The following is a 72,089-nucleotide window of genomic DNA, read 5'->3' on the forward strand; positions in this document are numbered from 1 at the left end:
ATCATGCAATCTGCAGATTCTTTTTGTGTGGATGCCAAATACTGATTTGTGCATCATTGATGTTAGTTGTGGTGACTTCAACCTTCTAATATAAAAGCACGGGTTGGCAGGGATTGCAATTGTTGGTAATGGTTAAGACTTCAGATTGCGGATTGTATTATTGTGCTTTACTGTTCTTTAGTTTGTGAAAATTGTCTATCAAGTTGTTAAACTTAATATGAAAATTAATATTTGTACTCGTCTGACGATGTCAGTTAATATTATGTGTTTGAGGAATAATAATCTTTATACCCGTTACAACCTAGCTATTTAATTTCAAATGGATTTAGTGGATTGAATTTGCATGAAATATTTAGTGGTTTAAGGATGTATGCGAATATATATATATATATATATATATATATATATATATATAACAATTGTTGGTAACAGGTCAGATAGAAGAGTGTATTCTTGTGGCTTACTGTTCTCACTTTTTTGTATATATTTGATGAAGTGGCATAAAAGGGGACATGTAACATCCGTTTCAGATATTACCCACATTTGATTCTTATGTGATTATTTCACACTAGGTAATTGGCCTGAGTATTACACGGGTGGAAATATAAAAATCGTCAATTAAACATATATAATTTCTAACGACAATATATTTTTTATTTGTTTGTTGAGACGGAAACATGATTTATAAATGCAAGTCATTCAAACAGAAACATAAAATTGAAAGATATAGACTTATAAAAGATTACATTACATGATAGAATGCTTATAAAGAACTTTTAAATGGCATTCAATATACATTGTCGCTACTCACAAATCAAGTTTCAAGAAAAGTTTGAAACTAATATTTAGTGTTATAATGCAAAGTTTACTATAAAAAATAAGAAAGGGAAAATCGTAAGTTATAATGTGGTTGAATAATTTTGAAAAGAAAAAAGATCAAAAGAATATATATGAGGCATATAATCCAACCTCCTTGTCTAGTTTCTTAATTTTTGAAATAATAAACCAAGATTTTTAATTTTTGACTCTGTCCTCATCTTCTTTGATGTTGCTTCATTGTAGGCATATTGAATTTTTTTTTTAAAAAGTAAGGTGTATTTGAAGTATTTAATCACTTGGAGGGTTGGTTTTTCTTTTTAATCACAAATAGGGTAATAATATTTGATAATGGCGAATAAGAGTTTGGGTATAGGTGTGTAAGAGATTGTCAGGAAGGGGTGTCAGATCAGAAACCTTAATTTCTATTGATAGTAGCGAATAAGATTAATCTCGTTTGATAGTGACGAATAAGCCTAGCTTATCTATTTGTAATTAATATTGGCGAATAAGAATGCATTTTAATTACTAGTAAAACACTTAATTGAAAATAATTTTCTTTCACATGTTCCACCAAAACATGCATAGAAAAACTAGGCAATTTGCATGCATGAGAGATTCTTTGTTGATTGAACTTCACTTTGATTTGCATGGTGGGAACCTAATGCATTCACCTTCACAAAATCCAAAAATCAAATGCTCATAAATTTACATCATCCATCTTATAGATCACTTTCATACCATCTCCACACATAAAGCTTTTGGAGATATTCGCTTCTTAAAAATCACATTTACATATCACATGCATTTACATCTTTCAAAAATAGCATTCACATTCATATCTTGCCATTTAAATACCAGAAAATTATTTCTTATTTCTTCAAAAAAAAAAAACTCATCACAATACCTCTTTGATCACCTTCCATATAATTTGTTTTCATTCATGTTAAAAAAATGGCACGACGTTTCAGTTCCAATCCTTTAGCCAATATTTTGTTGTTTTTGAGAAAAATCATAGAACCGGTTACACTTTTTATCAACCATAGAATTTTAGAGATGGAGGTGTATTTAGGTTGAGAATGTGTGATGAGAAATCATATAAATAGCATCTAGTCGCGTGAGCCCTTGTCAAATCACTCTTATTCGCCACTATCAAACGAGATTAAGCTTATTCGCCACTATCAAACGAGATTAAGCTTATTCGCCACTATCAAACGAGATTAAGGTTTCTGATCTGACATCCCTCTCTGACCATCTCTTACACACCTATACCTAAACTCTTATTCGCCATTATCAAATACTATTACCCTATTTGTGATTAAAAAGAAAAACCAACCCCCCAAGTAATTAAATACTTCAAATACACCCTACTTTTAAAAAAAATCTGGCATATTAGAAAGCATTTAACCATATACCAATAATTAAAAAATTAATTTCCTATGTAATAAAGTGTTGAATTTTACATATGGTTAATAGACATAAATGCAAATTAAGTTTCAAAATGATATGTGATTTTTAAATTTATTTTTGAATTATTATATTATCAAGAAATTCTAAGAATGTTTTGTATTTATGGAAATTAATCAAATGGACCAATAGAAAAGGGGCAAAACATGTTTTTTTTAATAGATATATATATATATAGATGCTTTAGAGATCCTGCTTGATTTGTGTTTTACTGCAAATGATTCATTATCGAATTCTCTCTTTTTTATTTGGTAAATTGTGTTATGAACTCATTTGTTTTAACTGTTTATTCAATGGATTTTATAAACCAGTTAAAAGAATCAATGAATTATTATAAAGTTATTAACAATAAATGTTAATACATTGATAACAAACAAACTTTTTCTGGACATGATCAAGGTTTGTAATTGAGGCTATAAACATAATCAGCATTTGTTAAAAAATGTGATTAAACTGAGGAATCCGCCCATTTTGTTTTAGATACCAGAATAACTTCAAGACGTTATTTGCATACCGGTCTTGCAGAGACCATTAAAAATGGCGTTAAAAGTCAAAGACTATTAGTTTCAGTGTAGGTAATTGCAAATATGAAAAACATGATGTAGATTGTAGCCAGGTCAATTTGAAAGGCTAATTACATCTCGGCAGTTGGTCTTTGGTGTTCAATGTCAGTTTGCTGCAATAGTAAGCAGATGGCCTATTAAAGTTGGTCAACAATCAGAGCTGATGTTAGGTCAACTGCTATGAAGACTCAACACCATTGCAGATTAAATCCTTGGCAAGTTGAATGGATGGTTTGCTGGTAGTAGTTAATGAGTAATGGCAGGTGTTGTTAACAAAAGTCAACAGTTTGACTTCTGGTATAAGTGTACAAGTCAAAGGCTCTATGCAGTAAAGTCAATTGTTTGGTCAACGGATATATGGAAAGGTGTTCTTTTGAAGGTAATGATTTCTATTAAATAAAGAATCATCACTAAATGTCAACAATTTGATATAATGATGAAGCTGTGTATTTCGGTAGTCAACTATTAACTATTTGAATTCGATTGCATTGATATTGATAGTTGTGAGCTGAAGTACATGTGAAAAAATTTTTGTTATAATACACAAATTATAAAACAATCATTTATAATGGTAGTGTAAGTACCAGTGTTAGGTTCAACATTCCGTTCCTCAAGCTCCTTCATGACCGTTCTGCAGCCCGATTTACAAAGGCCGTCAGTTAATATGTTGTATGTAATTAATTGAAGAATGAAACCGTTCTGTTTATAGTAACAGAATAACTTTAGGGTATTGTTGGTATCCCGTTCTTACAGAGACCATTAAACATGGTGTCGATAGTGGTCGAACATTTAGGAGATAATTTACTCATAATGACATAATGGAAAAGTAGTCAATCCCCTGAAGATTGTCAGAAATTGGAGACGTCATTTGTGTTTCTTGAGATAGTTATGTGTATCTTGTATTGTTGTTGCTATATTGAGTGTGTTATGTAGGACTCATATTTCTTAATTGGGCTAGTATTTCCCATTTAGTTGATGTGTATATCTGATCCTCTTTTTATATATCAAAATAAAATTCACCGCTTACCATTTTCCTTTGATCACCGAATCCTTCAACAATATGGACTCCGGTGTTTGTACGCAGCTAATAATAAGGTGAGCCAGTGATGAGTCAAGAAATAAAGGGTATGAAGCCAATCTATACCCCGATGAGTATTGTGGGGGGATGGCCGTCACCCGCTTCTTCAACCTTTTGAATCTTCCAGCGGTAAGCAACTGAACACTAATATAGTTTTTAATTGCTACTATTGTCTGCATTGAATGTTTCTAGAGATCTGTGTTTCCCCTTTAATTTCTTGTTAGTTTGATGGTGATATTTTCATGTCTCGGATATCTAGTGAATTTGTTATGTTATAGGTTTTCAAAGGTTCAATTTCAAAATTGATGTATTTTGCTTCTATTTTGTCAAGTAAATTGATTATCTTGACTTTAGTTGACTGATTGTTCTATAAAATTTATATATATAACATGGGCATGTTATATAACAACGATAATTATAAGCATTAATGTAACATTTTCAAAATCTGAATTTTCAACACTTAACAGTTACCGGAATAATATAATTTATATGGATTTATAGTATTTAGAACTAATTTTCAAAGTCAACAAGCTGGTAAATTTTGAAGTAAAAACCAATTTTAATTTGAAGCAAGCCAAATGAAAAGTTAAAGTTGGTTTTGGTTTGGTTTTCATTCCAACACAAAAATACAAAGTCATCTTATAAAAATGTTTTGGTCGGCAGATAGGACCGTCGCTGGTGGTAATCTGACTCTGAAAAGCAATAATAGAAATTAAATATCAATATTTAAACTTAAAATATAAGACCATAAAGTACAAAACAATAATATAGTCCTTCACCCAAAATGAATGAAACCACTACTAACAACCATCTACACCAATTTCAACAATCTCACCACCAAATTAAATCAGTGGCTGAAATTGTGGTTTCTGCCTTCCTCGATGTGGTCTTTGATAAGATGGCCTCTGCAACTTTGAAAAGCATTGCACGCTACAATGGAATTGATGCTGAGATGAAAAAGTGGCATAGATCATTAATCCAGATACAAAATGTGCTTACTGATGCTTCTCAAAAGGAGATAACCAGCCAATCTGTGAAACGATGGCTAAAAGATATCCAGCATTTGGCTTATGACATAGATGACGTACTTGACAGTTGGCTGACTGAAGCCATGCATCATGAGTTCACCCATGAGTCAGAAACCATGACTAGCAAGGTAAGAAAGCTAATCCCAAGTTGTTGCACAAAATTCTCGCGGAATACTACGATGCTTGCCCAGTTAGATGATATTTCCACCAAACTACAAGTTCTACTTAAGCAGAAAGATGAGTTTGGCTTGAGAGTGGAAGGGGAAACCAGAGCAAAAAGTAATAGTAGCAATAGAAAATTTCAATCCTCTGTTGTCGATCCAACTAGTATTGTTGGAAGGCAAGCTGAGAAAGAAGCATTGGTCCAACAGTTATTGTTACCAGCTGATGAACCATGTGATCAAAACTATAGCATTGTTCCAATAGTTGGTATGGGCGGGGTTGGGAAAACTACTTTAGCTAGGCTCTTGTACGATGAAAAGCAAGTCAACGATCACTTTGAACTCCAGGCATGGGTTTGTGTTTCAATGACTTTGATAGCTTTGGTATAAGCAAAGTCATCTTTCAATCTGTGACAGGGGTAAACAAGGAATTTGCAAATTTAAATTTGCTTCAAGTAGATCTTGTAAATCACCTAAGGGGAAAAAGATTTCTATTGGTGTTAGATGATGTGTGGAGTGAGAGTTATGAGGACTGGAAAACCTTGGTTGGCCCGTTTCATACATGTGCTCCTGGAAGTAAAGTCATCATAACAACACGGAAGGATCATTTGCTCAAACAACTGGTTTATATTGAAAAAGATGGCATAGAATGAATAAAGATAATATTTTTTCATTTGATCCTTTATCAAAGTACAAGAGGAATTCTTAAATATACAAAGATGTTGACCTTGTAATCAAGGAAAAAACAAAAAAGGAGGAAAGTCATATCTCTTGATATCATTTCCAACGGTTTAATCTTGCTGTCACTTTGCTGTTAGAAATCTTCTATATTGGGAAATGATGCACACTGATCCCCTATATTTTTAATAATTTATTTTTATTTTATAACACCCCCCCCCCCTCAAGTTGAGTAGTAGGGTTTCCGATGCTCAACTTGCCAAGGCAATGACCGAATATTCTTCCATTGACAGCCTTAGTTAATATATCCGCTAATTGGTCTTCTGATCGGACGAAAGGTAGTTCTATCGTTCCAGCTTCGAGTTTTTCTTTGATGATGTTCCGATCAACTTCTATATGTTTTCTACGATCATGTTGGACAGGATTCTCTGAAATTTGTATAGCGGCTTTGTTATCACACATGATCTTGCTAGCTTCTGTTGGAGGGAACCCTATCTCAGTCAGAAGTTTATGAATCCATAGAACTTCTGCCAGTCCTCGTGCAATCCCTCGGAACTCGGCTTCGGCGTTGGATAGTGCAACAACCTTTTATTTCTTGCTTCTCCATGTTACTAAGTTTCCGCCAACCAGAGTGAAGTATCCTGATGTTGATCTCCGGTCATCTTGATCCCCAGCCCAATCTGCATCAGTGTATAGTTGGACCTTCAAATGTTTGTTTTGCTGAAACAGAACTCCATGACCTACCGTTCCTTCGAGGCATTGGATAATCCTCATTACTGCTTCTATGTGAGTAACTTGAGGTTGGTGCATAAACCTGCTAACCACTCCAACTGCATATGCAATATCAGGACAAGTATGTGAAAGATATATTAATTTACCTACTAGACGTTGGTATCTTTCTTTGTCTGTTAACTCGCCTTCCTTTTCCATACAAAGTTTATGGTTTACCCTTATTGGTGTGTCAACAGGTTTGCAGTCAACCATTCCTGTTTGGGCTAGAAGATCAAGAATGTATTTCTTCTGACATATAAAGATCCCTCTTTTTTTATCTTAACACTTCAATTCCTAGAAAATACTTAAGTCTTCCCAAGTCCTTCATCTCGAACTCCGTGAACAAATTTTCTTTTAACTTCTTCATTTCTTCTTCATCATTACCTGTAATGATCATGTCATCAACATATATAATCAAACAAGTCACAAGTTTACCTTGTCGTTTAATAAACAATGTATGATTGGAGTTGCCTTATTGGTATCCATATTTCCTCATTGCTAAAATGAATCTGCCGAACCATGCAAGAGGAGATTGTTTTAACCCATAGAGAGATTTTTTTAAACGACATACTTCTTTTGTCTTGAAATTTTCTATAAACCCAGGTGGAGCCTCCATATAAACTTCTTCTTCCAATTCCCCGTGTAGGAAAGCATTCTTAACATCGAATTGATGAAGAGGCCATCCTTCATTTGCAGCAATTGAAAAAAGGACTCGGATTGTGTCAAATTTGGCTACTGGGGAGAACGTTTCTGAGTAGTCAATCCCGTACGTCTGGGTATAGCCTTTAGCCACTAACCGTGCTTTATATCTTTCAATAGTTCCATCTGGTTTGTGTTTGATTGTAAAAACCCAGCGGCAACCAACTGGTTTCTATTCCGTAGGAAGATCACATTTTTCCCACGTGTTGTTTTTTGTTAATGCCTTTATCTCTGTATCCATTGCATCCTTCCAATTCTTCAATTTTAGAGCTTGTTCCACAGAGGTTGGAATTTGTTCAGTGTAAATGGAAGATGTAAAGGCCTTGGCTTCTTTGGATTGGTTTCCTTCGGTTATGCTAGCCATTGGATACCTAGAGGATTTAGACTGTTTCTCTGGAGAGTACCGCTTTGCTGGAATTCCTCTATTGACTCTTGGTGGAAGAACATATCTCTCGGTGGCTTATTCTTGTCTTATTTCTTCCTGTAATGGTTCTTCTTGTTCCTCCTGCACTGTTTGTTCTACCTCTATTTCATGGTTGTTAGATATATCAATATTTTCATGACCACCATGAAATCCTTCATTTGTTATATTTTCGAATAATTGAGAATTACTTACATTGGATGTCAGGTCAGGAGCATTTGGGATCGTGGCACTGTTTGTTGGTTCGCTAGATTGTTGTGGGTTTGGTGACTCATCTTGGGTACTATGATTAACTTCTTCTGATGAAGATGCCCATTTTGGAACCCATTTAAGCTAACTCAGGGTGTCATGTTCTTTCTTCCCCTCACCACTAAGTTGAGAGCTATAAAAGAATTCGGTTTCAAGGAAGTCGCAGTTCATGGTGGTGTACAAACGACGCTTTGTTGGACTATAACACCGATACCCTTTTTGGTTGACTTCATAGCCCACAAATATGCATTTTTCAGCACATGGGTCAAGTTTATTTTGGTTGATTTTTGGTATGTGGACAAAGACAGAGCACCCAAATATTCATGGTTGTAATGTGAGAGCGGGTGGCAATTTGGTAAAATCTGAAAGGGCTTGAAGAGGTGTTTTAAGACAAGAGCTTTTATGGGTAGTCGATTGATAAGATATGCTGCAGTAGCGACGGCTTCGGGCCAGAAAGACTTAGGAACTTGGGATTCAATTAAGAGGGCACGAGGTTATCTCTAAGAGTATACGGTTTTTTCGTTTGACTGTGCCATTTTGTTCAGGGGTGTGGGAGCATGACGTTTGATGAATTATTCCTTTTGTTTGACAAAAAAAGCTTCATTGAATCGTTTATGTATTCTCCACCATTATCAGATCGAAGAACTTGAATATTAGTTTTAAATTGTGTTTTTATCATGGCATAGAACATAATAAATTTATCAAAAACTTCGGATTTTTGTTTTAGAAAATAAATCCATGTCATACGAGTGCAATCATCGACAAAAAGGACGAAAAAACAAAAATTTTGTCCTCCAATAACTTTTGCCAGACCCTATACATCAGAATGAATAAGGGAAAACGGTAAACTAGCTCTTGTATTATTAGGTTTAAAATTATGTCTATGGCTTTTGACCAAGACACAAGTTTCACAACTTAAATCTTCATTGAAAGGAAATAATTTTGGAAATAAAATATGTAAATAACCGATAGATGGGTATCCCAGTCTCCTATGCCATAACCAAGCTTCTCTATTCGTAGTTCCATGAGCTAATAATACACTACCATGTTGAGTCACCTCTTCCACATAGTACAATCCTTGACGTTCAGTGCCACGCCCAATAATCGTTCCCGTCCTGATATCCTGTAGAATACAGAAGGTCGGGTGCATTAAAACGGTACAATTTAATTCTTTTGTCACATGACTAATGGATAATAGTTTATGTGATAACGAAGGGACATAAAGACAATTTGAAAGTTTTAATGTTGATGATATTTCAATTGTGCCCCCTCCCTTTACGGGAACTATCCCTCCATTGGCGGTTTTTATGTGGTTAATTTTAGGTTTTGAATTTGAAATTATGTCGGATAATTCAAATGTCATGGTGTCAGTAGCTAGCACCACAATAGAAAAATCCACGATTTATTTAAATCGTCACATGTTCCGGCCATATTAATTTCTCCTACATTTTTATTTGAGTTATTTTCATAAAAAACATTATCAAAAATACTTTGATTTATTTGGCCACTATCACAAAAAATAGATTTACGTGGGTTAGCATTAGTCTAAGTAGACTCTTCACGAACAATATTATATGGAAAAGATTCTTCATTTGATTTTTTGCAATTAACTGTTTTCTCAAGAGGCTGGTTTAGCAATTTTCTAACTGTAGGATTAATAAAACTAATGTTGCAAATTAAAGGGTTTGAGGATAATAATCCCTTACCTCTTTCATTGTGATCTTCATTGCCATCTGTATATTCAGTTGCAGCCGATTGACTTGCCGATGCCATACCACCAAAGGCACCACTTCTGTCTCCACCACTGCGCTGGTCGCCGCCGCCGTTGTTGGTAACTTCCAAGTTGCCCACGGTGGCCGCTGCCTTTGCTTTGTCTTTATCCCCTTTTTTGTGGCCATCGTTCCACCAATCGGGGAATCCAACTAGCTTGAAGCATTGTTCCTTCGTGTGTTTTGACATCCCGCAATGGCTACATCTCAATCGCGACTTATCAACACGGGATGATGACCCGGACGGTTTCCACCCCTGGTCTGACCGGCGTTGTCCTTTGGATACTAACCCTAGCCCTTCGATGTTCTGATCAGACGCCATTAAACCGGTTGCCACCCCTTGTGTGTCACTAGATTTTCCCCCTAAAATGTTATGATGAGCATATTCTTTTCTAACTGCTGCATACGCCCCTTCGGCTAATGGAAGAGGTTCACATCTCAGGATCTCTCTTTTAATCGGATCGTACTTACGATCTAAGGCGTTTAAGAATTGGAACAGTTTTTGTTCATCCCTAATTTTGTTATATGTGGTGATGTCGGCTACACATGTCATTGGGTTCGGGTCTCTGCGTTCAATTTCTCCCCAGATGCCTTGCATCACTATCCAAAATTCCTCCAAAGGTATGCCATTTTGCTTAAGCTCATTACCTTTAACATGGAGATCAAAGGTTTGAAGCTTGTCCTTACCACTGCTATATGTTATAACTAGAGCGTCCCATAATGATTTTGATGTCGGGAACTCTGTTAAATTACTAGCAATGACAGGTTCAATGTTTTGAATTAGCCACGAGAAAACAACAAGATCATCTTGTTCCCACTGATCATATTTTTCATCAGTTGGTTTTGGTGGATTTGTGGTTAAATGGTTTAATAAGGCTTTTGATTTCCCCCCTATGGCGACTCGTATCATTCGAGCCCAAAGGGCACAGTTTTGGCTACTGAGATTAATGCTAATTTTCAGGCTATCAGATAGAGTTTGCTTGGTGTTTTGGGTTTGAGAATTGAAGCTATTTTTGAGGATATTGGCAATTTGGAGAGTAAGGGAATCATGGTTTAAGTCACCGTCTGTTTCAGACATGGTGGCTTTGTTAATGATGCTTGAATGATTTAGAGGTAAATGATGAGCAAGAGTAAATGATTTGATCCTAGAATCATCACTGCTTTGATACCATATTGAAAAAGATGGCACACAATGAATAAAGATAATATTTTTTCAGTTGATCCTTTATCAAAGTACAAGAGGAATTCTTAAATATACAAAGATGTTGACCTTTTAATCAAGGAAAAAATAAAAAAGGAGGAAAGTCATATCTCTTGATATCATTTCCAACGGTTTAATCTTGCTGTCACTTTGCTATTAGAAATCTTCTATATTGGGAAACGATGCACACTGATCCCCTATATTTTTAATAATTTGTTTTTATTTTCTAACCGTTTACAATCCTCTAAACAAGCAACTGCATAACCTGTTAGACGACGATGCTTTGTCTTTAGTTGCTCAACAAGCATTAGGTGCAAATAACTTTGATTCGCATTCATTACTCAAACCATATACTGAATGCATTGTGAGAAAATGTGGTGGATTACCTTTGGCTTTGATAACACTTGGTAGATTTTTGAGAACAAAAAAAGATGATGTAGAGCACTGGAAGGAAGTGTCAGACAGTGAGATATGGAGATTAAAAGATGGAGGTGGAATTCTCCCAGCCCTTAGAATAAGCTACTATGATCTTTCTGCATCTTTGAAGCAGTTATTTGCATACTGCTCCTTGTTCCCCAAGGACATGTTTGACAAGGAGGAACTTGTTTTATTATGGATGGTAGAAGGGTTTTTGCATCTACCAACTTCAATCGATTCAAATGAAGAACGCTTGGGTCATGAATTCTTTGAAGAGTTGTTGTCAAGGTCATTTTTTCAACATGCACCTAGTAATGAATCAATGTTTGTGATGCATGACTTGATGAATGACTTGGCGACATCTGTTTCTAGTGAGTTTTTTGTAAGGTTAGACAATGAAACAAAGGAAAATATTAGGAAGGGGATTTTGGAGAAGTGCCGTCATATGTCATTTAATCGTGAGCAATATGTAGCTTACGATAAGTTTGAGGTGATCACAAGAGCCAAAAGTTTGAGGACATTCGTGGCAACGTCTGTTGGGGTGGTTGAAAAATGGCAACATTTCTATTTATCGAGTAAGGTTCTTGTTGACTTATTTCGTGAGTTAGCATTGTTAAGGGTTATATGTTTAGTAATTTAAAAATAAGTGAGGTACCAAAGACCATTGATGCTTTGAGTCACTTGAGGTATCTTAATCTATCTCGAACTAAAATCACACAACTCCCATAAAATGTATGCAATCTTTATAATTTAGAGACGTTGAAGTGCTTGAAAAAGAGGTCCTAAATGAGTTGATGCCTTGTAATGATAAGTTAATACAACTAAATATTAAGTCATACGGGGGATTAGAGTTTCCAAAATGGATTGGGAATCCCTCATTTCATCGGCTGAAACACGTGTCGATACATGACTGTAAAAGATGTACAGTCACTGAAGGAGTTGTTTATTGAAGGTTTGGATGCGGTGAAAGTTGTGGGCATGGAGTTACTTGGAATTGGTGGTGCATTCTCTTCACTTGAAATTCTTAGTTTTACACATATGAATGGGTGGGGAAAATGGTCAATGAATAGCGAGGCTGCGTTTCCATGCCTAAAGCATCTTTATATAAAAGACTGTCCTTATTTGGTAGAAGTTGAACTCAATGCACTACCTTTATTGAATGTTCTAAAAATAGAAATATGTGATAGTGGTGTGCTAAGTAGGTTGGTTGAAATAGCTTATGCGGTCACAAAGTTGAAAATAATAGGCATTTCAGGGCTTAATGATGTGGTGTGGAAAGGTGTTATAGAGCATCTTAGGGCAATTAAAGAACTAAATATACTTGGGTGTAATGAAATAAGATATTTGTGGGGCTCAGAAGCAATTGCGAGTAAATTTCTTGTAAATTTAAGGAATTTGGAAGTGTGTCACTGTGATAATTTGGTGAGATTAGGAGAGAAAAAGGAGGATAGTTGTAGGAATAACCTCCTAACATCTCTTAGGATTTTGGATATATCTTTTTGTGATAATATGGAACGTTGCGGTTGTCCAGAAAGTGTTGAGGCATTGACTCTCTTAAATTGTACTTCAGTTACAGTTATCTCCTTTCCAACGGGAGGGCAGAAGCTAAAGTCACTTAAAATTTGGGGTTGTAAGAAACTATTGGAAAGAGTGTGGGGAGGAGAAAAGATGAACAACATAAGCAACACACCAATGCTTGATTATTTAATTATAGATGGTTGGGCAAATCTGAGATCAATCATTGAGCTGAATTGCTTTGTTCACCTCACCACATTGTTAATAAGAGATTGTGAAAGTCTGGAGTCATTTCCTGACTATGAGTTGCCCAATTTGACCTCCTTAAAGAGACTGGAAATATCAAATTGTCCAAGAATGGATATTTGTTTTCCTTGTGGAGTTTGCCCTCCCAATTTGAGTTCCCTAATGATAGGTAAGCTAAAGAAGTTAGTCTCAGAGTGGGGCCCACAAAACTTTCCAGCGTCACTTGTTGAACTATAGTTATATGTTAGGGATGATTGTGTTAAACCTTAGACAAGTGAATCAAGAACACCAAAGACGATATTGCATAAAACGTTTATGCGACTCTTTTCATTAATAAGAAATAAGAACAAAATACTTTCTACCACACTAAAAATAAACCTATTGATGGGTTTATATAACACCCACAATTATAATCCTACTCAAACTAGGAAACATAATCATACTAGACTTCTACTTTATCTAATACTAATTAAAAAATAACCATGACACCAAGTTATTCAACTTGGTCCATGAACTTTTGATCTCCACCAAACCGCCCCTTGAGATCTTTCGTACCACCCTTATACTTTTCGTATTAACCATTTGGGTCCTTCAAGTTGGTATTGCACCAAGTTTTACACTCCCTCTCAATACCAACTACCATTGTTCCTCCAAGATCCTTCACACCTTGTAACGCTCGCACCTCGTTGAGCTTGATTCTTGGATTCGACTTTTTCAATCTATCATCAGGTTTCTTTTTCCTGTTGACAACTGAGCTAGTTTCGAGATTACCACTTTTTAGAACTGCATCACCCGGTTTCAGATAGGAAACAACTTTTGCTTTCTAAATTTCATGACCAACGATCATGGTACTCAAAGCAATTCTTCCATCTTCACTTGATGTATACTCCTTCTCGAACTTTACTCCTTCATTCGATTGTTCATCCGGATCACCCGAACTACGCATGAACATCATGCAAACTCCAACTTCAACTTTGTTGTTTTGTTGCTTCAACGTTTTCTATTCTACCATGACAATCCGTAACATGAGACGGAACTATCTCATCGTGCTCTTCATTCAACACGGTTTCTTTCTCGTCTTCTTCGGTTACAGTCATGATTACGTCTTGATCAACCATACTTTCTTCCTCAACTATAATTTCCTCATCATCTAAATTTAAAATAACAATAGATGATTCCAAGGTTGCCTTCAATGGATTTGACTCTGGCACTACTTCCTGATCTGTCCACCAACAAAAGCCTACTTCAAACCATTCATCTACCAAGTTCGGTTTGAATTCGGTGTCAACTGCGTATGTTTCTTGAACCTCGGCCATATTAGCTAAAATAACCGTTAAAAAAATATTAAAATAATAATAACAATAATAAAAGTAACAATAATTTAATAATATTATACAAGTAAAAATTTGTCTAGCAAAGAAAATACAATGACATGTACACTTCCATGAGAACGAAAATAAATAAATAAATAAAATAATAACACTAGTAGTAACATAAATAGAAGTAAAAGAAGACATGTAGACTTCAAAATGATCTGTATATGTGTAAACTAATGTAAACAATATAATAATAATAATAATAATAATAATAATAATAATACAATCAGACAACTTTGTTACGTAAACATGCAAGCAAATAAATAATCAACAATCATGATAACCAATATGGAAGAGAAACCCTTTGGACAAATGCATTCACCACCCTTGACTTTTTCAACCTACCTTACTTCCTTCCCACGTCAAATTTTGCAGACAAGGAATGATATGTGTTGGACAATCTCTAAATAATTGCACCTTTGTCAAAGATATTTTGAACTCAACTCTTGAACCACCATTATAAAAGCCAAGACTTTGCCTCACAGCATTCCTTTAAACACCTATTCTTCTTCAAGTCTGTGATCTACATGACAACCACGTTACCACCTCCGACCAAACCCCTTACTTGCACTTAACCCAAAACAAACGCTACTACTCGTCACCTCCATTACGCGCCACCACTCAAAGGCCACCAGAAATATTAATCATTCCCTCGCCACTACCGAAACATTTTCCGACGAATATATTCTCAACTCCAGAGGCCGTATCGTCGCAACGAATGTAAAGCCAAACACATCTTCCGTTCGTCTCCACCCTTACCATTGTCCACAGGCCACCCAACGTTGTCGCGTCTCTCGTTCCGTTGCGGATTTGCAGACGACAATTGCTACAGCGCGCCACTACCACCGGAGTGACCATCACTGCAGCGCCGCCAAACCAAGCACCGACTATTCCATAGGTAGTCCTCAAAGCCTTTCGAATCTTGGTGTAGAATGCTAAACTTATGATCTATGAATCTATGATTTGCAAAAGTTAGTGTTTTTAAGTTTCCTTTTTTTAGGGAACCTGCAACCAAAATTTAAAATTTAGGAGGGTGGAACTTTGAAAAAAAAATGATTAATAATTAACTACTTACTTAAGAATAATTAAGACTTAGGTTGCTAGTAACATATGTAAATAAAAACGAGGTCCAGAGGTCGTGAGTTATTGTAGCTCTGTTTTTGTTATTTTGTTTTGCATATGGTCCACTTTCATAATGCATCAAGTATATATAGTGTAATAGTTAAATAATTCAAAAGGGATATCTTATGTATTTTTTTTTTTTTACTAAGCATTTAAATCGTTTGTTCGAATATATGCTCAGATCCACTAAAGTTATAAACATAAAGCATTTAAATCGTTTGTTCAAATATATGTCAGATTCACTAAAGTTATAAATATAATAATCATGTTCTAAATCCACTGTATTAACACTTTTAAAACAAACTTATAATAATGTTCTACAAAACTAACAACAATATATAATAACATGTTATACAGTACCGAAGCTTACAAAGAAAATTTAATAAGACACTTAAATAAATTTAGAGCTTATAAATGTTAAGCCTTTACAAATATTTTATTATTACTCATTAATAAAACAATAGTAATAATAATTATTATAATATACAATGAAAAAAATGTTATATCTCATCAAATATAAATTACTTGTAGGTTATCACGACCCCTAAAAGAAACAAGTCTAACAAAATTGTGAATTGTTATTCAAGGTACGGATCCTAACCCCCTCCTTATTGTTGCTATATTATATTCATTTTTTTATAAACCATGTTGTTATATATATATATATATATATATATATATTCCTTTGGAACTCCTAGCGTTCTTTGGCAACTCGATTCATTTGGCTGTCCGTTCGATTCATGTTCTGATTATGATTTGTTATTTGACTTAATGGCATGCGATAGAATTATTGCTATATTGTACTCATTATTGCATGCTTCGATTATACTGATATGATTTGGTATTTGCTTTAACGCTTCGAGCGCGTGTTTAGATATATTGTTACATTATTGTTTCAGTTGTTATATTCTGTTACCCTGAGCATGTTCCTACTTGTGGGGGTGACCACAAGCACGACATTACGGCATCGATGGCGTAGCACCGACCGTGACGGTGAGCCTAAATCACGGCCTCTCCTTAGTACTTGTGAGGTACATGAGGCCATTAGGAGGCGTATGGACTGGTCCTAGGATATATGTATATGATTATGGTGGATGGTGTGTGATGCCCACGCTCCATTGCACGTTCGGCACATAGGATCTGCTGCTCTATATGTATGTTTGTAAGTAATAAATTAAGAATTCGGCTCACGGGTACATCCATATGATACGATTTACTTTATTGGTTTGCTTTACTGTGTGTCGTATCATCTTATGTTATGTTATTGTTTGATTCTTGTTAACTCGTTATTATTGTTACTTGTGCCATTTTATCCGTACTGGGCATTCGGCTCATTCCGTAAATCTTTTTTCTTTAGCAGGTTCACAGGTTACTCTGGACGGGGTGTGAAGAGAGAAAAAACGAAATTTGAGCTCTAGGACTTTTGGATTTTCAAAGTTAGTCACTTTTGGTAGTCTATGCTAGCTTGTCTAGAACTGACTTTATGTAATAAATAATTAAACCTAGGGCTTTGTAATGACGTTTAACTTATGGAATTATGTCTTATGTTTTGATATCTATGATAGTGACACGTCACCATTCCAGGGTGGGGTGTTACATTAGCCTCCACTTCCCACGGTTCTTCTTCTTTAACGACAGCTGCATTACCTTCCTCCTTAGGTTCTCGACAGTATTTTGCCATGTGCCCTTTTTGTCCACAGTTATGGCACCTAAAAGGAAACTGCTTTGGTTGGTACCTTGATTCTTTGTCTTGGTTCTCTTTATCCGATGAATCTTCTTCAGAGTTTTCAACTCAACTATTTCTGTTCCATTCTTTCTTCTTCGGTCGTTCACGTTTCTCGTTCTCCCAATACTTACTCTCGCCTTTATCGCCATAACGGTTTTTATTTTTGTTGAACCGATACTTCTCCTTCCTTCCGACATACAAGGCTTCACTCTCGCTTTTAACTGACACACCGGCTAGCTGTTTTGCTAAGGCTTCTTGACCAGCAAGAATATTCTCGAACTCGGTTATACTCGGTTGGGTCGCCCATCCTTGAATAGCGGTAACGAAGCTACGATACTCCGGCCTTAAACCGTGGATGATTATTCGCTTCATACGAGCATCGCTAACCCGAGACTGTGGATCGAGTTCTCCAATCTCGCGACATAGATTCTTCACCTTACGAAAATACTGTGCGATCGGAAGGTCACATTGGGAAATCGTCATCAACTCACCTTCGACTAGTTGTAATCGAGCATCATTCTTCTTCGTGAATAAGGTCTCCAACGTATCCCACGCTTGCTTTGGGTATTCAAGTTCTTGAATGTGATCATGAACATCATCATCCACTGTTGTCTTGATGATAAACATTGCTCGACCCGCTTTCACCTGCCACTTCCCGATACTACCGTTAATATCGTTCGCGGGTTGTCTCGTGTCGGTACCGTTCGTTACCTGCCAAAGATCTTGACCTTGAAGATACGACTTGATGCACGTCGACCATTGTTTGTAGTTGCTTTGGTTCAACTTCTTGATTCCTCCAACGACCTGCAATTCTGCCATATTGTTTCGGTTTCTTGACTAACCAGAGATCGGTTCTTTTCTCCTTGATCGAACAGAAACCCCAAGTACTGACGATGAGGTAACAATTTATTTAAATATGGATGAGGCTAGCCTTCCAGATGCAAACAAATTGTTGGTTTTGACTCTTGTGACTTCTCTGATTCTAGAACTCACACACAACCCAAGCACCACCTTGTACTCGTTCAAGAATTGTTGACTTTTGAACTTGATAATCACAATTCCCAAACAAAAATTGGGACGGCAATTTTCTCTCCACACAACACACGATTATATATTTGCAAACAATATATATTATAATGACTCACGCGGAAATCAAGCACTTATGATCTTGGTTTGAGGAGGTCGGATTCCTTACGTCGGTTGGAAACTTTTAACACCTTTGATCGGAACCTTAACTCCAATCGGTTTCTTGGCCTCTTATGCCTTTGATTGGAACCTACTACCGCAATCAAGAGTTGCCGCCAATTGAAAACACGAGTCTGGATCGTTAGGCTCTGATACCACTTGTTAAACCTTAGACAAGTGAATCAAGAACACCAAAGACGATATTGCATAAAACGTTTATGCGACTCTTTTCATTAATAAGAAATAAGAACAAAATACTTTCTACCACACTAAAAATAAACCTATTGATGGGTTTATATAACACCCACAATTATAATCCTACTCAAACTAGGAAACATAATCATACTACACTTCTACTTTATCTAATACTAATTAAAAAAATAACTATGACACCAAGTTATTTAACTTGGTCCATGAACTTTTGATCTCCACCAAACCACCTCTTGAGATCTTCCGTACCACCCTTATACTTTTCGTATTAACCATTAGGGTCATTCAAGTTGGTATTGCACCAAGTTTTACAGATGGTAGTGAATTATTTTCTCCTCGTCTTCTTCCTTCATCTCTTACTGATCTTGGTATTATTGGATTTGAGAAACTGGAATCATTTACAATGGGACTCCAGCACGTCACCTCCCTCCAACATCTCTCTTTCTTCAATTGCTCTAATATGAAGAAAGTGTCGCATCCCCAATACCTCGCCCCTCTCCAGCATCTCACATTTTTCGGTTGTCCTAAAATGACAGATCTACCTGTAGTGCTGTTTCCTTCGCTTTTGAGTTTAAGAGGGTATGGCTGTCCGAATCTTAAAGAAAGATACTGGAAAGGAGGCAGCTGCTGGTCCCTCATCTCCCACATCCCCTGCATCGACATATGCTAATATCTATGGTGAAGTCAATCTGAAGGTCTCTCTCCTTCAAATGATTTATAATCTCAAATACATAGCCTAGTGTTTTCTTTTTCTTTTTTTCTGAAAATTGTATACTATATTGTATTGAAATCAGTACTCTATGATAATGCCAGCCCATATTACGTTTGTTTGAGGAGAAAAATCTTAGCTTTAAACCCATTACAACCTACTTAAATTCAAACGGGTTTACTGGATTAAAAATTTATTTTTGTACCGTATTGGCCGGATTATAAATTATGTCTTATTCATGAAATACATATGGCTTCACTTTGGTTTTATTTGCATGGAATATGATTTTGACTATAGTTTTGTTAATCCAATTGACTCGCATTAATTTGATGTTTATAGGATATTGGTCTATAGTTTGATAAAGTCAAACTTGAAGTGGCTTAAAACAGGAACATATAACATCTCTTCACGTCTGGTGTTGATTATTGACACCATATTGAGTTATTTTAGGGTCCATTTCCGATAATACTACATGTGTTTCTTAAGTTTATGTGATTGTCTCACTTTGATTCGTGGTTTACTGCATATGATTAATTATCCAGATTTCTCTATTTTTTTTATTTTAGTAGATCAAGATCTGAACTCACTTATTTTGACAATTTATTGAATGATTTAAACAAACAAGCGAATTATTGTAAAGTTACATTCTCCATTAATGACAATGCCAGATAGAATTTTGTTGATTTGTAGAAGACCGATGATACTTTAATTTTAGTATGATTATTCTTTAGCTCTTTTTTTTCTTTTTTCCATTGACAAGTTGGTGTATGAAGAAACCGACGGTGATTATATCTATGGTTGAATTCAAGGCTGGCTCTAGCCCAAAGAAATTAAAGCGGTGGATTTAGGCCTCCAATTTTTACAATGCGGTTGATTTAGTTATGTATTCTGGTATGTATCTTTCTTTTTATTTATTTTAGTATATTTATCTTTCATTCTTTCAAAAGTGCAAGGGAGTTTTTTATTAACATGTTAGTTCTGATTGTAAAGATTTATAATTTTGGCTAAATTCTTTTCAACTTCAAGTGAATATTTCATACTCTTCTTGCAGTTAGGAAATTAGTACAAGGTAAATTACAATTATGAGTTTTTTTCTAAAACAGGCCTAAAATTGTTATCTTGTCGTAGGCCTCCAAAGAGGTTGAGCCAAGATGCTGCATACTCAATAATTGTGATTGGAAGAATTTCACACTTTCTTCTAGAGATTTGCTAGAATTCAATTCAGAGAATGGGGCAAGTCAAACTTGGTAAATTAGAATTGTACATTGTAATTAGAATAGACATTTACAAGGGTATATGTAAGAGCAAGAGATACAATACAATATAAAACTATGTCTAGGGCCGAGGAGCTATCCTTAGCTTGGAGGACTATAAGAAGAGAAATCGCTAAAAGAGTGGAGGCTTTGAAGCAACGCCTGCAATCTGATCGTTTGTAGAGATGAACTTCACCGAGAGTTTTTCTTGAGCTACTAGTTCTTTAACAAGATGAAAATCCACTTCTATATGTTTAGTGTGTGCATGGAAGACAGGATTTGCTAACAAGTACGTCGTTGCGCCAAGATTATCCCACCACAATGTTGGGGCTCATCGACTGGGACACGTAGCTCACACAAGAGCGCTTGTAACCATGTTAGTTCAAGAACGGTATCAACTAAAGCTTTACACTCTGATTTTGTGGATGACCAAGAGACAATCTTTTGTTTATGCGCAACACAAGATACAAGATTCGACCCAAGATATATAGCATGTCCCTCGGTGGATCAACATTCATACAGACATCCACCCTAGTCAGCATGGCACGCAGAGTCTTGTAAGTGGCATTTGTGTAAGCATGGAGAACTTAATTAACTATTTTTGTGTAAGAAGGAAAGATTTGGGATTTTATGAAAGCATGGTAAATGACGTTTAACTTAATTAACTATTATTTTACAATTAATATGTAAATGGAATATCCTTGAATGTAATGACGACCATGATTAAGTTACAAATAATAAGAAAAATAAAAATAATAAATATTTCTATTAAGTTATATTATAAGTAAGGTGTGAATCTTAATAAATTTTTATAACATATTTTAATAATAAATGTTGTAACTGTAATTTTTTTAAAAATTTTGTGTATAGCTTTATTATTTTGAATATAAACCATAATAAATACTTTAAGTATGTACTAACAAACAGAAAATACTAAAATAACATCAATTCGTTGTATTTGTATAAAAATAAAATTAATAAGTTAATATAATATTGAAATTATGTAAAAACCTAACGAAAACAATATTCTATGAATCTAGGTTTCAATATTTTAAATGATTTTTGGAAAGCGAAAAATAGTGGGATGGGACTGAAATAGATTTTTTTGTTTAAAATTTTGAATTTGAATACTTTTAATTAAGTAATTTGTCTTGTAATGCATATTAAATTAAATATATTTAAATGTATAAAAAAGGTATAAATCAAGTCATAAAATATATGTTTTGAAGCATTTTGGTCTAAGCTATGGAAGAAAATATTGAAAACTAAATATTGATCTTCTTATTACTAAAACCCTTTATATTACATAAAAAGTCAAATAAATAAATGACATATATAGTTAATATAGTAAATCTTTATATATATGGATTGTATTTATAATATTCAACTTTAATGAATTAATTAAAGCTAAAAATCAAGATTTATGTAATAGCTATTCTTCATATTTGTAATATTTATACAAACTGTTTAGAGAAAATTAAGAAAATACATATTTTTCTGAGTTTAAATGCATACGAGAAAATTTTTAAATCCAAATCTGAAACCAACCTTATATAGAATTTATGCACAGTTGCTCGAATCTCGGTTTAAAAATTTTTAAATCCAAATCTGAAACCAACCTTCAATGTTGAAATTTTCTTATTTTCTTATTTCATCATTAATATTAATGAATTAATCGGTTATGATTTGTTTTTAATAAAAATAAACTTAAATTCATATCTTGAAATGACTTAAAGATAAGGAACCATATATTAAAATATGTGAAAAAAAGATGAAGAATGCTATAAGATTGACAAATGACAAAATTAAATAGTCTTTTATTAAAATAGATAGATATTTTTTTATGACTATTCAACAATTTTGAAAGTTCAAAGGATAAAAATGAAATTTGAAATCTTTTGTTGTCTGATTTTCGTAGAGGTGGCCCCGTTTGAAGAAAAAAGAGCCTATTCGTTTCCAAAAGTCAAAACTAAACATTAAAAAAAAATTAAGAATTAGTTGGGTAACTTCAAGAGCGAATATTGGCATCACGGTCACGGTAATAAGCAGTTTAATTATTTTGAGAAAATAAAAATAATAACTAAGCTTAAACTTGGTAATTAGATGAAGCTAATAATTAAGGACCGGACCAGTCACTTTTGAGTCTAAAAGATTCCCTTAGACGAGTCTTGAAGGGTCACCAAGATCTTATCTTGCCTACACGAATACCTCAGACTCGTTGGGCTGAACTACTTTTGATTTCTTACCCCCATAAATTCCTTTTTTTTTTATTTATTTATTTTCTTGCGTTTTGCGCCAAAAGTGAATAAACTAAACAACTAAAATTAAATAATTGAATATAAACTTCAACTAGGCAAAGTCAACTTGATTTTGACTTCTGGAGTTAAGTATTTAGTGGAACTAGGCCAGATCTAACTGTACAAATTGCAAACCAATAATTGAAACTTGCTGCATTCCATCTACAATCTCACCACCACAAATCATATATAACCAATGGCTGAACTCTTGCTTTCTGCTTTCCTGGGTGTGCTCTTTGAGAAGCTGGCCTCTGCAACTGTGAAAAACATTGCTCGCTACAAGGGAATTGATGCTGAGATCAGGAAATGGCAGAGGTCGTTAAACCAGATTCAAGATGTGCTTACTGATGCTTCCCATAAGGAGATAACCAATCAGTCTGTGAAACGATGGCTCAATGATCTCCAGCATCTGGCTTATGACATAGATGACTTGCTCGATGATTTGTCAACCGAAGCTACGCACCGTGAGATCACCCATGACATCACCAGCAAGGTAAGCAAGCTAATTATCCCAAGTTGTTGCACAAGTTTCTCACGGAGTACTAGGACACATGACAAGTTAGATAATATTACCGCCAAATTGCAAGATCTAATAGAGGAGAAAGCTACTCTTGGTTTGAGTGTGAAAGTGGAAACTAGGCCAGAAAATATAAATAGAAGATTACAAACCTCCGTTGTTCATGCATCTATTGTTGGACGGCAAGCTGAGAAAGAGGCGTTGGTCCACAATTTATTGGGTGGTGAACCATGTGATCAAAACTTTAGCATCGTTCCTATAGTTGGTATGGGTGGCGTTGGTAAAACTCATCTAGCTAGGCATTTGTATCACGATAAGCAAGTTCAGGATCACTTCCAACTCAAGGCATGGGTTTGTGTCTCGGGTGAGTTTGATAGCTTTGGTATAAGCCAAGTTATCTATCAATCTGTGACAGAGGTACATAAGGAATTTGCAGATTTAAATCTGCTTCAATTAGATCTTATAAATTACCTAAGGGATAAAAGACTTATGATGGTATTAGATGATATATGGAGTGATAGTTACGAGGATTGGGAGACTCTCGTTGGCCCTTTTCATGTATGTGCTCACGGAAGTAAAATCATTGTGACAACACGGAAGGAACAACTACTCAAGCAGTTGGGTTACGATCATCTAACCAAGCTGCAGAGCCTATCACATGGCAATGCTCTCTCATTATTTGCTCTACATGCACTAGGTGTAAATAATTTTGATTCACATTTCTCACTCAAGCCACATGGCGAAGCTATTGTAAAAAAATGTGATGGTTTGCCTTTGGCATTAATATCAATGGGGAGATCACTAAGGACAAAGCACAATGAAGATTCTTGGAGAAAAGTGTTAGAGAGTGATATATGGAGATCAAAAGATGATGTAATTGTCCCAGCCCTTAGACTAAGCTACCATGACCTTTCTGCGCATTTAAAGCGGTTGTTCACATATTGTTCCCTGTTCCCCAAGGGCTTCTTGTTTGACAAAGAGGAACTTGTTTTGTTATGGATGGCAGAAGGGTTTTTGCACCAGTCAACTCCAAAAGATTCAACATAAGAACACTTGGGTCATGAATACTTTGATGAGTTGTTCTCAAGGTCGTTTTTTCAACACGCACCTAATAATGAATCATTTTTTGTGATGCATGATCTGATGAATGACTTGGCCACGTCTGTTGCTAGTGAGTTTTTTATAAGGTTGGATAATGACACAGAGAGGAGTATTACAAAGGAGGTGATGGAGAAGTATCGTCATATGTCTTTTGTTCGTGAGAAGTATGTAGCTTACGAGAAGTTTGATGGGTTCACAAGAGCCAAAAGTCTAAGGACATTCTTGGCAACGTGTGTTGGGGAAGCAGAAAGTCGGTCATTTTTTCACTTATCGAATAAGATTCTCGTTGACTTGCTTAATGAGTTACCATTGTTAAGGGTTCTATGTTTAACTGGGTTTTGTATAGGTGAAGTACCAGAGTCCATTGGTACATTAAGACACTTGAGATATCTTAATCTATCTCGAACTGAAATCACACATCTACCAAAAACTGTTTGCAATCTCTATAATTTAGAGATGTTGATTTTATTTGGTTGTAGGAGTTTAGCTAAGTTGCCGAATAACTTCTTAACACTTAAAAACTTGCGACATATTGACATCAGGGACACTTCGCTTTTGGATCGGATGCCGTCAGGGATTGGTGAGTTGAAAGGCCTACAAACTCTATCGAAAATTACTATTGAAGGTGAAAGAGGATTTGAAATAGCCAAACTTAAACAATTTTTCAAGAATCTATGTGGGAAAATGTCCATTGTAGGTTTGGACAAAGTTGAAAATGCAATTCATGCACGTGAGGTCAACTTTTCACAAAAGAGGCTTAGTGAGTTAGAGCTTGTATGGAGTAATGAGCCATATGGTTCGAAAAACGAAGTGCTTGAAAAGGAGGTCCTAAATGAGTTGAAGCCTTGTAATGATAAGTTAATACAACTCAAAATTAGGTTATATGGGAGATTAGAGTTTCCAAATTGGGTTGGGGATCCCTCATTTATCCATTTGAAGCATGTGTCTGTAAGTGATTGTAAAAGATGTACAACTATACCGCCATTTGGGCAGCTATCATCACTCAAGGAGTTGTTTATTAAAGGCTTGGACATGGTGGAAGTTGTGGGTTTAGAGTTATTTGGGACTGGTTGTCAATTTCCTTCCCTTGAAATTCTAACTTTTAGAAGTATGCATGGGTGGAAGAAATGGTCAATGAATAATGGCGTTGTGTTTCCATGCCTAAAGCAGCTTCTTATAAGAGATTGCCCTAACTTAATTGAAGTCACACTTGAAGCAGTGCCTTCATTGAATGTTATTGACATACATTATTGTCCTAATTTGGTTAAAATCTTAATTGGAGCACTTCCTTCATTGAATGTTCTAAAAATAGTTACATGTCATAATGGTTTGTTGAGAAGGTTGGTTCAAGTAGCTTCAGTAGTCACCAAGTTAGATATACATGGTATTTCAGGGCTTAATGATGCGGTGTGGAGATGTGTTATAGAGTATCTTGGTGCAGTTGAAGAATTAAGCATCAAGTACTGTAATGATATAAGATATTTATGGGAATCAGAAGTTATTGCAAGTAAGATTCTTGTGAAATTAAGGAAATTGGAAGTGGTTGGTTGTGATAATTTGGTAAGTTTAGGAGAGAAAGAGGAGGAAGATGATTGTAGGAGCAACCTCCTGACATCTCTTAGGATGTTGGAAGTATATAAATGCAAGAATATGGAGCGCTGCACTTGTCCAAATAGCATCGATACATTGAGTGTAAGGTCTTGTTGTTCAACTACAACTATCTCTTTACCAACCGGAGGGCAAAAACTCAAGTCACTTGACATTATTAAGTGTGAGAAACTACTGGAGAGGGAATGGGGAGGACATAAGATCAACAACAACAACAATAGAAACATCATGCCTGCGCTTGAACAAGTTAAGATAACCGGTTGGGCAAATCTGAAATCAATAACTGAACTGAATTACTTGGTTCACCTCACGACACTGATCATATTAGACTGTGAAAGTCTAGAGACATTTCCTGACAATGAGTTGCTCAATTTGAACTCATTAAAGGAACTAGCAATAATAAACTGTCCAAGTATGGATGCTTCCTTTCCTCATGGATTTTGGCCTCCCAAATTGGGTTACTTAAAAATAGGGAAGTTAAAGAAGCCCATCTCAGAATGGGGTCTACCGAATTTTCCAACCTCACTTGTCCATCTAGGCTTATATGGTGACAATGTAGCAAGTGGTTGTAGTCAATTTTCTCATCTTCTTCCTTCATCTCTTACTTACTTGGAAATAAATGAATTTGAGAAACTGGAATCATTTTCAATGGGACTTCAGCACCTCCAACATCTCATTTTTCACAACTGCCCCAATCTGAATAAGTTGTCACATCCAGAGCACCTCACATCCCTCCAACATCTATGTTTCTGGCATCGCCCAAAAATGATGGATCTACCAGAAGTGTTGTTGCCTTCACTTTTGAGTTTAATCATCTGGGGTAATTGCCCAAATCTAAAAGAAAGATGCAGTAAAACAGGTTGTTACCGGCCCCTCATTTCCCATATCCCTTGTATCGACATAGGAAAACGCCTCAATCATGGAGTTAAATGAAGGTCTGTCTCTTTAACAATTTAGAATTAATTAACTGAATTATTTGGCATTTTGAACAAACACTTTTGATGAAATATATTTAACAAAAATATAGTGAAAGAAGATACTTTTGATACTATATGTGGTTTCAGATTATGTCTTGATAATGAAATGGATCGAACATCCAGTTCTTTCTCTTTTTTATTTGTTAAATTGAGCTTTTTACTCAATTTATTTTAATGATTTTTCATATGAACGAATTATTGAATCATAATTTAGTCATATCCATCTTGTGTCTCGCAATTTCCGTGTTCCAAAATATGTATATTTATACATGATGAATCACTTGAATTGCATTTGTACCCATAATGACAATGCTAGTTAATATTTTGTTTTTTAAGTTGATCTTGAGTACACTGACCTTTATTATATCCATGGCCGTGCAGACTCAATTGCCATTGGAAATATTCAAGTGGCTTTTTGTGGATACCTACTACTGATTTGTGCACCGTTGGAGTGATTTCAACCTTTGAATGCAAAAGATGAGTGGAGGATCTTATTTTGTTGTAATGGGTCAAAGGGCAAAACATTATAAAATTTCCTGACCCGTTACCAACTAAAGAGTGTAAAAAGGCATGTAGGTGATATTGCTACAAAAATATACAAGTAAAATGATTTGGTGTAATATTTTAAATTAACATATAGTTATCTGTGTATTAGTGTATAAATGGAAGGACAAATGAGAAATTAACCAAGAAAAGTCTTTATTAGTTTATTATACTTGCCTCTAAGTAACAGATTACATAAAAATTTTGTGATTTTAAATTACTACTATGAGACACGTGTCTGAAATTTGATACACAGGTTTGATGCAGAATTCTGAATTTGATGTAATCCATTAATTTCGTAAGCAAAAAAATACAGAACTGATTGAACAGGGAGGAGAAGAAGCTTACATGCCTCTTTCTCCTTATCATAATTTTGAATTTTGATCTAATTTTAAATATAAACTTAGTTTTGTTTCATTTCCATATGCCAGTGTTAATACCCCACCTTGGTGCTGGTGAAGTAATTTTACTCATTTGCAATATTTCATGGTGAATGAATCTGAACTGATTTTCATCATTTTATTTTATTATGCAATTTTATTATTTTGCTTATTTAGTTAATTTTGTACGTGGCAGTTAGTTCCCATCATGTCTTCCTTTTTAATTTCCTAAGACAGTGTACGTGATAAGTTGTTGCTTATTTTCTATATCTACTGATCATTTAACTATGAATGAAGACTATCTTTTGGTTAAATTTCTAACAGTTGCACTTTCCTGTCACTTGCATTATTAAATTGTATTATATATTTATTAAATACATTTATTCTCAAGCTAGTAACAAATAAACTTCAACTCTAAATCTTCTTTTCTCTTTAAACTCTTAGCTGGATTCACCTCGGTTGTTCATATTTAACCCTTTCACTTAATATATTAATATTGGGATCATTAACTAAGCAAGTTTGAGTTGATTTTGCAATCTGGCGTTGAGATGTTTTAACTTGCTCCAAAATGAAAACCTTGTGAAAAAGGATGAGGTGAGCCCTATATCGGTTGCTAACTAGTCAAGTAGGTCGTCTATCTCGTCAGCCACATCTCCCAAAGTAGTCAGCCAGAGATTCACAAATCTACTGCTTATTTCCTTCGGAGAAGCATCATTAAGCACCTTTTCAATAATTACCTTTTCGACCTTGATTAACGACTGCTGCAATTTCTTGATCTCAGAAGGATTAATTTTATTGTATGGGGCAGTTTTTTCTGGTGGCCAGAGGCAGCGGAGGCCAGCTGAATGAGCTTGCGGACGTTTGAAAGCACCGCATGAGCGTCCACCATTCATAAATGGTGGTGAGATTGGTGTAGATGAAACTGGCCGGGTGAAGTTGTTTGTAGGTGCTGTTTAATGTTTATATATATCCTGCGTTGAAGGCCGAATCGGGCAAAGTTGTCAAACACGAGAAAGCATGTTTAGAGAATCAACATGTGTTTCTCCCTTTTGCTTTTGATACATTTGTGTTTCTGGTCCCGGAGGCTGTGAATTTTCTGAGCAGGGTTCAGCGTGTCGTACATGGTACTTTTTCGGCTCATACGGCCCAACGCTTCGTTTTTAATAGAATTGGTTTTGCTATCCAAAAGAAGTTGCGGCGCAGCTTGTTACCCATTTACGTGCCAGTTTATTGTAATAATGAGAAATAGAAAAACCTCATTTCATTTGATAAATAGACTATATTAATAGTAACTTTAGCCTGTCATTGTTGCCTTTTCAGATTATATATTTATTAATTTGTTTTCCCCGGCCTCACAAAATCACGATCGATTTCCATTTTAATAGGCATGCAAAAGTTTTATTTTTTGTATTTAAACCATTTACTAAGTGAATTTTTTTTTGTTGGAACGTACGTGGGTTAGTTACTTTGTTTCAGACCGAGAGATGCTGTGACTCAATTAGTATTTTTAATAATAAAATCAAACTAATATAACTTGATTTCAAATAGAGTTACATGCATATTATGTCTTAATTCTAGAAAACATTGTATGAAGGTAATTTGTAAATGTTTTTGCATGATTTGACGACAGTCATCATGTATTACACAGGTCTCAAGATGGTAATAAATAAACTCTCAACAATTTTCTCATAACAATAAATTAACCATTTAATATTATTTAATATATATCTTTTTTATTTTTAACCTCAATTTATTCGATTCACCCCTTGCATTTCCTGGTTGTTCATATTTAGCCCTTTCACTTATTACATATTGGGCTTAACCAATCAAATTTGAGTAGTTCTTGTAATATGTTGTTGAGATCTTTAAACTTGTTATTGGGTGTGTTACTACTCCCTAATGAAAACCTTGTGAAACAAGATGTTTTTGGGGTTTCTGCGTTGACATGGTGTATAGCATCGGTTACTAACTTGACAAGTAGGTCATCTATCTCCTTAGTCAAAAGCTGGAGATCACTCAGCCACAGTTTCACTAATTCACTGGTTATCTCCTTCGATCAATATGCACATTTTCAATAAGCACCTTTTGGATCACGGATAACGACAGCTGCACTTTCTCGATATTGGAAGCATTAATTTCATTGTATGGAGCAAGTTTTTGTTTGCTGGCAGAGGCAGCGGAGTGTGGGATATTTGATATCGTCTAAAATATACATATATAATATAATATTTCCTACACTTTTAAGTATTTTTGAACCAGCTTTTATTGAGTGTTATCATTAATTGGTTCATATGTGGGGTACTAAGGTTTTAAGAGACAACAAGTTAAAACAGAGTAATTTTTATTAAATTTGAAAATCAAAAATGGAAATATAAAACAAATTTAATATAGTTAATTATTTTTTCTAAAAGTTAACGTGGTTAGATAATAATTCTTTATTTTTAAATACTATTTGATTAAGTTATGATTTAAAACTCAATGTTTCTAAATGAAATACTCATGTTGGCATTTAATAATGGTGGATTGATGTAGGCTCACGTGAAGCAGATCACAAATAACTTGATTTATTAGTAAATGTTTTTTTTTGGATGAGGGGCCCGTTAATGGAGGACTCCACGGCCCAATTAAGATTTGAGTTATTGTTTAACCGACTACAAAAACATATTAAACGGAAAAAGAATTGTGGGCCGGTTTTTGTTTTGACTTGTGAAAGAAGAAAAGGACAAGCAATTATAAAAGGGGTCATCATTATTATTAAAGAGGAGTTTTGAAGTCAGCAAGAACAGAGATCGACAGAAGGTTTTGTTAGAGTTCATCCCAAGAAAGAGAATGAAGCAACAATAGTTTTGTATCCGGGTTCAATACCGACTCATCCAAGAATCCTTATTAGTCGGTTTGAATTTATTATTTTCATTATGAATTTATTATTTGAACCTATTTATTATCTTTTGGTCTTGAGTATAGTTGTTGGCTAAACCCTTATACTGCCTAGGTTATGATGAACTTACTTTGATGTTTTGATTTGACTTGGGATTATTTATCGTTATGGTTTTTATGTTTTAGTAAAAGATTTATTTATATTAAATTGATACATATGGATGCTTAGGATTGTTTGATGAGTTTTGTTCCATAGTTTTCCTTGATTATTGTTTGTCATGTGATAGGATTGCTATTAGATCGATTACTTTGTGTTCTTGATTATTTTATGATTGATGTCATGATAAGATCATAGGAATAATATTGTCAAATAAATCTAAGTGTGCTGCTAACATAAAATCTGTAAAGTGCTAGGTTTGATAGATCTTTATTATTTAATCTTGCTAGATTTAGTTCTTCGTAAGGAGTCCGTCTAGGGTTGGTTATTTATTATTGTCTATTGAGTCGATTAAATATTTTAAATTGCCTTTGATTTCCGCGCTGTAAGGTAGGATTTCGTATAAAGGAACTAAATCATAATTAATTAGGTGACCGTAAGGGAACTTGATTTTTAATACTGGTGTGCGTTAAAATTTATTAGAAACCCATAGGTGTCTTCTTAAGAAGGGTCAGGGGTCCTATTCGGGTTTTCATTTAAGTGTCTATTTTACGATCCCAGTCCATAACTAAATATTTTCCCGGGTTAATTCATTACTGAAATTTAGGGGATTCTAGCCTAGGTAGTTTTCTCATCATCATCTTATTTTCACAACAAACTTTGTTTTCGTTTAAATTACTTATTTTCTTAATTTTTAATTATAGTATTAAATTAGTTTTTTAAATTAAAACCCCCCAAATAAATATAATTAATTAGTCGTGTTTTGTAGTCGAGTCTAATTAGCTAATAAACGTAATTTAGAGAGTCTCATGGGTTCGATATCCGGACTTACTTAGCTTTACTAGAGTCGATCGGTTCACTTGCCGGTTAGTAGTTTAGATGAGTTTTAGAGAGTCTAGAGTATTACTTAGTGTTTATTTTTATTTAATTTAGTTAATAAATATTAAACTACTTTAAGCACATCAAGTTTTTGGCGCCGTTGCCGGGGACTCTTGGCGATTGCGTTATTAGCTTTGATTAGACTTTCTTGCTTTATACGTGCTATTTGCTTTATTTATTGCTTTGAGTAGTAGGAGTCTAATTTTAAGTGTTAGTTATTTTAATCTATTTTCAGTTTTTTTTTTTATTTTTGAGTCTTTTATTAGAGTCTACCAATTTTGCTTTGTTTGTTTTTCAGGTACATGCCACATCTGCGTTCGCAAGGATCGCCGTTCGATTGTTTTGGACCTACTCCGTTGAAGTCCGAGGCAAGTTCGTCTGAAAAGCAACCGATCACCATAGATACTTCACCGAAATCATCACGCATCAATTCACCCGCAAATTCACCACCACCAAGTCCTAGACCTGTTCCAATGGCCGAGAATAACCGCACCGTGTACCAGCAAGCTTTTGAAGGGTTCCATGGAGACCACTCACCCATTGTCACCCCCGACATTAACAACCCTAACTCGTGGCAAATCCCATCCTATGTCATGAACAACATCACCAATCACCACCAGTTCTATGGCCGTGAAGATGAAGATGCACCGGCACACATCAACCGTCTGACCCGTGTGTTCAAAACGTTCAACCTGCAAGGTGCTACCCGGGATGTGATCTTCCTTCACCTGTTCCCATTTACACTTTAGGATCGTGCCGCCACTTGGCTCGATTCGCAACCTGCTGGAACGTTCACCACATGGGAGGCGCTTCGCGATGCATTTCTCAAGAAGTATTTCCACCTGCTAAGGCCTCTCGCCTCCGTGATCAGATCCACTCCTTCCACATGGAACCGGATGAGGCGTATTACTAAGCTTGGGAGCGTTTTCAAAATCTGCTTTCCTGTTGTTCACAACATGGGCTCACACCTTGGGCCCTCGTTGAGAAGTTTTACAATGGGCTTACTTATGAGGCTCAAGTGAGGTTTGACACAGCCGCTGGGGGCAATCTGATGGACAGGAGGAACGTAACCGAGTGTAACGAGATGTTTGAAAGTTTCGAGCAATCTCAATACGCGAAGAAGCCACGAGGCGGGAATTCCAATCCCGTCACCAGTACACCCTCATCTGCTCGAGGTGTGCACCAGGTTAATCTGGATACTGGTATGGCTGCTACTTTGGAGAATCTCACCCGAGAGATAAAAGAGTTAAAGACTAAGGTGGATAAGTGTGAGATGTGTAGAGGTGGTCATGGTATGCTGGAGTGCCCGTTGATGAACAATCAAGATGTTGATTTTGTGGCTGGTCAGGTTCCCTAATGCGTACAACAACAACAATCAGAACTGGAGCAGCTACAAGAATCAGAATCAGAATCAAGGGCAAGGTAACTCGAACTGGCATCCGGCCGGTGGGCCACCAGGTTTTCAAGCCCCCTATAACCGAAATCAAGGTCAGTATAACAGTGGAAGTTCTAATGAGCAAAGTTCGGGTAATGGGAAAGATTCGAGTGGTGGTATGGGAAGATTAGAAGAAATGATGCAGCAAATCCTTAATAGAGATCAAGTCACTCAAAAGACCCTTGCCGACCATGATTTGCTTTTGAAGAATCAACAATCAGCTATGCTCGACATGCAGCAAACCATTGGCGATATTGCCCGACAGTTGAATGAAAGACCTCCTGGACAGTTTTCAGGTTCTACTCGGTAGAATCCGGCCGCTCAAATTAACGCGATTAGTACTCGTAGCGGTAGGATTTTGGATCCCGAGGTGCGTCGGAATGAAGCTGAAGCGGAAGATGAGGAGGTGATGGATGAAGAAATCGAGATGGAAGTACCGGGTAAAGTGCAGAACACCGCACCAGTAGCACCGCCAGTAGAGAAGAAGCCAGTTGAAGTCCGCCCATCACCTTTGATTGATCACTCTCGTATCCCGTATCCCGCTCGCGCGAAACAACAAAAATATACGCGGGAGTATGGGCACTTTCTTGATATGTTCCGACAGTTGAAAATTAACCTCCCGTTCATTGAAGCCCTCCAACACATGCCGAAGTATGCAAAGTTTCTTAAGGACTTGTTGAAGAGGAAAGATAGGTTGGGGGAGGTATCATTGATTCCGCTCATGGGAGATTGTTCGGCGGTAGTATTGAACCGCGTACCCGAGAAGTTGTCGGATCCGGGTGTGTTTACGATTCCAGTTTTGATTGGTAGTGATGCGATGAGCCATGCATTGGCGGATTTGGGCGCAAGTATTAATTTGATGCCATATTCTTTATACGAGAAGTTGGAGTTAGGCGAGCTTACACCGACTCGCATGTCCTTGTCGTTGGCCGATCGTTCGGTTAAGTATCCGCGAGGTATTATCGAAAATTTGCTAGTGAAGGTTGACAAGTTTGTATTCCCGGTAGATTTTGTGGTGCTTGACATGGAGGCCGACGAGAAGGTTCCCATTATTCTTGGTCGTCCGTTCTTACATATTGCGAAGGCGCTTATCGATGTGTATGATGGGAAGATCACGCTTCGGGTTAGTGATGAGAATGTTACTTATGATGTCGCGAGGTCGATGAAGCACCCGAGTGATCAAGATGATTTCAGTGGTCCTTGCCATTCAGTTTATTTTATTAACTCTTTCATTTCATGTATGGATAAATTCTTTTATTACATTTGTGGTACGGATCTCGTGGGTGGTAACGATTTAGTCGATTGTGATGATTTGGTTGAGGTTAAGTTGTGTGAGGACGATTCGATTTGTGATGAGTTGGCTGAAATTTCGGGGTTGCCCGAGATGATTGAGGTAAATGAGATTAGTTGTGAGAGTGAGGCGGGTTCTGAGGAGAAACCCGCTCCGTTGGAGTTGAAAGTACTCCCGTCACACTTGGAGTATGCTTATCTTGATGAGGGCTCGAACTTGCCCATTATTGTGTCCTCCAAGCTGACAGAAGAACAAAAGACAAAGTTGATAGACATGTTGAAGCTACATAGGGGGGCGATTGCATGGAGTTTGTCCGATATTCAAGGTATTAGCCCCGCTTATTGCACGCATCGGATTCTAATGGAGGATGAGTACAAGCCGGTGGTGCAACCACAAAGACGTCTCAATCCGAATATGCAAGAGGTGATAAAGAAGGAGGTATTGAAGTTGATGGATGCCGGGATGATTTACCCGATTTCCGACTCTCCATGGGTGAGCCCGACCCAAGTCATTCCAAAGAAGGGAGGTATGACCGTTGTGATGAATGAGAAGAATGAGCTTATCTCTTCGCGTACGGTTACCGGTTGGAGAGTATGTATTGACTATCAGCGGTTGAATGATGCCACCCGGAAGGACCACTTCCCGTTGCCGTTTATTGATCAGATGTTGGAGCGTTTGGCAGGTCAGCAGTTCTACTGTTTTCTTGATGGTTTTTCGGGTTATTTTCAAATTCCCATTGCACCGGAAGACCAAAAGAAGATGACTTTTACATGTCCGTATATTGATATATTAGCTAGGTAATTGTTGATGGACCATTATTACCATTACTTGCTAATTAAGGGTTTTCCCTTGGGTGTATATAAATACATGGAAGAGATTAATTAAAATAATTCAAAAAAACCTAACTCTCACATTAAGAAATTCGTGACCCCTATATCTCTCCATAATTTGGTTTCCTCAAGAACCCTAATCCCCATCACTAATATACATCCTAAAAGGGAACTCGACCAAGCTGACAATCATGTCGTCTGGATCATTCTAATCAGCCTCTATTGTAACAGGTATGTTTTAGTTATAGGTTTATCATAACATTCATGTTTTCTATTACATACGTGAAGAACTGATCAACAATTTAGGGATTTATAAGTGCAATAATATCATAATTTTCTTTTCCCTGAAAAATTACATGAATGTTCACGTGGCATATCTAGATCTCACATCCAATTTTCAAGTATGAGAAAATATACGAACAAACATATGTTCTACCATTTAATCATTACAAGTTTAAGTTAAATTATCTAATCACAACATTTACAGGCCTTGTATAAAACACTTTTTAACCAAAACATCTAACTGATTTAACAAAACTCTTGGTTTTCCTTAAACACCCATGAGTTAAAATACGTAGCTTTGGGTCCATACAACTTCTTAGCGGCCACTTGAGAGACATGATTCAAAAGAAGACATCGGGAAATGCTGGTGAATACAGTTAACACACACGTTAATAATTCAATCCACTTGAATATATTACATCAGTAGTTTAATCGTCCGATCAACCAATGAAGGTTGTGTTTACACTACATTGCACAAACAGTTTCACATAACTATTATATTTATGTCTGCCCACTATTAGGTGTATACATGTCCATCTATTTGCGTACAAGATTAGTGATATCTTTCGTGTGCAACTAGCTTGAATATTTACTACTTAAACGTATTCTATGCATCAAGTTAATTAGTTTTATAAAACGTTTAAAATAATTACATGCTTCTATGTTTTTGAAAGTAGTTAAAATGTATTCACATGTTTCAAATATCAGGTGTCTCGTATATTGGGTAATAGTCTCTGACCTGTAATCAAGTTTCGACTTTTAGCATCTAGATCCTAGTTAGGATAACTTTCTAAGTTTAAAACCTTCTTATACGCGGGGAATTGGTTTTGGGTCTCAAAAAATTTACCTTATGCAAGTTTAGTAGTTTGACTTTAGAATTAGACGAACCATATGAAAAAATGGTCATATTAGACGCCGTGTTTAACTAGACAATCATAATTCTCTAAATGAGTTTTAAACGGACTGCATTAGGGCTTCAAAAGATTAAGATGATCCTTTAATTTAAATATTTTATTACTAGGTTAGTTACCCGTGCTACACACTGGTAGGAAATAAAGAAAACGTAATATATATGTGTGTGCTATATATTTTAATGAATTGTTAATATCATATTTATAAGAACAGATAATTTTACATAGTTCAAATATTTTATTTACTAAAACCTGTATAAATCCAAGATATTAATTACAACTTTAATTCTTTAAATCTGCTAGCAGATAGTTCAAAAATCCTTTGAATCAACTATCAATTTAACATACATGTGTGGTTTGTGGCGTTTTCATCCAAAACGCAATTGAGCATAAATTCATATATTTGTCAAGACATGTTACCTACATTTGAAATTAGTGGTGAAGCTTAGACGAAAACATGGGTGGGGGTTCAAAATCAGACAAATATGGGTAAATTTATACAACGTATAAAAATTTTTGGACAAAAACTGATAAATTTATACTACCGAGTAATCGAGGGGGGGGGGGGGCAAAAAGCTACGCCCATGTGTGGAACTTGTCATTGAATTCAACAACACAAGCTTCCTAAAACATAAGTCATAAACTAAAGGGTACTTAAGCACAAGTCAAATTCTTACAACAAAATAAAGGAGAGATACAGTATCTGCCAAGCTTCAAAATGCAAACTCCCAATTGATGTGTTAATTACTGCAAACCAAGCTTTAACTTCACAAAAACTTGTTAAACGCCTTAAAAAACTTAAAAACACACCACAAATTATGAGAGAAGGCTAGGAGATGGAGAGGATGATGGAAACGAAGTCTAAATGCTCCTGGAGGTGTGACATCCGCCAGAAGGGTAGTGGAGACGATTCTGGAGATGATGCCGGGCGACTAGTGTCACACCCCAACCTAAGGCGGAAATACCGGGGCGTGATCCGATTGCTCACAGCTCGAAGATACTATCACAATTATAAATGACAATATTTAATTAATTATTTTAATTCAAATATTCACACACGTTTACAAACATTACAAAACAATTCAAATAAATGATGATTTAACGATCGTCTTCATTATAACCTATGGTCTTGACTAAATATCCATACTTCAATCTATGTAACCTGCATATGCGTAGAAAATGGAGTTTTGTCAACAAACATGTTGAGTGAGATTATCACCAATTATGACATAACAAATAGTTATATAATAAATAAATAATAAATGATAAGTGTTAAATGCGCAAACCAATTTATGTGGTAATAATCAATCAAACCTTAACAAACCAAAACCAATTTGTACTCGTGTGCCAATGAATCGTTGCCAAGCGAATCGGGCATCGATTACAATGACTAGATTGTCGGTTTACCTTCGCCAAGAGAATCGGGCTCCAGTTACTAAGACAGTCGTATGATCATACTAATGAGAACCCTATACAAAAGGGGATATGTTGGACCTCTCCGAAACGTTATCAAGTAAACAATTAAACATGTAGCAATTAGCAAATAGCATTCAACTGATATTCACACAATAATTATGTTTGCGATTTTGAGTATATATATAGCATAGAAAATATGAGTAAGTACGCATATGTCCCCAACACATTAGAAAACAATGTATATAAAGGGGAATAAACGAGTCAACGGATAAGCGAGTCGTCCAATACGCGTCAAACGAGATAACTGATTAGAACCTGAAACTTTGTGATATGAAACTATAAATAAAAACAAACTTAATGCCTCTGGAATCAATCCAAACGGATGAGTAGAACTCTAGTTATGTTGAATTAAACGTTTAAACGAGCTGGTACTAACCAGAATCCGAACAGCGAGTCGGAAGTCGGGTTTTGGGCAGTAGCCTTAAAATTTCTTTACGAGAATAAAAGTCTTCTGGACCGAACGTTGAATCCAACCAGAAGCATGAGAAAACGCAAAGTCAAACTTATTGACTGTTTTACCCTTTATCGGGTTTTAAAGCAATTGACCAGTCAACACCCTTCAACCACCGAAATTGATTGAAGGTTATTGACTAGGAAATATGTATGAACGAGTTTACAGTTTACAACTTACCCGGAAAGTGAAAGGATTGATGAGAAACAGAAGTCAAAGGTCCTTGAGTTTGCAAAGTCAACGAACAAGTCTTGAATCTTTAACGAATATGCAAAAACCGAAGGGTTGGAGGATGAACAAAGGTAAGGGACGGCTGGAGGATGTTCTTTAGGGTTAGATTAAAGTTTACAGCAGATGGTTATGTCTTGTTTATATAGGAAAACATAAAACAAACTAATTCGGGGCTTTTGGCTCGTTTAGGTAAGTAAATCATACTTTTATGAATAAATCACTGAATATAATCAAAATATTTGATCTTGGATGATAAGAAACGAGATTATACTTATGTTTCAGTTATAGGATTGTTTCTTGGCCCTTAATTCTCTCTAATATGCCTAAAATAAACGATTTAATACCTTAAACGAGCTAGAAAACGAACTAGAGCATAAACGATCTATGCAGGGAGTTCAAGGCGGCACGTGACGGGGGTGGGGGGTCTGCCCGAGCGGCACTCCGGGGATGAGGAAGAAAATTTTCATATTTTTACAAGTTTAGTCCTTATACTTTGTTAATTGAACATTACTTGAACTAGTTTTGGTATAATTTGGTTTTGAACATTGATTGAAGTACAAGGGCCTAAAGTGAACATTAGGAAACTTATTTACTTGAAAATATTGGATTTTGATTAATATTAAAGATCTAAAAATATTTCATGTCAGGTTAAACTTAAATGAATACAGTTTCGAAAAATCCGAGATGTTACAACTAGCAAGTGTCAAAAAGTGATTTGACATGAAAATAACTTCAGATGGACCGTCAGAACATTAGACGGCCTGTCAAATGCGAACCATGGGCGCTCAAAGCTGTTTTTAACTACACGTGGCAGACAACGTTTCGAACAGCCCGTCAAACTATTAGATGTTGTGTCAAATCAACTTTTTAGGTATCGTACTCTCAATTAACTATCATAATTGACGGGTTAGTTTCTTTCATAAGGGTGGCAAATGGGTTGGGTTGGGTCGAAATAGGTCATGGGTTGGAATGGGTCAACTAAAAAAAGGTTGTTTTGGTTCGGGTCGGAACGAGTTAGTGTCAAAAGGTTCGGGTCAGAACGGGTCCGGGTTGGAATGGGTCAAGGTCGGAACGTGTCAAAACGGGTTTCGGATATTTTTTTTTTTGAAGAACGAGGGCAAAGGCGGAAACGTTTGGTTTTTCTACATTTTTTTTATTTATATTTTGAGTTATGATTTTTTTACTAATTTTTTTGAATATTTTTTGGAGGGGTTTTTATTAACAAAAAATATTCAAAAAAATTAATAAAAAAATTATAACTCAAAATATAAATAAAAAAAAGTAAAAAAAAACCAAAACGTTTCCGCCCTTGCCTTCGTTCTAAAAAAAACAAAAACCGAGAAATGAATTGAAACCGAAAGTCGACGAAAACGAATCATAAACTAAAACTAAACCGAATTGATCGAAACCGAAAAAATCGATCAAAACGAAACTAAAAAACTGAAACCGAACAGAAATAAAACTGAAAAAAACAGACCACAACGAAACAAAAGTGTAACACCCCGACCAAAGGCGGATTATACATCGGGGCGCCACATATTGTTTCATTACTCGTGACACTATTGGGTGTCAATATTTAATAAATACATTCATTCGCGCACGCGCAAAGTAAACAAGATAACATAAATCAACATAAATCAATATATTATAAATCATAATATTCGAACAGCAAAAACTTGTCTTGTTACATTTTAATCTAGGTCCAAATAAAGAAAACTTCCTACGTGTCCACAAGCTCCAAAACAGCTACTGCAAACCTGAACATGTGTTAAAATAAACGTCAAACACTTGCGTGTTGGTGAGAAATCAAGTTTAATACAATACATAGATAATCATAAATCTGCGCGCAACACGTGTATGTCTGGTGTTTAACAAGGGTGCAATCAGATTGTGATCAAGCCTAAATAGATCATAGCTCATAGTTCATAGTTCAATCCGTGCTCCCAATTGAGCACAAAAACGAGAAAACATCTGTGCAAGTGTAAACAAAGAAAACCGTAAACGATAGGTCTCCCGTGTTCATCTAATGGATCCATGAAAACTTCGGAATAGGCCGAACAAAGCGGTTAATGATACACACATACAAATAAACAGCCAAGTAAACGTCCTCAACACATGGGATACTGCGCGACTAAAGTTCACAAACAAGTTTAAGACTCGAGTTTGTACGAACACATGAACATCCCAAAACATTAAAAGTAAAAAGGGATTAGGTACGAGATTACTCACTTGATAAACGATGCGGTGTAAGATAAAGCAAGAACCAACTTTAAACAAGCACAAGTTAACCTATAATTAAAGATTATTGTTTTAACGATCTGTTTTAAGTCTTGATTATAAGTTAGCATAATTAATAAGTAAATTATTATATATAATATATATATATTACCGGAAAAGCAGGGCAGAACAGGGAGGAAGACGGAGGCAGAGAGGGAGGCGGCAGAGAGCAAGGAAAACAGGAGAGATTAAGTGTTTTGTGTGTGTAGTGTTAAGAAAATAATACTATTATTTATAGAGAAACCCTAGGAGACATAATCCCTAGAAAAGGGGAAAGGATCTCAAGACAAACAGAACAAGACAAAACAAAAGATAACAAAAGATATCAAAAGCAAGTAAAAGATATCAAAAGATATGGCAGCTGCAGGGGGCAAGATAAAGCTGACAGGGAACAGTAAAAAGCATGGGCGGGTCAGATAAAGGTACTGGTCAAGCATGGCAAAAGCAGATCTCAAAAGATAATGTCAGTCACTTTTTCTGTCAACCAATGGGGTTGGTGCGCATGCTGCGCCAAAAGTGGCTTTTCAGACATAAAGCAGATTAGGTCAACAGCTCAAAAGATAAGACAACACAAAAGCAACGGCTAGATTAAACAGAAGAAAACTCAAAGGGTTCAGCGCGAGAAGGCTAAGGCGCGAAGGCAGACACAGAAGGTCAAGAGAGCGCGAGCGCGAAGGCAGACAGAAACAACCTTAACGCGTCGCGGAAAGAACTACATTCCTAAGCGCGTCGCGGGAAGAATCATATTTCTTAGCGCGCCGCGGGAGGAACTAGAATTCCTAGCGCGCCGCGGGAAGAACTATAATTCTTCGCGCGTCGAGGGATGAACTACGATTCTTAGCGCGCTGCGAGAAGAACTACAAATCCTTAGCGCGTCGCGGGAAGAACTACCGTTCTTAGCGCGCTGCGAGAAGAATTACAATTCTTAGCGCGCTGCGAGAAGAGTTCGTCTCGCGTATCGCTGAAACAGGTGGTCTTCACGCAGGCTTCCTTGCAAGGGGTCTGCGCAGACAACCTTAGGCGGGAAGGAACAAAAGAGTTAGAAGAAAAAGAGGGAAACAAGGCTTAAGGGCGGGACGACGACAAGAGGGAAAAGAAGGCGGAAAGAGAGAAGGAGAGGGACGGCGGAAAGAAAGAGAGAGAAAGAGGCGGGAAGGAAAATATATATTATTATTAAAAGTAAAAATATAAGTATAAATAAATATTAAATCATAAAAGAAAGAGATCGGGTCAGAGAAACGGGTACCTGGGTCGGGTCGGATCGGGGCAGATGTCACAGTCTCCCCTACTTTAAGAAATTTCGTCCCGAAATTTATCTCGAAGTAGGTTGCGCAGAGAACAGGTGCGGGTACTTGATCTTCATTTGATCTTCCCTTTCCCATGTAAACTCGGCTCCGCGCTTGGACTCCCAACGAACTTTCACGATAGGGATACGACTGCGCTTGGTTTGCTTAACCTCGCGATCCATAATCTCAACAGGCTTCTCAACGAAATGCATAGTTTCATCAACTTGAACTTCATCAAGAGGAATGTGAAGGTTCTCGTCAGCTAAACACTTCTTGAGATTGGATACATGGAACGTTGGATGCACATTACTGAGCGCGGGCGGCAGGTCAAGTCTGTAGGCAACTTTTCCCACACGCGCGAGAATCTTAAATGGTCCAACATATCGAGGAGCAAGCTTACCCTTCTTCCCAAAGCGGACAACACCTTTCCAAGGCGACACTTTGAGGAGAACAAGATCACCAACTTGAAATTCGAGAGGCTTTCGCCTACGATCTGCGTAACTCTTCTGTCGGCTTCTGGCAGTCAGCAGATGATCACGGATCTTGGCGATTTTATCGGTTGTCTCTTGAACAAGTTCGGGTCCTGTGATTTGAGTTTCACCCACTTCGCTCCAACAGATCGGGGAGCGGCACTTACGACCGTAAAGTGCTTCAAATGGGGCCATGCCGATACTGGAATGATAGCTGTTATTATAAGAGAACTCGATCAAAGGCAGGTGCGAATCCCAATTACCTCCAAAATCAAGAACACAAGATCGGAGCATATCCTCAAGAGTTTGAATAGTTCGCTCAGACTGACCGTCAGTCTGAGGATGATATGCCGTACTCATGTCCAAGCGAGTTCCTAGCGCAGATTGGAGAGATTTCCAAAAGCGAGATATAAAACGGCCATCGCGATCGGATATGATGCTCAAAGGAGTACCATGGCGGCAGACAATTTCCTTGACATAAAGCTGCGCGAGTTGCTCAACACGGTAGTTTTCACGAATGGGCAGAAAGTGAGCAGACTTAGTCAATCGATCCACTATTACCCAAATGCTATCATGTTTGCTTGCTGTCAAAGGTAACTTGGTAATAAAGTCCATCGCTACACATTCCCATTTCCACGTAGGAATTTCTGGTTGTTCGAGCAAACCAGATGGGCGTTGGTGTTCAGCTTTTACTTTAGAACAAGTCAGACATCTAGCTACGAACACAGCAATATCCTTCTTCATACCGGGCCACCAATAAGTAATGCGCAAATCCTTGTACATCTTACCAGCGCCAGGATGAATAGAATACCGAGATTTGTGCGCTTCACTCAGGATATCAGCGCGAAGATTCTCATCAAAGGGAATCCAGATGCGATTGAGATAGCAGAGAATTCCACTCAGATTAGGCACAAAATGCGCTTCCGCGCCACACGCTAACTCGGCGCGAAGGTTACCATTACTGATGGATGCGCGCTGCGCGTCACGAATGCGCGATTCAAGGTTGCTTTGAATCGGCGCGAAGTGAAGCTGGGTGCGCGGCAAGATACAGTTAAGCTGGCAGGGTTTTCGGCTGAGCGCATCGGCTACCACATTAGCCTTACCAGGATGATACCGGATCTCACAATCGTAATCGCTGATGAGTTCGTTCCATCGGCGTTGCCTCATGTTAAGTTCCTTCTGATCAAAGATATGCTGAAGGCTTTTATGATCAGTGTAAAGGATACACTTAGTACCATAAAGGTAGTGTCTCCAGATCTTCAAGGCAAAAACAACTGCACCAAGTTCGAGATCGTGAGTTGTATAATTCTTTTCATGAACCTTGAGTTGCCTTGATGCGTAAGCGATAACCTTGCCTCGTTGCATAAGAACACAACCGAGACCTTGGTTGGATGCATCGCAATACACGACAAAATCATCATTACCCTCAGGTAGCGCAAGAACAGGAGCTTCACACAACAAACGCTTGAGCGTTAGAAAGGCTTCTTCTTGCTTCGAGCCCCAAATATACGGTTTACCTTTGTGCGTTAGAGCTGTTAAAGGCAATGCGATCTTTGAGAAGTTCGAAATGAAGCGCCGGTAATAACCAGCTAAGCCCAGAAAGGAACGGATCTCGGAAGGAGAAGATGGCGTCAACCAGTTCTTGATTGCTTCAATCTTGGATGGGTCGACATGAATACCCATCTTGTTTACAACATGACCAAGAAACTGTACTTCATCAGACCAAAATTCACACTTGGAAAGCTTAGCATAGAGTTGCTCAGCTCTAAGCTTTTGCAACACCAATCGGAGATGTTGCTCGTGCTCGGCCTTGGTCTTAGAATACACCAGAACATCATCGATAAACACAATCACGAATTTATCCAAGAAAGGCCTACACACCCGATTCATTAGATCCATGAAAACGGCGGGTGCGTTGGTTAAACCGAAGGACATGACCAAGAATTCAAAATGGCCATAACGAGTTCGAAAAGCAGACTTCGGAACATCTTCATCGCGGATGCGCAACTGGTGATAGCCAGAGCGGAGATCAATCTTCGAGAAACAAGAGGCACCTTGGAGTTGATCAAAGAGGTCGTCAATACGCGGTAAGGGATACCGGTTTTTAATGGTGAGTTTGTTCAACTCGCGGTAATCAATACACATGCGAAACGATCCATCTTTCTTTTTAACGAACAACACCGGAGCACCCCAGGGCGAAGAGCTAGGGCGAATGAATCCTTTAGCAGTCAACTCTTGAAGTTGGCTTGCCAATTCTTGCATCTCAGCGGGCGCAAGACGGTAAGGAGATTTAGCCACGGGGGAAGCACCAGGGACAAGATCAATACGGAACTCGACTTCACGAGCGGGAGGGATACCAGGAAGATCATCAGGAAAAACTTCAGGGAAATCACGCACAACAGGGATATCGCGAAGCTTCTTTTCTTCAGCAGGTTTAACCACATGGGCTAGAAATGCAATACACTTCTTCCGCATGAGTCTTTGGGCTTCGGCGCAAGACATAAGCTTAAGACCACTGGAGGGTTTTTCGCCGTAAATATGAAGATCACCATTTTCTCGAGGAATGCGAATCAACTTCTTGGCGCAAATAACTTCGGCGCGATTCTTCGAGAGCCAGTCCATACCAATAATAACATCAAAGCTTCCAAGAGGCATAGGGATGAGGTCAATCAGAAAATCGTTTTCGTTAAGGTTAAGCGTGCAATCTTTAATCACTGAGTTAATTAAAATAATTTCACCATTAGCCGATTCAACTGAAAAATCTTCTTTTAAGTTATCGCGCGGTCGCGCAAGCTTCTGCTCGAAGGCGCGAGAGATAAAACTTCGATCGGCGCCAGTATCAAAAAGTACAGAAGCATAAAATCCGTTAAGCAAAAATGTACCATTAACTACGTCATTATTCGCTTGCGCTTGGTGCGCGGTTATGTTAAAAGCTCGTCCACGCGTCACTTGGTTCGAAATCTGGTTCACCGGATTCGCCTGCGTAATCTGAACTTGTAGTCTCGGGCACGCGTTCCGGAAATGACTGGGATCACCGCAGTTAAAGCACGATCTGGGTCGTGGGTTTTGGTAGGTTGGTTGTGGGTTCTGCGGGTAAACTGGTGGTGTTGGCGCAATTGGATTGGCGGGAGGGACTCTACAGTATTCGGTTGAGTGACCAACGCGGCCACATCGGTTACATTGTCGACACGGGGTCTGAGTTGGGTGGTGAAGTCTACAGGTTGGGCAAAGGGGTTGGTTTCCTGTGTAAGGTTTCTTAGGAGGCGGGGCAGGGAGTGCGGGATTGGTTAAGGCATAGTTATGGACTACAGGAGGTGTTGGGTAGGCTGACAGAGGGTTAGGCGCATAAACTGGAGGTTGGTAGATGGGTTGCTGGGCAATGGGCGGGTTGGTAAGCGCATAGGCCTTGCGCCTGCGCTTGAGGTTGTTACGGTTTGAGGGTTCAGGTTTGGTTTCTGTTGGTTCAGGGGCAGTCTTGGTGAGTTTGGTCTTCTCTGTTCCCCGCAGGAACAGGGTTCCTGCTCTGACATGGTTGTCGCTGAGCACAGCGGCCAACTCGATGGCGTCAGAGAGGGTAACTGGGTTTCTGGCCCATACAGAATCTTGAATTTCCATGGGGAGACCCCCAAGGAATTTCTCTATGGCTCGGCGGGAAGGGGTAACAAGGTGAGGGACAAGCAAACTTAGTTCATGGAAGCGCGTCGCGTACTCGCGCGCTTCACCGCTGTACTGCTTAAGATTCCAAAATTCTTCCTCCAGGCGCTTAACTTCGTTGGGAGGGCAGAATTCTCGCGTCAGAATTTCCTTGAATTCCTCCCATGTCATGCTAGAAGCAGCTTCTGCGCCACGCGCATGAGCTACTCCATTCCACCAAGTGAGCGCTCTAGATTCCAGGACACTGGAAGCATACAGGGTTCGTCTGTCTGAGGGGCATTGGGTGTGGAGGAAAGTGTTTTCTATTTTCTCAAGCCACTGAAGCATCACGGTGGCTCCTTCAAGACCTGTGAACTTTGGAGGGTTACCCGCGTTAAAGGATTTAATGTTGTAACTGGAGGTATTATTTTGGCTCAAGGCTTGGGCTATCGCGGCGGCCATTTCCTGGGAACGCTGCTGTCTACGCATGCGCGAGGCTTCTCTTCTTTGAAATCGGCGAGATAGCGGAGGCATTCTATAAAAATTTTAATTTTAGTTAATATCTTGGTTTTAGCGCAAAGTTTTAATCTTATAAAGCTTGGTTTCACGGAGTCAGTTACTGTCAAGTAAAATAAATGATCCTAAAATGCAGACTTAATAAAGGTAACAAATTCGAATCAAGAATCGACAATTCATGTATCACCATGACTTTCCGAATTCCCAATTTAAAATATACGAGCAAACGAGTATTGGAGATTGATGATTCATGTATCACCATGACTTTTCAAGTCTCCAACCTCAGAACATAATCGTAAATTGGAAATTGAACTATTCATGTATCACCATGACTTTTCGGATTTTCAAATCCAACAAACGAATATGTAAGTAAAATCAATAAAAATCGAAATTCAACAAAAATCGAAATATCGCGAAATAAAACATAAAATCATATACTGCGCAAGCGCGAGCATATTCATAAATAACGAGTAATTAACAATAAGCGCGCAAACATGAGATTTCTCTCATGCGCGAGAAGGGACTCTTAGGTATTCTAGGCCGTTACGTCTAACCACCTATCCTAAAGTCAACGAGCTCTGATACCAATCTGTAACACCCCGACCAAAGGCGGATTATACATCGGGGCGCCACATATTGTTTCATTACTCGTGACACTATTGGGTGTCAATATTTAATAAATACATTCATTCGCGCACGCGCAAAGTAAACAAGATAACATAAATCAACATAAATCAATATATTATAAATCATAATATTCGAACAGCAAAAACTTGTCTTGTTACATTTTAATCTAGGTCCAAATAAAGAAAACTTCCTACGTGTCCACAAGCTCCAAAACAGCTACTGCAAACCTGAACATGTGTTAAAATAAACGTCAAACACTTGCGTGTTGGTGAGAAATCAAGTTTAATACAATACATAGATAATCATAAATCTGCGCGCAACACGTGTATGTCTGGTGTTTAACAAGGGTGCAATCAGATTGTGATCAAGCCTAAATAGATCATAGCTCATAGTTCATAGTTCAATCCGTGCTCCCAATTGAGCACAAAAACGAGAAAACATCTGTGCAAGTGTAAACAAAGAAAACCGTAAACGATAGGTCTCCCGTGTTCATCTAATGGATCCATGAAAACTTCGGAATAGGCCGAACAAAGCGGTTAATGATACACACATACAAATAAACAGCCAAGTAAACGTCCTCAACACATGGGATACTGCGCGACTAAAGTTCATAAACAAGTTTAAGACTCGAGTTTGTACGAACACATGAACATCCCAAAACATTAAAAGTAAAAAGGGATTAGGTACGAGATTACTCACTTGATAAACGATGCGGTGTAAGATAAAGCAAGAACCAACTTTAAACAAGCACAAGTTAACCTATAATTAAAGATTATTGTTTTAACGATCTGTTTTAAGTCTTGATTATAAGTTAGCATAATTAATAAGTAAATTATTATATATAATATATATATATTACCGGAAAAGCAGGGCAGAACAGGGAGGAAGACGGAGGCAGAGAGGGAGGCGGCAGAGAGCAAGGAAAACAGGAGAGATTAAGTGTTTTGTGTGTGTAGTGTTAAGAAAATAATACTATTATTTATAGAGAAACCCTAGGAGACATAATCCCTAGAAAAGGGGAAAGGATCTCAAGACAAACAGAACAAGACAAAACAAAAGATAACAAAAGATATCAAAAGCAAGTAAAAGATATCAAAAGATATGGCAGCTGCAGGGGGCAAGATAAAGCTGACAGGGAACAGTAAAAAGCATGGGCGGGTCAGATAAAGGTACTGGTCAAGCATGGCAAAAGCAGATCTCAAAAGATAATGTCAGTCACTTTTTCTGTCAACCAATGGGGTTGGTGCGCATGCTGCGCCAAAAGTGGCTTTTCAGACATAAAGCAGATTAGGTCAACAGCTCAAAAGATAAGACAACACAAAAGCAACGGCTAGATTAAACAGAAGAAAACTCAAAGGGTTCAGCGCGAGAAGGCTAAGGCGCGAAGGCAGACACAGAAGGTCAAGAGAGCGCGAGCGCGAAGGCAGACAGAAACAACCTTAACGCGTCGCGGAAAGAACTACATTCCTAAGCGCGTCGCGGGAAGAATCATATTTCTTAGCGCGCCGCGGGAGGAACTAGAATTCCTAGCGCGCCGCGGGAAGAACTATAATTCTTCGCGCGTCGAGGGATGAACTACGATTCTTAGCGCGCTGCGAGAAGAACTACAAATCCTTAGCGCGTCGCGGGAAGAACTACCGTTCTTAGCGCGCTGCGAGAAGAATTACAATTCTTAGCGCGCTGCGAGAAGAGTTCGTCTCGCGTATCGCTGAAACAGGTGGTCTTCACGCAGGCTTCCTTGCAAGGGGTCTGCGCAGACAACCTTAGGCGGGAAGGAACAAAAGAGTTAGAAGAAAAAGAGGGAAACAAGGCTTAAGGGCGGGACGGCGACAAGAGGGAAAAGAAGGCGGAAAGAGAGAAGGAGAGGGACGGCGGAAAGAAAGAGAGAGAAATAGGCGGGAAGGAAAATATATATTATTATTAAAAGTAAAAATATAAGTATAAATAAATATTAAATCATAAAAGAAAGAGATCGGGTCAGAGAAACGGGTACCTGGGTCGGGTCGGATCGGGGCAGATGTCACAAAAAGGCCGAAAAGGAATCCGAAACCGACCAAAAACAAACAAAAGAAACCGAAACCCAACCTGTTCAGTGCTCCGAAACCGACCAAAAACAAACAAAAGAAACCGAAACCCAACCTGTTCAGTGCTCCGAAACCGACCAAAAAGAAATAAAGGAAACCGAAACTCAACCCGTCGAGTGCGAAAACTCGTGTCGGCTCGAAACCTAAACCGAACTCGTTCCAATCCAAAACCCGTTTCAATCCGAGCTTGCCACTTTTCCTTAAGACACTAACCAACATCGACCCATTTATTTAAATTTGTCGACCTATTTTGACCCGAAAATAAGAAGGTGAAATTTCAAGTGACCCATCTTATTAAAATCTATAACCCAAACCAACCGATATGATTTTTAAAACAACCAAAATTGACCCATTTAAAATGGTTTGAGTCTACCTTCGTCTCTTTAAAATTTTCTCCGGTTATCATTTTTTCAACCAAACCTTTCTAACCTAAACCAAAACAACCTATTTTTTAGTAGACCGGTTTAGTATGTTATCACGTATTATCAATTAATGGATGGTTGACCACTTTGAAAAACATTATTTCCGGTCGTCCCTCCAGTTTACGTCATATCACCGATTGACGCCAAACACAAGAATCTATTTTGAGAAACCCTAAATCCCAAATCAATCGGATCCTTGTCAGAACATTCTGTCATGCGATCTCATCTGAAGAATTTAGCTTCTGCTTTCTTCAATTGTTGTTAGGGTTTTATTTAGTCAATCAATCAACAATGTCAGAAGACGTGCTTCTACACTTGACTTCAAACTCTTCTAATCACTCGGACTCCTCTTTGCCGTCCAAAATCGCCAAGCTCGAAGCTCGAATGGTAGGTAAAACTAAAACCGTGCCTGCGGTTTCTTCGATTACTGCGGTTTCTGGAGTTTGTGTTGAATCGTTGGATTCTTCTAGTGATTCCGAAGAGGATGACACTGTGAGCCTCTTGAAATCATTTTTTTATTAATTATGTTATAGTTTATGTGATTTTAGAACAATGTAGGTTAGTGACTTCAATGTGAATGCTTCTTTAGTTTGAGCCTTAGGAGGTGAGAGTTTTAGGAATCACGGGTGCTAGGAACAAGCACGATTAGTTCTTTCGTCATGCTTTTTAATGTTACTTATATGTTTATAAGTTTATTAAACTGATATTCTGAATAACGAAACAAATTGAAGTTTTATATAGTTTTAGGTAGTTATTATTGCTACTTATTAAGTAATAGTGGTACATTAAGAATGAGTAGAGTAGCGTTGTTCGTGAAAGAAGGTGTATGCTTCACATCTCATATGCGTATGAGTGTATTAGTTGTTGAATTTTGAAAGACAGAGATGTGTTAGATTGTTGAAAATTGGCACGTTAAGAATGGTCGTGAGATGCTATGTTAACGAAGTTGAATTGGAGCTGATTAGCTGAAATAAGACATATGCTGTTAAGACGTGTGTTTGTGACTGCACGCGCGTATCATGAGGAGTAAGATTGCAAGTGAGGACACACGGAGAATGTGGGTGGCATCTTTTTAAGATAGGAGAGTTGGACTAGGTGAATTTGTTTGGAGAGTTATACTCTATTACTATATTTGTGTTCTGTATATTTGTTTCAGAAAATCTAGACCTGCAATGTTAGATTGACAAATCTTTTGTGCTAAAAGAATTATAAATTAGGAAAAACGAAAACACATACAAAGATATGAAATTTCTAGGTGATAGCAACCATTGGTTTTACTCTTGTGCAATATGGCATCCTTAAAGTTTATGTTTTGCATTTAATCTTTAATATTCATTTCTTTGCCAGAATGGGAGAGAATTTCTCATACAAGCTAACTTTCAGAAGCGTAGAAAGCTCACGGATGATGCTGATCAAACTAAGGTTGATTTATTGCTTGAAATTTTTAACACCAAATCATACAACTAGTCAATGACTAATGCTAGTTGTATCAAATGATTTTTCTCAGTTTATATTCGTTAACTTAAACTTTCATTTACCAAGTTATTTGTGGTAGTAATTTATTCTATATGCCAGTATTCTATCTTAGAACCGATTTCAGAGTATTTGCCATAAATTGGAAATAATCCAGGTAGTGACAGATGCACTGCAAAAAGTTGTGGATACTGTGGAGGTTAAGAGTGGCTCAGAGGTAAATAGGAGAAAAAAAGCCCGGGGTAAGGGGAATTCTACTTCAGCCAGAGGACGTGGGACCTCAATTATTGATCAAACGAAGATACAAAAGTCCGCCTCAAATGGCCATCTTGAGAACTCACATCAACAGGTATAATTTATGTGCAACCATTTCATTGCTCGTGTTTGAGTACCAATGAGTATAGACCTCTTTGTTTAATTATTATATGTTTATATGTTTTGTGAACCATTGTTACATCACAATTTAACAAGTAATAGTCATCCTTGATCTGTTAGCAGAGTTTAACTGCGTTTTTAGGATATAAAGTCTTATTCTTTTCATCCAAAAGGACCAAAAGCAAACATATGTTTCTATAAAGTGCATGCATGTTTGCTTCTCGCATCACATTGAAGTAAATGCCCATTTTTTGTGTACACATTTTAGTTATTAGGTGCATGTGGTGCCACAAATCTTGGATATCTAACTTCAGATTATTTAAAGTGGGTGACGTATGCTTGACAGTGAAAATTAAAAATTTTGGTGCCATTTTGTATTCATTTTTTTATGTGTATGTTTATATGTCGGTGTCATCCGTTTTTTTGGTTCTCACTGAAAGTGTTCTCTTCTTTTTTTTTTAATTACAAAAAGGAGGAAATCACATCATTGCGAGCCAAAATAAAAACACTAGAAGAGGACTTAAGGAAAGCACGTCAAGAGGCTTCAGAATATCAACATCTATGCCAGCAGTTGGAAAAGGTTTAATTGCTATCAGCTGCTTATTAAAAAATTCAGAAGCTGCATTATACTTTGTCCAATCAAACATCACAATTTATGTTTTATTGTCTTGTACAGGAACTCAAGGAGCTTAAAAATAATGAACATCAAGTGAAACCAAAAGTGAGCTTTCTTTTTCTGCCCTCATATCACTTTTATCAGCTTGCATTTCTACAAGGATAGATTAACTTGTGTTAAAATTCAATTTTTGTAGTATGGTGCTTTTTTTTCCTGCTTTGCTAATAAGATCATTAAATATATATTTCTTTATTGCAGAGAATGAAAGTCATATCTGATTTGCTGATTTCTGTCTCTAAAGCTGAGAGACAAGAAGCAAGGATGAAAGTGAGACACGATTCTTCTAGACTTGGGAATGTGGGTGTTATCAGGTAAAAACGTCCTATTACCTCACTTTAGTTAATTAGCTGTTGACCTATTGGTTGACCAGCATACAACCTATCTTCAGTTTAGTCAATATAGAAATCATAATCTATTACATACAGTCATTTAAACAGCATCGTCGTATGATGTATTTATCTGATAAACTTGATGGTTGACCAACATACAATCCATCTTCTGTCTTTTACTTTATTTGAAGTGCACCTGATATTTGAATTTTCTTGCTTTTTGGTAAAACTGCAGGGCTGGAACAGTCATATCTGAGACTTGGGAAGATGGGCAAGCAATTAAGGATCTTAATGCTAACCTGGTGTGTTCTATTTGATTTTCATTTAGTTTGAATGACTCCTTTATGTTCACATTAAGTTTTTAGGAGAAATTAACCGCAAAGTCTAGATATTGTTATTGTAAAATGAAGGATCAGTTTAAACCTCCCACATTAAACTCCATAGACCTAGGAATCTTGGATATAATTGAACCCGCAAAATATAAAATTAATGTGAACCATCAAAATACAAAATTATTACTCTGTTAATAATTTACTATTGGTTCACACTTAGAAATGATAACTCAATAATGCTGCAATCAGAATCTCTGTATCTTTCTTGCTTGTTCAATAACCATCAGAAATTTGTAGTGTGTTTTTACATTCCCTTTTCTTCTTCTGAAGAGGCGATTGTTAGAATCAAGGGAGGCTGTTGACAGACAGCGGAAGTCACTAAAGAAAAAACTGCCAGGTAAATATATCAATTTTTATTTTTCAAGTCTGTTTCCTCAAACAACTGGAAAAATAAATAAATAGTTTTTTAATATAGAGGATTTGGTTTAATCTCTCATAAAACAATAAATTTTGGTCGCATTCCAGTGAGAAATACACAATGATTGCATTATTTACATCAGCTTTACTCAATGATTTTTTTCAAAAGTAGATAAATAAATACATAATATTCCATGCTACTATTAAAGCGACTAATCACTTACCCTGTGTCCCACTGTTATTATTCACAAGCAAAAAAAATACAATTTAAAAAAGGTAGATTTTAGTTAGCAGAATACCTAATTCGTCTTTAGTTCATCAAAGTTACTAGTTGACTTGGATAAGGGTAAAATGGGAAAAATAGTGAATTCTAAGCATCCTTAATTGTAATTTGTAAATGGGCAGTTATTTTGAGACAAACAAAGTTATAAATATTGATGATTCTGGGACAAGGTGAGAAAGTATTTTAAGTAAAAGGAAAAGGCTAGTCTGTTATTTTTTGGAGCGTGAAAAATAATACTTCTGTTCTAACCAAGTTTAAAATCCATTAATTTCTCTTTAAAGATAAAGGCGATGGAACTGAAGCTGAATTAGGACTCTCAGAAGAAGATATCATAATCCAGGATGAAATTTACAAATCCCGTCTAGCCAGCATCAAGCGTGTGAGTTTCTTTACCTGTGAAATATTTTTATACTTTCTAAGTTATGAAAATATTAATTTAAGTTTCTATATAACAGGAAGAGGAAACCTATGTGCGTGAAAGAGACCGATATGAATTAGAAAAGGGACGACTTATACGTGAAATGAAACGTATAAGGGATGAAGACGGTTCTCGGTTCAATAATTATCAGATCTTGAATCATCGATACGCCCTCTTAAATCTTCTCGGGAAAGGAGGATTTAGTGAGGTGTACAAGGTCAGATTTTTTATTTGTTATTTAATTGTAACACATTTACGAGTCCTTTGAGTCCTTTTTATGATTTGTTACACATTCACATGTGAATAAACCTATCTGCAGTTATTTGAAACTACAACTTTTCTTTATCAGGCATTTGATTTGGTGGATAATAGATACGTTGCATGTAAACTTCATGGTTTAAATGCCAATTGGAGTGAGGATAAAAAGCAAAGTTATATACGTCATGCTATACGTGAATATAATATTCATAAGACCTTAGTGCACCATCACATTGTTCGGCTATGGGACATCTTTGAGATAGATCAAAATACTTTTTGCACAATTTTGGAGTATTGCAGCGGTATGTATATATATTCTATCCTTTTTCTCCATATAATTTAATGTAAGTTTTTGTATGATTTCATTTCATTGTTGATTGTAAATACAGGTAAAGATCTTGACGCTGTTCTTAAAACGACACCTGTATTGCCAGAAAGAGAAGCTAGGATAATTATATTTCAGATATTTCAAGGGCTTATTTATTTGAACAAAAGAAACCAGAGGATTATTCATTATGATTTGAAGCCCGGGAATGTTCTTTTTGATGAATTTGGTGTGGCAAAAGTAACTGATTTTGGTCTTAGCAAGATTGTGGAGGATGATGTTGGATCCCAAGGCATGGAACTTACATCTCAGGGAGCTGGAACGTATTGGTGAGTGTTCCTCGTTGTACCTGATTACGCCCTCTGTTTGACTTTTCAAAGTCAAACCTAATATTTACCTACGTTTATACATGAACTCTTTTTCTTTTTCATCATCATCTTTATTATTATTACCTCAGGTACCTCCCTCCAGAATGCTTTGAGTTAAGTAAGATTCCTCTTATTTCATCGAAGGTCAGTGATACGTTTTCCACTTAATTATGTTCTTACTAGTTAAATAACAAGAAAACGATTTATATTTATTCATTCAGATTTTCTTAAGACTCTTATTTGCATGTTTAAATAAGCAATGATCTTTTTTTTTTTTTTTTTTGAAAATAGGTTGATGTATGGTCAGCGGGTATTCTTTTGTACCAAATGCTTTTTGGTAAACGCCCTTTCGGTCACGACCAAACACAAGAACGCATATTACGTGAAGACACCATAATTAAAGCCCGAAAAGTCGAGTTCCCTACTAGGCCTTCTGTCTCTAGTGAAGCAAAAGTAAGTTCGTCATTCCATTTGTTATTTTATTAAGTTAAATTTTGTTACTGTTAATATTATTTTTATATGCAGGAGTTTATTAGGAGGTGTTTAACTTATAACCAAGAAGAAAGACCTGATGTGTTAGCCATTGCTCAAGATCCCTACCTCATATATTCCAAGAAATAAACAAGACATAAAATGTAATTTTGTCTACTACCAAGATGTGCCACTTCTATTTATTGGGCTGAAAAAACTACAGCAGCCCAAGAGTTTGTCTGGTCAAGGCCCAGAAAACTGGAAAATGGGAAATTTTATTGAATTGTGAAGTGTTCAGTTTTTCTTTTTTAAACATATTTTCTTGGCTTACCCAAATTGTACTCTTTGTTGTATGGGTTTCATAATCATTAACGTTTGCATGTAAATATAAGGATATATGAAGCTTCTTAAAACATGGTTGGGTTTATGACAAATGTTTTTTTTAAACGAAACTAATACAGAATGCTTGGTCTAATGATGACTAGAAATGTGTTATCAGATAATAATATCATGATTTTACAAACTAAAGAGTTGAAAAAGGAATCGGATGTGAGGAGTTGATGGCTCGGTGACATATTTTCTTGTTAAAAACCTTGGATGGGAAATGGATAATATTGGTCATCAAGCGGTCGATGGAAATATATGGTTAAAAAGGGTACCGATTAAGGTGAATTGTTTTATTTGACGATTATTTATGGATAGGATCCCTACAAAGATGGCGTTGTTGGTGAGAAGAATCGATGTTGATGTCAAATGTGGTTTGTGTGATTTTACCGGAATCCTCATTGCATCTAATGATTCATTGTCAGGCAGCAAAGTTAGTTTGGGCTAGTGTGCATGCACGGGTAAAGTTATCAAAGGCAAGGATTTTTGACTTAATTAAGGAGATATTGGTAAGGCTGTGCAACGGTTCGGAACCGCGAGAACCGAACCGGAACCGTTAAATGCTAGATATAAGAACCGGAACCGAACCGTATTTTAACGGTTCCGGTTCGGTTCGGAACCGATTTAAACGGTTCTTGCCAGAACCGGTTTTCAATTAAAATTCTAAATATGAAACATTAGAAGGCGAAAGAAACAAGCGACATCCCATAAATAAAGCATTATCATATCAACATATTATATTTTAATGAAGGGTATTGAGAATAGATAAGAATGACTCAAAATATTTCCGAAAACAATTATTTTTTAAAACATATTTAGGGCCGTAGATGATGATTATCGTTTGTGATATTGTAAGGGATTAAATGTAACCGGGAAAGTGAGAAAGTGGATGGTTGCTCGTACATGGAAGTATGAAAGCCAACTAAATAAATAGGATTTTAAATATAATCTTCAAAGTTTAAACCTAACCCGGTTCTAGCGGTTCTATAACTGGAACCGTCGGTTCTAATCGGAACCGAACCGGGAACCGTTTTCATCCAAATTTAAGAACCGGAACCGGACCCGAAATACAATAATACGGTTCGGATCTAACGGTTTGGTTCCGGTTCCCCTGTTCTCGCGGTTTAGAACCACGAATTGCTCACCCCTAGATATTGGAAGAAGTTTAAATACAATAAAGTGGAATGTGAGGCGGTTCGAGCTATTTTGGTTGTCACTTGTTTGATGATTTGGAGAGCTCGTAATGATATTATTTTCAACAATAAACCGATCATGGTCACAAATTGGTATGATATTAAAGCCGCCTCATTCCTTTGGGTCAATCAAAGGAGCAAAAGACCGGATCTAGATGGGGAGAAATGGTGTAGGTTCAATTTCGTTAAATTTTCTTTTGTGAGCTTGTAGTAGTTTTTCGGTTGTTTGTGTTTGCTTTTCTTTGTTTTTGGGCTCTTGCGTCTTGCAACTTGTCCTTTTTTTTGGTTATCAATATTAGATTTTCAAAATAAATAAATAAATAAATAATTACATTAATGTATTTTGAAAAGCTTTTGATTATGTATTCTATAATATCAACTTTACCTTTTAAAGTTCAAAAAGTATTACATTTATTCATTATGTGGAATTCAGTTTTGGTATATTTTAAAGATTTTATTGTGATGGTTTTATTTTTATATTGTATATAAAGTAATTTTTATTTTTATATAAACTATTTAATATTAACAAAGTTAATCAATATGTGAAAACAATATAACGAAAACGTATCATACAGAAGTGTTGAAATAAAACTTTTAAAAGTTAACGTATCATATAGAAGTGTTGAAATAAAACTTTTAAAAGTTAAGATAAAAGATTTTACATCAAATTTGATGTAAATCAAGTAAAATAATCGTATCATAATGAAATTTTATACTTTAAATGAAATATATTTTTATAAAAAGATCAACAAGTTTCATATACTGATACAAAAATTAAACAGTTCAAATATTCAAGATAGAACGTAAAAAAATGCCGAGAATCAAATAAACATTTGTACCTATTGTTTTAAGTTTTTAACTATGACACATAAAATGCTCAAGTAACCACACAACCATAGCTTGCCTACCCATCTCGAATTTTATATGACAAGCACGTCGTACAAACGTTTATGCGGTTTTCAGAGTTCCTATTTTATATTTATTGCGACTAAATTAAATAAAAGTTTTTTAAGAAACTGACCTCCCTCTAATTAGAGTCGAATAAATGAAGTGATGAGAATCGTACCTAAACCGCAACGCAACGCAACGTAACGTTTGCTTCTTTATCACATGGTGGGTGGAAGCAGTTGGTCACCAATCGCACTCCCCTTTATGCTTATTTGCCTCTTTTACTTATATCATTTTACTCAACAGTCACTCCTTCCAACAACTATTATTATACTTTTACGTTAATATCAACACTATGGTTATTTTAGTTATTATATTTAATTTTGATGTTAATTGACGTACCCTTGAATATTCTTGATGAATTGAATAATCAATTCAAGTTGTGAGATTTAACATTCTCTTATTTGTTTTTGTCAAACTAACAATTTTTAACTAATAATTTCAGCATTTTTAGCTTTTTGGTAAGATAAAATATGGATGAAGGGATTTTTATGAAGAAAAAGGGACTTAATATTAGAGTTATGAAAAAATATAGAAAAAATGACAAATATAAACATTATTTTGGCTTAAAAATGACAGATTTTGCTCTATACCCATAAAATACAAGAATAAATTACGGTCTTCACTATAAATTACGTTACATAGTTACGTCATATGTATTTGAATATGTAATCAAACTCATTTCACAAAAATCAAAGGGATCATTATAAAAAGAGGTACATGACAAACACATTATAAACAGATTCGTGTAAAAATTATATACGTGCAAAACTATTTTTTTTGTTTTTTTTATAATTCGATAAAACAATTTATCTATTGTATACCAGCTCATAGAAAAAAGGGGAGAGCAGCACCTTCCATTTTAGCTAGTTCCAAAAATAAACATATTACATTTTGTTTTCTTAAATAAATATTATTTAATTCTATATAGTTTTCTACAAATGGCCTCTGAATACATTATTATTAATAGGTATATATACTCATCGTCTGATATCTAATCCTACATTATTTCAAACGGTTATCTAGATTGGAGCCGGATGGATGAAAAATATCAAAGTTTGATTGATATGGTCAGAAAAACCATTGAGATATTTGCCAGAACTAATAACTTTCGAAGTTTGACACTAATAATCAGAACAGTTGTTTGAATATTGTTCAAATTATCAAATGATCAGTTATTCTGATCAATAATTTTCAAAGTTTGACTTTTTTAATTAAACAGCCATCTAAGTGTTTTTTAGATACTTGATGACATGAAATACGATGCGAGTTGCGAGTTGTGAGTTGTGTAGGTATAGCATGACCCAATTAATAAACTCTTTTAACAAAATACTAGTTAAAACTATTCAATTACATGTCTATATATACACACATTATGACTACTAAATATCTCCCTCCCGCCTAAACCTTACCAAGAGTTCAAAACACCACTCACCGGAACCACCACCACCACCATCATGTCCGCCAAAGACGGCTGCCGCCACCACCATGAATACGAACGCCGAAAATTCTACTACCGCGTAACCGCCGTCATTACCGCCTTAATCATCATAATCCTCTTCATAGTCCTTCTCATTTACCTCATCCTCCGCCCCACAAAGCCCACATTCACCCTCCAAGACATCACACTTTACACTTTCAACATCTCCACCACCCTCACCACCAACCTCCAAATCACTATCTCCTCCCGAAACCCGAATTCCCGAATCGGAATCTACTACGACAAACTCGACGTTTACGCCTCCTACCGTAACCAACAGATCACACTGCCAACAATGCTCCCGCCAGCGTACCAAGGCCACAAGGATGTGTCCGTATGGTCTCCGTACCTGTACGGGACCCAGGTCCCGGTGGCCCCGTACCTAGCGGTCTCGTTGGCAGAAGACGAGACCGCTGGGACCGTTTTGGTTAACGTTAGGGCCACCGGGCGGGTCAGATGGAGAGTTGGGACGTTCGTTTCAACCGGGTACCGGTTGAATGTGAACTGTCCGGCGTATATTACGTTTGGGAATAAGAATGATGGCCATGTGGTTGGTCCTGCTGTGAAGTATCAGCTGGCTGAAGGCTGTAATGTGGATGTTTAAGGTTACGTGTTTTTTACTTTTGTAGTATTATGAAAATGATTTTAATATTTAGTGCTATTTTAAGGTGACATATTATCAGAATAAAGTATTATTTTTGTATTGCCGGAATTTTTAAGAATTTAAATATTAACGGCTTTTTTTGGGCGGTAATTGATGGCTTGAGAATTCTGTTGATCTTGCATTTTTTGTATATAACTATTAAGAAGTGGTGTTAAAGTGTTTGTGGGAAAGTTTATAAAAAGGGATAAATTGGTGGTGTGTATACAACAATAATAGGGTGTTTATGGGTTGGTTTGGGTCAAGTTTACTGTTGTAGAAATCGCTAGTCGGACGGTGGGTTGGAGACTAGCGATTATTCAGAATTAATCAGGATTAATCGATAAATAATTGGCGGTTTGTTGGGAATTTTACAACCATAACCATGGCCAGTTAACGCTCCAACAAAACCACAACCGAAGTTGTTGGTTTTAACAATAGTAAGGCCCGACTTTCGGTTTTGGCAACAATTCTAGGCTGAACCCCAAACTACGGTTTTAGGAAGTGACAAACAAACTGGAAACTGGCTAGCCGATGGTTTAAGCTGATTTATTTTCCATAATATTAGCATGCACTAGAAAAATAGGAATGATTAAAGATGGTTTATACTTTATAGTTACAATACATAAATATAGGCATAACATGGAATATCTATAGTATATATAATAGATGAGTTAAGTTTTTAGGAGATCTAAAACTCCATATATAAAAATTTGAAAATCTAGAGGTAAAACGGTATTTCAAAAATATATCTACAATAATAATGGTCATTCAACTTTAATCATTTTTTGTTAATATATACTATAGTTACACATTTACCCCATATTCTAAACCAACGACCCCCCATACTTTTTAACGTGCGTAATTTTTTCACATGTTAACATTTTTTTAAAAAAAATTTACACCATAAAAATGAGCATTTTATTTTCTTTATTAATATACTTTTTAATTTGAAAATAACTAGCATGTTATGTGATTACGAGTTAGGACTGGCAACGGGTCGGATACGACGGTCTCGGGTCGTGTAAGACCGGATTAGGGTCAGAATGAGTTGTTACAAAAATAGATAATTTGGTTCAAGTCGGGTTGGTACGGATTAGGGGCAAAATGGATAAGGTAAGACCATGTTTTTAGTTAGAACGGTGTCGGGTCGGAAAGGGATTCGAGTCAAACAGGTTGATTTAAAAATTAGCATACGTAAATAAACACAAATAACCATAAATGAACATACTTAAATGAACACAATAGAGTGATATAATTTGTAAAATACAAATGATATTTATTATTTTTTATTAATATGTAAACGAACATAAATAAGCGTTATGAATTCCGTCTTTGTTGTTTCCTTTTTACTCTTAACTCTACAAAAGCATTTAATCACAATTCATATTTATAGTTACGTTCAACATTTGATTATTGTTGTTGTTGTTGTATAGTTTTAAATTCAATTTCGTCTTGAACCTACAAATACAAAAACTAATTAACTTAACATATTTCTTTATCAAAAACACTAATGCCTATAATATATGATTAACATCTAAGTGCTAGTACTTAATAAAAAAACCCATCAGTTGCTAGGTCAAAACAAAAATCTTGTAATGACGTAGAAGTCCAAAATAGGTAAGCTTAAATATACACAAAGCTCGTTAAGGCTCGATGAGCCTAACGGGCTTCCCATTGAAGGCTTGAGCTTAGGCTTGATGACTAAACAAGCTTTACTTGATGCTTAGGCTCGGTTCAGACTTGAAAAAACTCGACTTTCTTCAAAATATTTATCGGTCCGAGCTCGAATGGATCTGCACATTCACACCTTAGGTATATGTCCGTATTTAGATACATTACATGTACAATCACTAGGTTAACTATATTATAAGTAAACCATGGTTTCATTGGTTTGAAACAACACATCATTTACTTATTTTTTGTAAATTCAACATGACCACAAATTCAGGTAAAATTCATGTCTTCCGTTACTTAAATAGTAAACTCATAATTTACTTTTTAAAATCATAACTAATATATAATTATTTAATTACATAAAATACATCACCAATCATGTAATTTAGTCCATGCATGGTAATGGATAATCACAACTTGATATATAAAATCCATCTTGTGTAACTAACCAAACACATTTCCTTGAAAGATAAGTGAACCATCCCGAGTAGTATTTCTTGCCTGTATGATAACTGAAAACATCAAGAAAGCCGTCTTTGAATTCCAATAGAAATGAGCATAAAATAGTGTCTTGAGCGAGACGGACTCGCAAAAGTCCCATTTTTGTTCAGCGTTTGTTGCAAGTCTATGATATCCGAGATCATCGTCACTTGATTGTACATGAACGGTGCTAGTATTATTGGCATCATTGTAGATATTAACGATCCACCAAGAGAACAAACAAACATTTGCCTTTGGTGTTTTAGATACTATGGACGGTATTTGAGTGTTCGCAACTGAAAATGCATTTATTGTGACAATAATGCAAAAGAACATTAAGCATAAGCTCTTTATGGGTGCGATGGATATAAGAGAATATAAATAACTATATTATATAAACAGAAAAGATAGGTAATTAATGTAAACTAATAAATATTTTAAGGTTTGTCGTCTAAAAATACAAAATCATCATCATATTTGGTGTATCCCACCATCATCATCATACACGTTTAAAAATACACAAATGATACAAAAAGGTAGTATTTCTTTCCACATTTTAGAAAACGTGTCATTATTAATTATCAATGTTATTAAATTGCTAACTAAAAGAAAGGAAATATCATCCTAAACGTGTCCATACAATCCATTAAATTTCTTAAAATTTGATTACTCTCGTATAATACTACTAGGTTAGAGCCCGTATTCTATACGGGTAAAAAAATATAATAAAAATAAAAAATTAGTATATGTAATACGTAAATTCAATTGTTTCATATAATAATTTTTATTTATGACTTTTTTTATTAAGTTTTTTGATATATTATGCACAATAATTTAAAGTTGAAAACTAAATCTTGATGTTTGATTTATTTCAAATAAAACATTCATACCGATTTGTCATATTAAATATTGTGTGTGTAAAAATTATATTTATAACAAAATGTTATCACAGATTTAAAAGCTAAATTTACAAATACTAAGGTTTTATTGTAAAAGAAAATAAATATAATATATTATATTTTAAAATAAAGAAAGAAACGATGAACAATCTTAAATAGTTGTGTTAAACAGAAATGAGAAAACAACGTCATATTGTGAATTATGAAAATGTTAACAATTAAATATAATTTTGTTTTTATACTTGAAGAAAAATCACATTTATATATGTTAAGTTACTAAATCAAACACAAACACCATTTTAGTGGAGTTGGTAAGCACATTTGGTTTAAAACATGAGGTCTTGGGTTTGAAACCCGTATCAATAATATATTTTTTAAAATTTTATAAAGCCTTATGGGTCATGAGTTATAATAGGAAAACGAGTTCTAAATGTTATAAAGTCTTATGAGTCATGGGTTATAATAGAAAAAATGGTCGTGGGTCATAATATAATAGGAAATAGTGACATGACATATACTTGGCATCCTATTTTGAGTGCCTAGTTAAATGTCATGTGGACAAATTGTGTTGCTTTAATAGTATGGTTAGATTAAATTAGATTAGCATTGGGATTAAAATTAATTGATTAATTATGTGAAAATTATAACAATTGAAATGGATAACATGGAACATTAGATGGACACCTTAGGAGAAGGACAAGTGGACAAATTTGTTTTGCTTTAATATATTAGTTAGATGTTATAACCCGTGTGACGAACGAGTGGTTAAAAAAATAAAGAAAAATAAAGAAAGATTTTAATATTATTTTATTGAAATACCTTATAGATTTATATTATAATCACCGATTTAACTAATTATTTGATGGAAAAAAATGACAACTAATAATAATCACTTTAATAACACAAATAATAATATAAACAAATTGGTGTGAAGTATATGTGGAATCGATTAAATCGATAAGAGTGCTTATTTTAATTTAATTTTGATTTATAATATTAAGAAGAAATTCTAAATGTTAAATGTAATTTAATTTTAAATTATTTTATTAGCAAAGATTTTAAGAATTTATGTTATTTATGAAAAGAAATGATTTAATAAAGATTCAATAAGTGAAATAAACTTTATATTTTTTTAATTGGCATATCCCATTTTACTAAGCTGGTTTTGATCATGATTGACATAATAAATGATTGTTCATGTTCTTTCTTATTCTTATATAGTCATTACTAGTTTTAGAGCCCGTGTCACACACGGCCACACAGGATAATTCAAATTATAAAATTATAAGTAAAACAAATAATTACATAGCGTATATAAAAAAAATATATTTACATCTATGCTTGCATCTATACAATGTGTACATAAATTGATTTTATTTATATCACAAAATTATTTTTTTAAATGAACTTAATAAAAAAATACTCATACAAAAAACGTACCCGAGAATATTTCTTTCTATTGAAAAATTCATTCTCGATGCCATATATGTATAATTGAAAGACTTTTGGTTATAAACCAATTTCGGAAATAAAGCTGCTTATAAGATAGTAGTTCTAACCACTCAGTCTAAATACAAAAAGAGCGTTACCTTTATTGATATATTTATTAATTTACCACTCATTAAAGGAAAGTAGAACATTAAATTGTAACAATGGATGTTCTTCAAAGCTATGTTTTTCTGAGCTACACCATGAAAAAGATTTTGATAAGTTTCAGAGGGCTTTTCGACTTTGTCATAATGACAACATAAAAAATAACATGTTAACCCATCCAATTTTGTGAATATGTTGTTTCATTTGAGCATAGTTTTCCATGACATGCTTCTATACAACGTTCTGATCACCATTAAAAGAAAAATTAATGTTGACATAAATATTTCAAAATTGATAAAAGTTAGAAGCATTAATAGACATGAGGGTGGTATGTCGAAAGTGTTCGTAATCTTTTCTTATATTTTAATAGTTGAAGGAAAAATAGTTAGTTTGCCAAATCCCGAACCTTTTGATTATTTTAAAAAATGTCCTTAAAAATAAATTTGAAATCCGAATCATGTTTAAAATTCTAGCTTTCATACTTTTGGCGTTTTAATGTCAACACTTTGAACCCATAACAAATTTGACGATAAATCTATTTTGCATTCTCAAACTTTTAAAAATACTCAAAATTTTCATTTTTGACCCGCAACAAATTTTGACCTAAATGTACTTAACTTGTACCAAATAATCTATTTACCACTTTTGACCCATAATATCAAATTTAAATTCCATAAAAAACTCGAAACAATTTTCATTTGAGAAACATGATTTATTGTTGATTTTTGAAATTCACAAAGTATTTTGAAATATGTAGTAAAATAATATGTTAATATTTATAAAAATATATAGATATTATATAAATATATATAGTGTAAAAGGAAGGTAAATAATTATTGATTTATTACATATATTAGTTTTGAAGGAAAAAAATTGTGAGAATTAACCAAAACATGACAAGTGTACACATTTATTTTATTTTATTAGAATAGGTAGATTATATTACGGACAGGCATATCACAGTAATGCAATATTATTTTTTCATGAGAAAAAGCAATCCCATCAAAAATAATTAAAAGCCCAATAAGAGCAAAAAATGTTGCAGGTAATAATAAAAGAGATCATATTTTTATTAGAAGTTTTTGTAAAAATATGAGTTAATAACCATTTTCGTCCCTGTGGTTTGCTACTTTCGCTACTTCAGTCCAAAGTTTGAAATTTTGTCCTTATAGTTTTAAACATTAGCCAATTGCGTCCCTCCGTCTAATGGCATCCAACTATGCCGTTAGTTTAAGGGGTATTTTTGCCTTTATCCTGTTTATTTTTAGTTAATGGTCATTTTCGTCCCTGTGGTTTGATGTTTTTGCTACCTCTATCCAAAGTTTGAATTTTTTTTTCAATTTTATGTTTAATTTAATTTAGTTTTTTTGTCTATAACCCCTAAGAACATAATCCAAACCCAAAACCATCGTGCATCAACCAAAACAGGTCTACATTTACTTTGTCGACAACAATAATCATACCCCCCCCCCTCATATTTAGTTTCTAGACATTTCCTAAACTCTCCCTCCCCCATGGTGAAATTTATTGGTAAAGTGGTCAAGGTAATTCCCTGAAACCGTACTATACTGATAAAACTAAAATCGTTTCTTTGGTTAACGCATAATAGTTAGGGTTTAGAGATTAACATATCCTAGCAAGCATCTTGGTCGAAATCAACATCAGGAGGTCGAATATCCCACATTTCCATGTTTGCTCGAGAAATCAATACACTAGATCGCATGTGTGTTCTTCAAATCGTGGTGTTGTTCTTGAATTCTTCAAATCAACAACTCTAGGGTTGAATTCGACGAATTCAAGAACAATACCACGATTTGAAGAACACACATGCGATATAGTGCAACGATTTCTTGAGCAAACATGGAAATGCGGGATATTCGACATCCTGATGTTGATTTCGACCCAGATGTTTGCTACGATATGTTAACCTCTAAACCCTAACTATTATGCATTAATCAAAGAAACGATTTTAGTTTTTTCGGTATAGTTCGGTTTTAGGGAATTACCCTGACCACTTTATCAATAAATTTCATCATGAACTGAAGTAGCAAAAAAATAAAAAAATAAATAAAAATAAAAAATTCTAAATTAAATTAAACATAAGATTGAAAATTTTTCAAACTTTGGACTGAATGAGCAAAAGTATCAAACCACAGGGACGAAAATGACCATTAACTAAAAATAAACAGGAGAAAGACAAAAATACCCCTTAAACTAACGGCATAGTTGGATACCGTTAGACCAGAGAGACGTAATTGGCTAATTTTAAAACTATAAGGACTAAATTGACAAAATTTCAAACTTTGAACTGAAGTGGCGAAAGTAGCAAACCACAGGGACGAAAATAGCTATTAACTCTAAAAATATATATGATTCTTAACTTAATAATATTATTAAAAATGTAAAGCGAGACAAAAATTAGAAATGTGAGAAGGATTTATGGCCATACAAAAAACCTCTCAAAATAAAATCCAAAAGAAATAAAAAAAATCATAATTCAAAATATAAATAAAAAAAATTTAAAACCAAAATGTTTCCTCCGTCATTCTCGTTAAAAAAAAACGTCGAAAAGACACAATTTAAAAGACACAATTGCGAGAAAAAAGACAATGCCGAAAATGAACAAACAGCACAATGATAAATAAAAAAAAAGACACAATAGGCCACAAATATAACACAATGTTGAGTAATATAAAACAATATTAAGAAAAAAAGACACAATGTCAAGGAAAAAAACACAATCAATGACGAAAATAAACAAAAAACACAATGATAAATAGAAAGACACAATGTTCTTTTTCGAGTTTTGTTTAGAACGAGGAAGACGGTGGAAACATTTTTGGGTTTTTACATTTTTTGTTTTTTTATAAAAATTTGAGTTATGATTTTTTTATTATTTTTGAAGGTTTTTTTTTATAAAAAATTTCAAAATTAATAATAAAAAATCATAACTCAAAATATAAATAGAAACCGAAAAAATTTTAAAAACTAAAATATTTCCCCCGTCATTCCCGTTGAAAAAAAACGCCAAAAAAATGACACAATGACGAAAAAGAACAAAAGACATAATTAAACTAAAAAAAAGACACAATAGATCGCAAAATATAACACGAGTATTATAACCACCAGCATTGTTCAAGTTTGTGCAGAAATACAAACACTGGTTTTATTAAACAGTGTATTGATTCAGTTCAATCACTTATAAGCATATATATATAAACAAACAATTCCATAAAATTAATCAAACCCCTATACATTGCAATTTTTCATGGGACGACAAGGTAAACACGTATATAAACAGACATTCTCAGCTTTCAAACCATTGTTAAGGTCATTACTTTATGCCAAACAAATAAACGGCTAATATGAATGGTTTGCACTAATCGTTATTGCCTCAAGAATCGTCAAACACTCTACACTTGCTCAATGCAGCAGCTCAGGGACTGACAAATAAGAAAATATGTGAGGGGATACAAAATTCGTTCATGAAACCATAATTTTTGCAAATTAAATAACATCTATGAGCGAAAAAAGGGTTGCTTTAATGCTCTACTAGATTCAGCATTTAACACGAAGGATCAACAAAACGATCACGCTACAATCATGATGCAAATATGAAATTAAGTTTATCTTTATCTTATTTGATTTGATGGTTTACAAAGCAACTTTGGTGGTATTACTGGTATGCATAATCCATATCACTGCAAACTAATAAAAGAACTAAAATTGTTGACTTGACCAAAAACTAGTCAACCCATGGTCACTAATCAACCACAACATGTCTCTAATGTCCATTTTATTCATGAACTATTACTTTTAGACTATTGTTAAGCAAGTAAACTATTAATTTTAGACTATTGTTAAGCATGTATAAATCCCAAAAACTTCAACCCATGACCATAGATCAACAAACTAGTACAAGGCCGTCACCCGCATACAGTCAATTCTCATTAGCTTTAAAGTAACAAGCGAAAAATCAACAAGACATGTATAAGCATACTAATTCAAGCAGCAAAAACACGGTGAATCATAAACTATGCAAATCGGTTAACTAGTATACCAAAAAACTTACGGTTTATTCAAGAATACATACATAACTTGAAATCAACCAGTAAGTCACAGACCCACACTGCATTGTTTCAGACCACCAACCAAAGACCCATTATTCCCATTCGCATTCACCCGAACGGACAAATCCGGGCAATAAACCCTCAAAACCCTCCGTCTCGCCCACCACGACCCCGCCTGAAACCGCACCCGAGTCACCATCCTCAAATTAAAACTAACCGTCCCCTGACTCCTCTCCTCATTAATACCATCCCTCCCATCAACATACGCATTCACCGAAGCAAACATCGCCTTTAACGCACTCTCATTCCTCGTCCCCTGCACAAACGGGGGCACGGTCGTCTCCGAAATCGAGTCCGACTTGTAATAAACGGCAGCTCCAATTTCGTCATAGTAAAGGGTAATTTTGGAATTGGGGTTCCGGGCAACAAAACCCAGGTCCCAGTTTCCTGAGATTAGTGAAGTTGATGAGAGATTGAAGTGGGTAAGGGTTAGGGTTTGGACTCGGAATTGGGGGATTTGGGGGCGGAGGACGAGCCAGATGATGAAGACGATGATGCCGGTGATGAGGATGCAGCCGATGAGGAAGGCGAAGAAGCGGTGGACGAAGGTGGCGCGTGGACGGGACGCGTAGGGGTTTGGGGTGACGTGGAAGTATGTGGGTTGGGGTTGTGGTGGGTAGGCGGTGGTGGGGTAAGCTGGGTAGCCGGTGACCGGACGGGAGTGATCGGACATTGATTGATTGATATTAATATTATGGGAAATGAAATGAAATGATGAATATGATTGATGGTTGGGTAAAGTATATAGATCAAGTTGAGCTTGATCTCTCTGTAATGGAATCTTGAAGCACTCCACTGGATGCTTAAAATGAAGAAGCTAACAGTGATCTTTTTGAAACTAAATCCGAAATATTCAAAAATTCAAATCCGAAATATCTGGAAATTCGGACTCTGATGGTATATTCGGACTCACATGGTATTTTTTTAAAAAGTTCGGATATTTCGGATATCTGAAAATCCGAAATAATTTTTATATATAATATATATTACATAATAATATGGATTGTTTTATAAAGTTTTTTTTTTGTTGCTGTAACATAATTCTAGATCTCTAGATTTGGATCTAAAGTTCACCCACCTTCTTCTCCTATTCTCCCTGTTCAACATCACCAGCCATCACCCCATTCGCTTCTCGCGACCGTTCACAATCACCTTCTCGCCGTCGTTCACCATCATCGTCTCGTTCCTCTTGAAGCCCTGATCTAATAAGAAGTGATCGATTTTGAAGAAGGTTTTGAGAAATTGTTAGTATTTGGTAGATTGGAGATAACTATGAATTTGATTATGAAATTTGTCTAGCTTTGAGTGCATGGAGGTCAAAGTTCTTTCAAACATGTATACTTCTTGTAGAACACGGGTCACGATTTTATTAAAAAATATTAATAAAACAAATAATATATATATATATATATATATATATATATAAACAATTTGGGAGAAGCCCTAATCCTGTAAAAAGTGATCGATTTTGAAGAAGGTTTTGAGAAATTGTTAGCATTTTGGTAGATTAGAGATAACGTTACACTGTTAAATTATGAATTTAATAAATTTGTCTCACTTTGAGTGCATGGAGGTCAAAGTTCTTCAAACGGACGTACTTTTTGTAGGGCATAGGTCACGATTTTATTAAAAAATATTAATAAAACAATAAAGAATCTCTATATACAATTTGAGAAATTGTAGTACATATACCATATACAAATCTAAACGAGAATAACAACAAATATAACATATATATACATGTCTTGATTCATACCGAGAACCTTGACTTGTGCTCGAAAAGCCAATTCTTGAAATCGAACCGGAACCGCGTTGACCGATACCCGAGCATCACCTCCGAGTCGTGTCTTCTTAAACGGTCATTCTCTTGGTGAACCCATCTTGATCACCCAAAGTCATTCGTACCTTCCTAGCTGCAAGATTGGACAAACTGTGGTCCCCGGTAGTGGCTGAGGATTTCTGTTAAACATAGGTCCCTTAAAAACAGATTTTGAGCCACCACCGCGAGCTCGTCTTTTTCCTAGGGTACAGCAGCCAAAGCAACATGTACTGTCGGGATTACCCTAGCACCCGAACCATATTTGTAACATTCGGGATCATGAAAGTTAGAAACGAACTGACTTGTCTGTGGTGCGTGACTTGGTTATTGTGTGTTTGGTGTCAAGTGTGACTGATCGGGTTTTTCGGTGTCTCAGTATATCAAAACTGCTCACCCGACCTTTCTATATATAGTGGGTTAGGTGATGAGTCACCATGACACGTGCCAGATCGTGGAACACACTTCACCAGGAGGTGACACCTAGTCGCTGACTCATCACATGTAATGACACATGGCGCAAGATTCATCAGAACATGACATGTGGCTAGTGACTCACCCACACACATGACACTTGTCACAAAACTAGCTACACAACAGACACTTGTCATAGTACTCTTCTAATCATGACACATGTCGCACCCGAGCCGTGTCCGTGCGCATGCGCGTCGGGTGCGCCGTACCCTTGCTAATGCCACTAAGTGTGTCTAGTCACGTAGTTTATTAGTAACATATACTAATAATTTTTATTAGTCCAAAAATTTCCAACAATCCTCCACATGAATGAAGATTGATCCGCACACTCACATGTCAAATAGAGTTACAGCGGTTAAGCGTTGCAGGATAGGTAGCATTAGCCTTGAACCTTCCTTTATGAAACATACTTAGTCTCCTATCGGTTGGTAG

General features: G+C 35.9%; 3 protein-coding genes and 3 pseudogenes across 3 annotated transcripts; 4 read left to right on the plus strand and 2 right to left on the minus strand.

Moving 5' to 3' along the window:
• Positions 1 to 4,708: 4,708 nt before the first annotated feature.
• On the plus strand, positions 4,709 to 13,316 carry LOC143582703 (putative disease resistance RPP13-like protein 1; annotated as a pseudogene).
• A 4,053-nt stretch (positions 13,317 to 17,369) lies between these two features.
• Positions 17,370 to 18,122, minus strand: LOC143582704 (uncharacterized). Its single transcript, XM_077065198.1, has one exon. The coding sequence runs from the start codon at positions 18,120 to 18,122 to the stop codon at positions 17,370 to 17,372; it is 753 nt and encodes a 250-aa protein (XP_076921313.1).
• A 5,025-nt stretch (positions 18,123 to 23,147) lies between these two features.
• Positions 23,148 to 26,559, plus strand: LOC143582707 (putative disease resistance RPP13-like protein 1; annotated as a pseudogene).
• Positions 26,560 to 52,567: 26,008 nt separating this feature from the next.
• On the plus strand, positions 52,568 to 56,124 carry LOC143582708 (serine/threonine-protein kinase TOUSLED-like). Its single transcript, XM_077065200.1, has 12 exons — positions 52,568 to 52,646; positions 52,743 to 52,787; positions 52,941 to 53,053; positions 53,307 to 53,373; positions 53,734 to 53,800; positions 54,385 to 54,482; positions 54,559 to 54,738; positions 54,871 to 55,081; positions 55,169 to 55,433; positions 55,562 to 55,616; positions 55,764 to 55,925; positions 55,998 to 56,124. The coding sequence occupies exons 3-12, from the start codon at positions 52,944 to 52,946 to the stop codon at positions 56,091 to 56,093; spliced, it is 1,311 nt and encodes a 436-aa protein (XP_076921315.1). The 5' UTR covers positions 52,568 to 52,646; positions 52,743 to 52,787; positions 52,941 to 52,943; the 3' UTR covers positions 56,094 to 56,124.
• A 3,796-nt stretch (positions 56,125 to 59,920) lies between these two features.
• LOC143582709 (NDR1/HIN1-like protein 1 pseudogene) lies at positions 59,921 to 60,595 on the plus strand (annotated as a pseudogene).
• Positions 60,596 to 68,527: 7,932 nt separating this feature from the next.
• Positions 68,528 to 70,041, minus strand: LOC143582710 (NDR1/HIN1-like protein 10). The gene is made up of 2 exons (XM_077065201.1): positions 69,327 to 70,041; positions 68,528 to 68,672 (listed from the first exon to the last, which is right to left on the minus strand). The coding sequence occupies exon 1, from the start codon at positions 70,038 to 70,040 to the stop codon at positions 69,354 to 69,356; it is 687 nt and encodes a 228-aa protein (XP_076921316.1). The 5' UTR covers position 70,041; the 3' UTR covers positions 68,528 to 68,672; positions 69,327 to 69,353.
• Between the last annotated feature and the right edge of the window lie 2,048 nt (positions 70,042 to 72,089).

This window comes from Bidens hawaiensis, unplaced genomic scaffold (genome assembly GCF_021521415.1).
Source record: "Bidens hawaiensis isolate Kalapana, Puna unplaced genomic scaffold, B.hawaiensis_p1.1 tig00031842_1, whole genome shotgun sequence".
NCBI classification, from domain to species: Eukaryota; Viridiplantae; Streptophyta; class Magnoliopsida; order Asterales; family Asteraceae; genus Bidens; species Bidens hawaiensis.

Coding starts and splice junctions, on each gene's coding strand:
- LOC143582708 (XM_077065200.1), top strand. CDS start 52,944: ATGAAAGTCATATCTGATTTGCTGATTTCTGTCTCTAAAGCTGAGAGA. Junction 53,054..53,306: donor GGGAATGTGGGTGTTATCAG/GTAAAAACGTCC, acceptor GTAAAACTGCAG/GGCTGGAACAGTCATATCTG. Junction 54,483..54,558: donor GTCTAGCCAGCATCAAGCGT/GTGAGTTTCTTT, acceptor TCTATATAACAG/GAAGAGGAAACCTATGTGCG.
- LOC143582710 (XM_077065201.1), bottom strand. CDS start 70,040: ATGTCCGATCACTCCCGTCCGGTCACCGGCTACCCAGCTTACCCCACC.
- LOC143582704 (XM_077065198.1), bottom strand. CDS start 18,122: ATGGCAGAATTGCAGGTCGTTGGAGGAATCAAGAAGTTGAACCAAAGC.